This window comes from Corvus cornix, chromosome 14 (assembly GCF_000738735.6).
Source record: "Corvus cornix cornix isolate S_Up_H32 chromosome 14, ASM73873v5, whole genome shotgun sequence".
Classification (NCBI taxonomy): domain Eukaryota; kingdom Metazoa; phylum Chordata; class Aves; order Passeriformes; family Corvidae; genus Corvus; species Corvus cornix.
In genome coordinates, this window is record NC_046344.1 from 8,873,332 (window position 1) to 8,944,257 (window position 70,926).

The 70,926-nt window shown below is 51.8% G+C and overlaps 1 protein-coding gene across 1 annotated transcript; it reads left to right on the forward strand.

The window, feature by feature from the left end:
- The first annotated feature begins 4,496 nt into the window (after nt 1–4,496).
- On the forward strand, nt 4,497–59,288 carry HS3ST4 (heparan sulfate-glucosamine 3-sulfotransferase 4). The gene is given in 11 exon segments (XM_039560524.1): nt 4,497–4,625; nt 4,627–4,705; nt 4,708–4,757; nt 4,760–4,880; nt 4,883–4,965; nt 4,968–5,015; nt 5,017–5,065; nt 5,068–5,100; nt 5,103–5,140; nt 5,143–5,219; nt 55,750–59,288. Coding segments are annotated over 11 exon segments (1,302 nt in total). The 5' UTR covers nt 4,497–4,538; the 3' UTR covers nt 56,387–59,288.
- The last annotated feature ends 11,638 nt before the right edge of the window (nt 59,289–70,926 follow it).

The following is a 70,926-nucleotide window of genomic DNA, read 5'->3' on the forward strand; positions in this document are numbered from 1 at the left end:
CTGTTCCTGGAGCAAAGGTGTGAGAATACTGGAGTAGATGACCCCATGTCTAAGCAGCGAATGCGCTGGCACTCAGTCATCTCTGCCTTGGAGTGGAGTTCTGTTTCCCCTCATGAGCCAGGCCACCAGCCTTTGCACAGCACCAGCTGGGGCAGCAACACCTCTGAAGGGGCTTCCCAGTCTATTATGTGTGAAACATGGCTCTAACTGGAGCCTGGTCATTAGCATGTGCAGTCAGACCCTGGCAGCTGGTGCAGGGAACGGCTCTCAGCTGCCTACCATGACTTAATGTCACGTGTCTCCATAACCAAGATTCTGGGACAAATCTCAGCACTGCTCTCCCTGTGGAGATGAGAGCATCACAGGCATATCACCCAGGTGGGGCAGCCACAAGTCACTCCAAGTGATGGGAACTTAGAAAAAACTGCATGCAAGGGGTGGCTGCTCCATGTTGTCCACAACAGAGTTCCTTCCCCTTTGTCAAAACCAACTGATCTTGATCCCTGCCAAAATGTAGGGCATGAACTAGGTGATGCACCGACCAACCTACCCAGGAAATTCCCAGTTGGCCTTGCTAGACTGGTCACTGCTGCCTGCCTTGGAAGTGCTCCCATTGCTAATTGATGTGCCTTGGAGGGGCAAGTCTGCAGGGTAAATACAGAAGCCTTTAAGAACAGAACTGTCAAATAAAGTGTTACACTCCATCAGCTCCTATTGCATCCATGGCTGAACAGCACTAGCCAGCACTGGATAACACTCAGATCTGCTCATGGATGCGTTTGACATCCGTGCAGGAGAAATACACACTCTGTGATGAATCAGGAGCCGGAGCCCAGCAGCAGGCATTTAATGCTGAACCATTTGTTTTAGAGGGCTTTACATTCCGGTTATAAAATTTCCTCTGGGCTGGAAGCTGGTGCCCAAGAAGAAATTGTCTCTCTGTTCGGTATGGCTTGCTGTAAATCCTGTTAGTCTCCTGTGCAGCACGTCACGGGAGCCGGAGCCACAGGGATGTCAAGCTGGGGCATTCTGCTAAGTGCTGCAGTTTGGGTGTGTGCTCAGTGTCAGAAAGACCAAAGCACTGTGACTTCATTAAATAGAGTCTAGTTTGAGGTTTATCTTATATTTTTAGAACTGAAAACTATTTGGGTTTTGGCTTGGGTTGGATTGGGGTTTTTTGATACCAGGAAACTCGAGAGCAGGCTTGTGGCTGCCAACAGGCTCTCAGTGGGTTCTCCAGTTTGGAATAAATGTATCTCCATGTATGAGAAGGATTCACCTCTCTCAAGGTAAATCCATACATCCCAGAACAATTATATGAGAGGCCATGTCTATATGCTAAGCAGAGCAGCCAAGCAAACCTGCTCTGCCCAGGTCTTCCTGAGAGTGTCTGTCTGTCCCCAGTCCTGCAGTGTGATCCACACTGCACCTACTGGGATTCTCATTTAAGGTTCAAGCCTAATTTCCAAATTTGCAGCAGACTTCCTAGGGGCTAGGGCTGTCCAGGATAGGAACCATGCTCCTCCCGGTGAGCTCTTCAGCACCTGAGGGGACGCCCAAGGCCAAGTGCTGCTGCCCAGGGGTGCAGCTGTGCTTCTTCTCCAGCGCTGGGGTGGGACACTGTGAGAGGCAGCACTGTGAGCAGGGGGGGACGTGAGGCTTCGCTTCTGTCAGCTCGAGTTAGTCCCCGAACATTCACATTACTGTAATGCAGTTGAAAAGGAATCCACAAGTTACAGGAAATGATTTACAGGACACAAGACACTGCATTTCAGAGGTCTCATGTGTGCCATAAAAAATATATTATGAAGGAATAATCTCCATTGGAACTGGAACTGCACAGGGAGAACACATGTCCAGCTGAGAGCAGCATTGAGCTTTTGTTCATTATGGGAAACGTTGGTGCTTTTCCTCTTTTTTTTATGAATACATTTCTCAGCAATGGGTAACTACCTAATATTGGCACTTAATTTTTGTTTCCAAATGTTGCTTTTGCAATGAGACCAAGTGTAGCTGGGACTCCAAAGGCACGTTGCTCTGGTGGAGGTGGCAGTCCTGAGGGATTTAGGTCAGGCGAAGAGTAAAGTCAGGGCTCTGAATTTTAGGAAAGCAAACTGCCAACTCTTCAAGGAATTAGTCAGTGTGACCCCTGGGAAACTGCCCTCAGGGAGAAGGAGCAGAGCAGAGCTGGCAGGTCTTTAAGGACACTTTCCATAGAGCACAAGAGCTCATGATCTCCAGAGACAAGAAATCGGGCAAGGAAGGCAGAAGTCTGACATGGCTGAGGTGGGACCTGCTGGTCAAAATCAAGGGGAGGATGGAAATGCACAGGCAGTGGAAACAGGGAGAGGTATAATGGGAAAAGTATAGGGAAACTGCCCAGTTGTGTAGAGGTGGAAGCAGGAAGGCCAATGCTGGAGCTGAGCTTGGCAAGGGACATATAGAATAACAAGAAGGGCTTCTACAGGTATGTCAGTTGAAAAGGGAGGTCAAAGAAAGCAGTGACTGGATAAGGGGGAATGGCTTTGCACTTACAGAGGACAAGGTTAGATTGGATATTGGGAAGAAATTCTTCCCTGTGAGGGTGGTGAGGCCCTGGCACAGGTTGCCCAGAGAAGCTGTGGCTGCCCCATCCCTGAAGCGTCCAAGGCCAGGCTGGACGGGGCTTGGAGCAACGTGGGATGGTGGAAGCCCATGGCAAGGGCTGGACTCTGTGACCTTGAAGAATCGCTTACAATTCAAAACATTCCATGATTCCATGTTCCCTATGCAAGAGCAAGGTTTGGAATGGGCTTCCCCTGTAAAACGTGGGCAATCCCTGGGCTTCCCCTGTAAAACCTAGGCCACGGCTCATCAGCTGGGGGAGCACGAGGAAGCTCCGCCAGCTCTCTCCCATCCAGCCTCAGCCAGAACACCTCTGTGTGATGGAATGCACAATCCAGCAGTTTCCCAGAGTGGTGAGTGGAGAAGTGTCACTGCCTCCAAATACTTGTCCTGCTCACAAGCAGGATGAGGTACACAGCATTCACAGATGCACAAGGCTGGAGACAGTCTGCATTTTCCAAGTGCTGGCTCAGAAGTGCAGCTGTGGCCCTCGCATGTATGAACACGTAGCTGCTCTGCAGCTTTTGCCACTGGGGTCAGGTGCTGGCTCTTTCCGTGATCTGCAGCCCTCAGGTAGTGCTGGTAGTGCAGGTGCACAAGGTTAGATTGCTGCTCATTCACCTGTGAGGGTTTCAGCAAATAGCCATGTTCCTCCACTCATCACTGTACATGGCACTGCCCGCACTGTTCTGCTGTGGGGCAGGATGCCAAGAGCTGTAACATGCCCCGATATCCTAGGGCAACACCCATGATGGAGAGACTCCTGGAGACCCCAGACGAGGTATAGGAGAAAGCTGAGAGACAATAATGCATTTCTTCCCCTCACAAAATCCATCCTAAAGCCAAAGCTGAGAACTGGAGGTGGGAAGTGACAAAACGTGGAGCTGGAAAGAGGTGATGGCTGCTCCAGAATACTGTGAGGAGGGAAGCTGTCAGCCTCAGCCTGCTCCACCAAGGCTAGGGACAGAGTTCCTGGAAGAGCATCGTGCGAGGGTGTAATTGGCCTCATCTACTAGTGCAGCTCCTGGCACCTAAACCATGAACCCTCTACGCTCCAAATTAAGTTCCTGCCTGCCCCTGCCCACGGTCTGCCACCTCTCCTCAGGATCCCAGGAAGAAGGCAGGCTACCCTAAGAAACTGTCCTCTCTGTCCCAGATCCCTGTAGGGCCAGAACCAAGGGACCTGGGCCCTGCTGCATGGGGCTGTCCCAGAGGACCTGTCTCTTAGCAGCTGGAGGCTCTGGACAGGAGCCATGGGCTGGGGACAGAATAGACCTTGGGGGAGGTGGAGGGGAGAAGGCCAGAACAAGGGGCCAAGGAGCTGTGGCGCAGTGATTTTTGCAGGGGAAAAGGAGGAGGATTTGTAGCCTACAGCTGGCACTGCCCCTGTTTCTGAGGCCCTGCGTCCTCCCTGTGCCGTGGGTGCTGACACGGGTGGATGTGGCACGGAGGGTGGGTCTGGGCAGCAGGTGGGGCAGGCGGGGTGTGGGGCAGCGGAGGGCTGTCCCCGGCGAGCCGGGTTGGCCAGCGGGACTGCGGCAGCCGGGCCTGCCCGGGCCGGGGGTCTCCGGGCTCCCGCGCCGCCTCCCGCCGCTGTCCGCGGTGCTGCCCGGCCGCTGCCCCGCGGTGCCGCCGCCGCCGCCCGGCCCGGCGCGCTCCCGCGCTCTCGGCGGCGGGGGCGGGGGCGGGCCGGGCCCTCCCCGCGCCGGGAACGCGCTCCCCGCCTCCCACCCGGCACAAAGTTTCGCGGCAGGAACTCGGGCGGCAACAGTGCGGAGCCGGCGGCACGGGAGCGCGGCCGCGCGGAGCCCAAGCGCCCCGGTACCCGGCGGGGGCCGGCGGCCGACCGTGCCATGCGGGCCCCCCCCCGGCGGCGGCGGGCGGGCGGGCAGCGCGCCCCATGCGGCTGGGGCGGCCGGGCGGCGGCTGACACCATGTGCGCCGGTGCCCGGGGCGAAGGAGCGGGGAGCAGCATGTCCCCCCCGCCCAGCCGGGGGGTGCCGGGCGGGCGCGGCTCTAAGGGGCCCGCCGGCGCGGAAGCTCCTCTGCATGTGCAGCCTCTCCCTGTGCCTCACCTACCTGTGGCTACAGCCTGATGGGGGCACGGTCCGGCCGCCCTGCGCTCCCCCGCCGCGCTCCCTGGCTCGGCGGCTTCCCGGGGCCCCGCGTTCCCCCACCGCCTCCCCGTCACGGTGGCCCCGCGCTCCCCCGCCAGCGCCCGGGCAGCTCCGGCGCCCCGGTCCCCTCAGCCGCTCCGCCGCGGGCCTCCAACGGCAGCCGGAAGGCGCGGCGGGCACCTGGCTGCGGACGCAGCTGGCCCCCGGGGAGGTGATCACGGCGCAGAGCGGAGCCTTCGAGAGGGGACCCCGCAGGAGTCGAGCACCACGGACGAGGAGCTGAGCCGGGCCGGCAAGCCCGGGCAGCCGCGGCGGCAGCGGCAGCACCACGCCGGACTACGGGGAGAGCGGCTGCCGCAAGCCCTCATCATCGGGGTGAAGAAGGGGGGACGCGGGCGCTGCTGGAGGCCATCCGGGCACACACCCGACGTGGCGGGCCGTGGGCACCGAGCCCCACTTCTTCGACAGGAACTACGAGAAGGGGCTGGAGTGGTACAGGTGAGGGCGGGGGACTGCGGGCGCGATCCGCGGCGGGGGGGAGGAGGAATGCGCTTCCGTGCGGGGCGGGGGAAGCTCCTGTGTGGTCCCGGGGGTCCTCTGTTCCCCCGGCGGGACCCGGGGCGAAGGCGCGGGCTCCGGGATCCCGCGTGCTTCCGCGGGGACGCGGCGGGTGCGGAGCCGGAGAGCCGAGCCGCGATGCCGGGGCAGGCGGGAGGTCGCCGGGGGCCGCGCCTGGCAGCGGTGGCGATTGAAAACGCCGTGTTCTGGTGGGAAAGTAGGAAATCTGTAATAACATCCCTCTCGGTTGGTCAGAGTGTGTGAGCAGACCGTAGCAGTTCAGCTGTACTCGGTGTAAAATACGCCTAAATAGGTCGGTAATTAATAATTACTGAAATAAACAAGATCGCAAGTTATTCCAGGTGCTGCTAGGGCTGAAGGATGCTACCTTCCTGCGAGCACAGGCTTTGCTTCACAAATAAGGTTTACTCTTTATTCAACAAGTTCCACGTCAGGAAGTTTTCTCCATTGACAAGATCTAATTCTGTTCGTGAAGAAGTCTCTAAATACTGTTGTCTGATGGTGGGTAACATTTTAAAGGAGTTTTATGTTAAAAGTCCTGGTTATTAGAAAACACTGGACTGCAGTAAGGAAGTGTTAAGTGTCTTGGCAGGTTTAGCAAATCAATGGATTGTGATGGCTCAGTGTTTCTCTTTAAAAATTTCTGAGCAGAATGCAGCACATCAGTAGAACTTTAAAATTCTCAGTAGTTCTGTAGTTCACTGTTCAAGACAAACCGTACTGGTTCTTGATAAGAAGTGATCTGTGGCTGAGCTGGTGAAGTTCTTGTTGTGGTTAGTATGGCAGCTGCTTAGTTTCTCTGAAAATGAAGCTAAAAATAAGAGGCAGCAGGTTAGTTACTGCCTGGATTATCTGGTCACTCTTTATTAAAATAAAGTACATGGTCTTCGTGTCAGGGGTATTTAAATGTGAGAAACTCCAGGCAGTCTTCTGTGGGGATTGTGGAAGCAAAGTCTTCGTAACACTTGGTGTGGCATCCACTTGGCTCTGGTGAAATGCTGTGGGATTTTCTGGAGGGATTTCAAGAAAGTGGACCTCAGCACTGAGAAAGTGAGGTGGTCCCTGAGAGTGTTTTCAGTGTGCCGCTCTGATGGGAGGAAGAAATAAAGGACTGGCTATGGTTATTGTGTTTATAGATATAATTTCAGACACAGTATTTTGTTGTATTGAATTTTCCTGGAGGAAAGGCTTACCTTGAAAAATAAGTTTAGAAAACTTGCTAGAAGATGGTAGAAAGTGGCGTATAAAAAAAGTTTGGTTTTATTCAAAACAGGCAGAAGAAGATCAAGCACTGAGTATGATGAGTAGCTGCTTTTTCATCTTTAAAGTCAAGCTACTAGAAAAGGGCTAGTGAGTGGGTGTAACTCCTCTCGTGGAATAAGAGGCACACACAGGTTTTCATTTGCAGAATTACAGTTTGATATTTTCCATCCCTGCAGCAGCTTTCTGGTGTGTGCAGCTCATTTCAAGCCCTGGAGCTCTGCTGCTCGGGGGGGAGAGGTGGGAGAAGAACAGGTTGGGGCACCCTTGGTGTGTGAGGGTCTGGGCAGAGCAGGCTGTGGGATGGATGCTCTGGACACAGGACAAAGAAATGACTCTGCTGCTCTGTTGCTATTGCAGCCCTGGCTGCCTGACCTACAGTTACCTTCACACCTGCCCAACCCCAACACGTGCTTCTCCCCCTCTCCTTCCAAGAGTGTTCAGCCTTGCAGGGGCAGGACGCTGCTGTTGGCCTCAGCAGCAGCCACAACTTCCCTGGTGCTGTTCTGGTGCCAGGCTATCGTCATGGACTGGCTTTTAGTGCCGTGCAAACACAAACCAAAAGCAGAATGGGGAAAGATCGCTGTCCATCCCAGCAGCTGTTTCTTCCTGACCTTCTCTGAAATTACCTGATTGAGTGCACCAGGGAGGCTGACAGCTCACAGCTGTGTCCCAGGTAGAATAATTGGAGATTTTTCCTATCCACAGAAATGTCAATGTTCTTTTAGCAAAGAAGCAACTATTGAAGTTTTTACCAGCCTCTCCTTATGGTGACTTCTGCATTATACACTGTGAGCTTTTACGTTGTCAAGTTTTTTCTTACATAGTGAAATAAGGGAATGGCAGACCTTCAGGGTTCCTTGTTCAGTCCCAAGATTATCTCCTAGCCTCGAAGAGCTGGAGGGAAGGGAAATACCTTCTCCACCTGTGAAATGGAGATGGCACCAGGGCATTGCCATTTCTCTGTGTGTACCCCATGCTGCATTGCCTGTGTCTGTGCTGCCTTGAGATTGAAAAGCCTTGAACGCTCTGGGTCTCTGTCCAGGATCTCTCCCAGCCACTGGAGATGCTGCAAACACTGGGCCAGGGGACGCCAGCTTTGTGCTGCTGGGGGCAGGGTGTCATGTCGGGATGGCAGTTCCACACCGTCTGCTCTGTTTTTTCCTGGTAACCTGTAGGGAAAGCCGAAGGTTTGTATGCTGTGTCTGACTAGCTCAGTTCATGTGGCAGTTGCAAACAGAGGTCTTCCCATACATGTACTGGTGCAAACTGGACTGAGATTAATTTTGGTTAGTTTCTGTTACGCTGCCAGAATTGTTTGTGTGGTTGCAGTTTATGATTCTGTCCATCCTAATGCTGGGCCGTCTGAAGGACAAGTTCCATGGTACAGCTTTCCTTAAACAGCATCCAATCTCCCTCTGCCGTTCCTTTGTAAGTCGTTGTCTTTAACTTGCTCCTTCCTTCCCCAGGATATGGCATCTTTCCTGCAGGAGCTGCCGCTGAGTTTTATCCAGTGTCCAAGTGTCCCCCTGCTCTCTGATGTGCCCAGGCACAGAGTGATCTCTGCATGTCCCCCGTGGCCAGGTGGGACTGCAGGCATTTGCTCTCTCCAGTGTGATGCTCATGCCTCAGTGGGCATGTCCCATGCTGTGAGCTCTGCCCTGAGCTATCCTGCATTTGGAAAAGCACTGAGAGCACAAAAAGGATGGCAGAATGACAGAGAGGCCTCTGAGGCCAGGGAACGGAGATTACATTCACAAATGCTCATTATAAGCACAGACAGGCGCATCATTTGGGTTATGCCTGAGTTCCCTGCCCGGGTGTGGATCAAGGGCACACAAGTGTGTAGGGATGTTGTGGATAATGGGAACTGCAAACTGCCCACAATATCCAACACCTGGACAGGTTTGTCCCCTTGTGGTGCTGGGGGCCGTGGTTTGGCCTCAGAGAGGAGAGAACCCAGGGAGCTGGGCAGGGGTCTGCAGGGGAGCCCTGGAGTCGGTGTGGTCCCAGTGGCTTTGTGTGACTGGAGAAGGGGGGGGTGATCCTGTTTGGTACTGCGCAGTGGCCATGCTGCCATGCACCAGCACTGTTGGTGGTGGGCAGAAGCCTTGGGATGCTCAGATGCTGCTGGTGACTGGTCTGGGGACAGGTGGCTGTGTGAAGGGAGTGGGAGCTCTGAGCACCAGCATGGGGGGGCTTTACTTGTGTCTTTCTGCTGGTGCAAATGACCAGCACAGGAGACCTCATCAGTTGGGCACCCTTGAGGTTCTCTGAGCTGAGTGGAAGAGCCCAGTGCTCCCAACCACCATCCCCAACTGCCTGCAGGCTCAGCATGGTGAGGGGGTTCAGTTCTGTCACATTACGTTTTCAAGGCTGTCTTGACATCCTGCCTTTAGCAGAAAAACTGGGGATTTGTAACAGTATTTTGAAAACAAACTTGCAGTTCTAACACGAATATGATTTCCATAACACAAAGAGAACACCTGATAGTGGTGAGTTGAAATTGAGTTTTAAGGTTCACTGATTGGAAGAGTTACATTCTGTGTGTACATGCACATTGCTTTACTCCTTGCTTCTTCCTCAGTGGAACCCTCATGGAGAGGCTGCAGCTGTATCTGTGAGTAGATCACATTCCCCTCTCTGCCCTGGGCCTGCAGTGCTGAGCACTTGGACAGGGTGTAGCTGTGTGCGTGGAGTGGTCCCGCTGCAGGAACAGTCACCATGACAGGCAGTGGAATGGCTTGCACGTCTAATGCTATTTGCACCACCTGTCTGGGTTTTTTGGAGTGCTCTCCCAAGCAGTCAGGCCTGCATGTTATTTGGTGAGCTGCTGCCCTCATACAAATAATGAATAATGCCATGACAGGGAGCTCTTCTCTCAGTGATAAACATGCGCTCACGAGTCAGCGGTTCCGTGGGGCTGCTGGCTGTGGCTCTGGAGCTGGCACACCCAGTCACATCCCTGTGGACCCTCAATTTGTCTGTATGGGGGAGGCAGCTGTTGTGTGTTGTTATTGCTGCCGGGGGCTCTGCTCCCCATGGGGCCATCTCACCTTCCTTCCTGTGCTGACCTGGAGGCTGGGGCAGTGGGGCCATCCCTGTATGCCCAGGGATGACCCAACCTTGGAGTACCTGGCTTTTGCTGCCATGGCTGCTGGCAGGAATTGTGTCCAGGGATGTGTGGGGGGACTCTTCTTCAACATCCCCTAACAGCTGTTGGGCAGCAATAGCTTGGGGCCGTTTCAGCCTCATCCCACACAGTGTCACCTTGCTGTGAGCTGTACCTTGCTGTGAGCTGTAATTGTGTTGTTGGGTAATGCCTGTGCTGTTCTGATCGGCTCAGGGCATTCAGGAAATCAAACCCTTTCCATCAGCACTGAGAGCCTGTGCTGACAGCACTGTGGGAACACCTACAATGGGCAGATGGATTGGGGTCTGCTGCTCCCCACAGGCACTGCTGCAGAGCCTGGGAACTGCTGTGTTTCTCTGCAAAAGGCCTTCCTAGAGTGTTGTACCCACTGCACTTTTGGTAACTTAGGGAAAGTGTATTGATTTTGTTTCTGGGCACTCCTGTGAGTTGGCTTTTGCTGAAATGTAGTGACTCAGCTGCCTCTCTCCTCTGTGGATCCAGTGTACTGGACTTTGCTGACACCTGGGTTGGGTCTGGGCTGGGGACTGCAAGCAGGGGTCAGGCTCTGTTCTGGTTGGCCCCCATGTTTCACCCATCTGGGGATTGATGAGAGGCCACTCCAGCAGTAGGCATGGATTTTCTTCTGCACCCAGAGCTACTGCAGTGAATCTGCTGTGTGCCAGAGCTGGGAGTCTCCTGGCTCTGCCCCTGCCTTGTGTGCTGGGCCAGGGGAACCCACCCTGTACCCTTCCTGGGCAGCAGTTGTCTCCCTCCTTTCTGCTCTGTTTTAGCTCAAGGAATGGGATGAAGGAATGAATTGTGTCTATTTGTGGTGTTTTATCACCTGATGATGGTTATCCACAGGCTGCTCAGTTGTAGCCATGGGAATGGCAGCTGCTCTCAGCACCTGCAGCCCCTATGTGCTGCGCTGGCTCTTCCTGCAAAGAGGGTGAGAGAAGTGCCAGGGCCAACACACTGGCAGGATGGTTCCGGAGCACCCGCTCCCACAGGGCTTGTCACTGCTTCTGCCTCCATGTGAAATGTATTTGTAGTAGACTGTGGGCACAAAGTGCTGAGAGAAGGGTGGGAGCAGGAGGGGGAGGCAGCAGGGTGCTCTCTGTGCCCCTTGGCAGCCCCCAGGCACCGGCCCCACTCCGCCTTGGCAGGGCAGTGACTGACCCCATTCCCTCAGAAGGGTGGAGGGGAGTGACCAGGGCCACGTCCCACCACCATGCCTGACTGGGGTTCTGCCCTGCTCCCACTCTGATCACGGTGTGTGTGGGGAGCCTGTGAACAGAAGCAGTGACACAGCTCCCTTGGGAGGGTTACGGACACAGGGCTCAGCACAACCAGCCACAAGTGCTGGGGATGCCTCTTACAGTGACTGTTGGAACATCCCTTGGAGCATGTAGGAAACTGGCATATGTCGCCAGCCCTGAAATCATTGAACTGTTGCACTGTAGTCTCAACAACATCCTTTCTCTAGGATTTTGCTCAATAACCCACTCTGTAAACACTCTGGTGCTTTGCTGCTAACAGTTTAAGTGTTATCTGTGATGTCAAAGTTTGTGAGCTTCGCTCTCTTTGTGAGTGCAGTACTGCTCATGCACGTAGAGTTACAGAAAACTCGAGAATAGGCCTGGGGAAAAAACAGCCCCTTGGAGAAGCAAAAGGGGAAGTGTTGGGTGGTCACATTCTCTGGTTTAAATGAGGCACCTGACCTGTGCTTGCTCCCTGGCTCAACAAGGCTCACTCTGCTCTGTGCAGAGCCCAGACTGGCAGAGAAGGACCAACAGCTTCTCAAAGAAAGTTATGGGCAAAGGCTTTAGATTTTCAAAGTCAAAATTCCAACACGAATTTGTGACACCTTGTATCGACAAAGGTCAGAGTCTTTTTCTTTTCATGGGTTTCTTTTACCTCTTCTTGTCATGGGGACTCCTTTTCTCTGAGTCATTATTTCATGCACTTCAGCAGAAATTTTATTGCTTTGGGGGCTGGGCCAGTTCATGTGGGACATTTCTCACTGCTCGGAGTGTGATACACAGAGGTAATTTCTTTCAGATGATCTTTGCTTGAAGTGGTTTCGATGAATTGCAAAGGGTGTGAAGGTATGAGCATGAATGAATGGCTGAAACATTTGTGTGGAGTCCAGGTGAGGAACCTGCACAATCAAGCTTTCCAGAGCATCCAGTGTGGATATTGTAATTTCACTGTCCTGTGCATGTGAGCAGCAGTTCATTTTAGCCTTTTTATCCACTTATTAAAAAGTATTATTTAGGGTTGTAAAAGGTTTAAATTGGTTTCCCCTATATTTCAAAAACTTTAAAGGAAACTCCAGACTGTAAGAGGCTTTTCAATCACAGTGAGAAATTCCTGTTTAGATCAAAAGTGCCTGTCAGGGGTATGGGGGGAGTGGCTGGGCAGGATTGGGCCCTGACCCTGCCAAGAGCAGCTCCTCTCCCTGTGCATGGCCAAGCTGTTGCCCAGACCCTGCTCCACGCATGATGGCACGTGGACACTGCTCACCCCGTTTGTTAGTTAGGTAGCTGCAGTTTCCAAGCTGAAGGAGAGTGTTGAAAGCTGACTGTAGAAGGCTGGGGAACGGATTCATATTTATGAAAAGGAAGAAGAAAAAAGCCAAAAAACACCCCTCAAAAAAAACCTCCAAGCTTCTTTTTTCAAAGTCTTCCATTTCCCTCCCCAGTGTCAACACACTAATTTAGTAAATGTTGCAAGGCATAGTATTTCCCCCCTTGTCGTATTATACATCCAGGCATCAAGGATGGATCATAAACTTGCTCTTTATGGCTTTAACATTTCAATTGCTAGTCACATTTTATGTAAATGAAGGTATTTACCTTGACAAGCTCTCCTGTGAAGTACAGTACTTCTTTACAGAATATATTTGGCAGTATAAACAGGCCAAATGCTGGGGGTGGATACAAAATTCACAATTGATTTTTACAGCTAGGTAGGATCCTCCCAAAATACACTGGAGTTGTCTGCTCCAATCTTGTCAGTGCCTGGAGAAACTGAGGCAGGGGGACCTGCGGGAAGAGGAAGTAGCAAAGGGACATCAGTTATAGCCACCGACCTACAAAACAGAACTAGCTTTGGATAAAAATAACTCCATCTGCCAGACTTTATTTTGTATTACAGAGATTGCTGTAACACATTTCAAGCCAAAATCTGATTTCCATTCCCTTCAGAGCCAGGCTGGACTGGACTTGGCCCCCTCCTTTATTAGCAGTAATGATTTTGGATTCGAGCAGAGCAGCACTGCTGTGGTTGCCCAGATCCACAGTTCTCCTTTGTTTTAGTGTATTTCCTTTCATTTTGCATTGAGATGGGTACAGTGATGTATTTAGTATTGGTGTTCATCCACATCTGCAAATAACTTTATTTCAGCCTCAGCTCTGCCCTTTCTGTATTTGTTCTTGATGGGCACTCATATAATTAAGCTGAGCCCGTGAGCACGCCCGTGGGAAGCCAACGTTAGCATCAGGACTGGGTGTTGAACCATGCTTGGATTCCGCAGCTGGCAGCAGGAGCTGCTGCCACCCAGCCAAGGGGGAGACAAACCCACCCAAACTGTGTGATACCAACATGGGGGGTGCACCAGCCCCAGAGGCTTTGAGGCTCTTCCAGGTGCTTCTGTGCCCCAGGAGGCTCAGCTGCTTCCCCCCCCACTCCCCTCCCCTGCCATTCAGGGCCCACCACTGAGCCCCAGAGATGTGGGAAGGGGTCACCTCCCAGCTCAGTCCTGGGTGGAAGGTGCTGTGTGACAAACTGTCAATTACTTGGCTCTGGTCCTGCTTGTTCAACAACAAACTGAGCGTTTTCCATCCAAAGTGCTGACTCAAGAAATGCTGGTGGCAGAGCATGGATCCTGAAGTCATTGCTGCTGGAGGTCTTTAACTGGCTATTGGTTCATCCCTCCTCGGTCTGTTCCCCCAGGAGCGCCAGAATCGATCCCACAGTGCTGCTCCCCTGCACTGTCAGTGCTTGCACCTTCAGGCTCATTTTGGGGCTCTTCATTTGTACCTTTTTAATTCCCAAATTACCAATCACCACCTCTGCTCCGTGCTCTGTGGCACTGGGGTCCGCAGAGCAGAAGGGTGCACTGAGGGACACTGGTACCTCAGGAAAGGACTCTGGGTACCCTAGAAAAGGGCTCTGCCTTCTCTACATGAGCTGATCACCTTGCACAGAAAGGCAAATCCACAGTCAGGCATGAACTAGAGGAGCTCCTGGGCGCTGGGCCATGTGTTTGGGATGGTGATTTCGCAGCGTGAGGGAGGATGTTGGGGCCATGGGTGGTGCTGGTGCTGAGCTGCACCTCAGAAAAGAGGGTGTTACACATGCCTGGGACCCAGCAGTGAAGGGAGGGCACTCAGCAGTGTTCCTGCTCTTGATCTTTGTTAATGGGTCCCCCAGAGAAATGGGTATCTGGCCAAATGAGCACAATCCAGGGCATCCTGGCACCTGCTGCAATCGCTGAAGTACCTGTGTGCATGACCCCCCAGGAGCTGGGTCGGGCAGGGCAAACCCCAAAGGGGCTGGCACACTGTGGAGGGGCACAGACTCCAGGGCTGGCACAGCCCCTGAGGTGGGACAGCTGTTGTTTGGGCTGCTCATCCTCCACTGCCAACGTGGGGAACAGGGTGCAGGAGCTCTGTTGCTGGGTCTGCCGCACATGCCAGGATCTGGAATGATAATGGCTCCTTACTCAGCTCAAAATCATCTAGAACCCCCCCCTAAAAAATCAAAGCACTGTGAAAAAATGCCTGAGGCTACAATTTCATTGGTAAACTAAAGCATCTTGCTGAGAACTTCATAGACCCAGCAAATCATAATGCAATTTCCTATGCAAAAAGGGTTTACCTCTAACTAAATATTATTCTGCATCGTTACTCATCGTAGGGAAATTATTGCTCTCCTAGGTTAACTGACTGAACTTTGGAAATAGAGCTGCAAGCTTATTGTACAGACGGGAGCTTGACTTTTATTGCTCCTAAATTGTAGTGATACTGTTAGATGTGAGTAAAATATACACTCCATTAGAAAATATTAAAGTTTGGTACCACTTTAAAATTAAAAAAGATTAAAAGAAGCATTTCTGCAGTCTAGCCCACCATGAAATTGGAGTCTATTTGGTATGTGAAATGTGTAGTACAAATAGCCTAACAATTAATGACAAAGGAAGAGCTGGGATGAATTTATGGCTCAAACTACCCTGGATTTCACAAGGCTGGAGTGGCAGCAAGGGAGATGTGTTATTAGATCATTACAGGCTTTTCTGCTAGAGCCACTGCTGCTAAAGTTACAGCAAGGTGTTTTATTATTGCTCTGTTCCCACATAATACTCTGAAGCACTCTTGTCTTGGGATATGGTTGTCTCAGTGGGAGGCGATCTACATCTCTGCTGCAGATGGGTTCCTTTGGAAAACCTGATCAGGAACTCCTCAGCCATTTTTTTGCAGTAGGCAGTGGTGAAGAAGTGCTTTCCCACGGCCAGGCTGTGTAAGGAGCTTGTTTATTAGTGTGTAAGTTCAGAGCTGCTGGCTGTCAGCGGGGTGATGGATGCGGGAGCGGGGGAGGGCCCCATGGCACCGTGGCAGGTCCGTCTCCTGCTGCCCGGTTCAGGGTCCTTCCCCGGGGTGCTCTGGTGTGGCATTGCCCAGTGCAGCTCCCCCCATGACCCCTATTAACTTTTTCTAATGCTTGGAGTATGTTGCAGGCAGAGGTGAGCCTGAAGCTCTTTGCTGTGCCCAGAGGGTAAGGATTTGGGATGCTGGTGTAGGGAGGAAGGGGGGGCTCTACAGAGAAGTGGATTTCACCTGTGCCTCTGTCTTCCAGTGAGCCTGGGGAGAGCTGAGCCCCCAATTACCCCGAGGCTGGGGAGACACCCTCATCCTGCAGCGCTGCTGCTGCTGTTGGGGAGGGTCTCAGCTGCAGCCCTTCCCCTCCCACGTGTGGCTGTCAGCATCCAGGAGGGACCCGGGCACTGTATGGCCCCACCAGCACACCCAGGCAGCTGTGTTGTGCCTTGGGCTCTTTCTCGGGGTGGGGAAAGTAGATTGAGGTAGGACTGGTGTTTTGGGTGCCTTTGGGGTGCCTTTGGCACCTGTGGTGCCAGGTGAACGTTGTATGGCCCTTGGGAGTATAAACTGCATTTCTAATCCAGCTTTCTCACCTTGCACTTCATATGAGAGTCATCTTGTACTGGTGCCTCTGTGCTGGAGCATAGAGTGCAGGATACATATCTCCTTCTTCATTAACAGGATTTATATTCTTGGTGTTCCTTGCTGGATGACTTAGTATTGTAATGAAGAACATGAGTGCTGCCTTAATTAAAATGTAACCCCCCACATTAATATATATGTTGCCACTGAAAATTAAAATTCACTGAAAACTGAGTTTAAAAGCTTGTGGCAGGTGTAGCTGGTGGCATGTGAAAGGTGAGGTGATTTGGGGTGAAGTGCCCCAGCTCAGCAGCCCAGCCATGCAGGACCACGCTCAGCCCATGGCAGGGTCTGAGGTCAGAGCTGCCTTCATAGCCCCGCCAGCCGCCTGCCCAACTGCCTGGGGGCACCAGAACTATCCCAGGGCTATGTGCTGCCACCTGCCCTGTGCTCAGCACCTGTGGGAACCTGTGCCAGTCCTGGTGCTCACTCCCAGGATGGTCTGTTTTACCCGGGCAGTGCAAAGCAACTTAATGAACCAGAGAATTTGTTCCATAATATTACTTAAAAAAAAAAAAATCTTGCAAATGCAAACATTCCAAGCCTGTCTCCGAGCTGTGCATGCATTGCCATTGGCAGTATGATCAGTTATGAAGATATTTTGCATTCAAGGATTTGCAGTTTCTAGGTCCATGAATATTCAGGCTCCAGCTCGCCCTTTTTGTCTGTGCTCCACACCTACCCTTTTCATTCCTTTGCTCCTTTTTTTTTTTCCAGTGGATTCAATTAGTTCTATTTGCTGCTTTAGCAATAAAACAATTCCCTCTGTGGCATTAAAATGAGTTTCTTTCGTTATTTCATTTGGCTTCTTGTTATATGTGGAAGGAAGGTAGGGAGCTGTGCTCTGTGCCCCAGCTCACAGGGGCTGCCAAGCCCTGGAGGACATGAGATGTACTTGGGGCAGCATTAGGAATTAATGAAGGGCATTGCTGGTGCAGAGCCGCAGGAGCTGCACTGACAGAGCCACATTCGGAGCCACCAGGAAAATGTGACCGGTCCCAGAGACTTTCAGTAGGACTTTGGCACCTGAGTCACCGCAGCTTTCGATGTGCTGTGCTCCTGACCATGCTTGACTTGTTGGGTCTGGTCAGTTTTTGCACGGCCTTTGCATTACCTGTTGGTAATGAAATGCAGGGACTGCTCCCCTGTTTGGCTTAGATGAGGCACAAGTCAATCTGAGCTGAAACATCAATTAAACCAGCAGATTGGTCTGTGGAAGCAGCGTGGCTGGTGCGTAGCGGCAGGGGCTGAAGCTGGTCGAGGGTCTTGGTCCCATTTCCTCCTGAAGCAGAGCCAAGTGCAGTGTGAGGAAAGCACAGAGGCACTGAGAGAGCCAGGATAGCAGTGACTGTGTGGGCAGGGTGTACAAAGAATTACACACAGTGCCAGAACACTCTCATCTGGCTACTCTTGGAGTGCCCTTTCAGGGGGCTGCAATGGCATTGGGAGTGTGTAGTGCGGACAGACCCATAAATCATTCCTTTCACACAGTGCTGAACGCAAATACTATTAGTGCACTGTGGAGCATCTAAGTAGAGAAAAGAAAAAGGGAAGATAGAGGAAACGAGATTTAAATCTAATTGCTTTTCTGCCTGTGTTTCACCACTGTTTAGCTGGGACATGATGAAATGCAGTGGAGGAGAGCTGACACAGGTGGGAGTGGGAGCCAGTGGTGTTCCTGCTCCTCTGCCCTGGACAGCTGATGCAGGTGTTGAAGGTCAGTGAGAGGAGATGTGGCTTTGTGTATTCAAAATTATTTTTTGAATTAGTTTTCCTCCCCTTTCTGTGACTGGGGAAGGTTAAACCAGTTGTGCTGATTCCAGTTCCTTTTTCATTCTGAAGTTAAATCTAAAACCAAATGAGAATTTCCAGGCTGGTGGAGGGGCTGCAGACCCTAGAGTCTGACAAGCACCCAGATTTTTGGAAAAAGAGGTTTGTGCCTTTCCTCTCCCCACAGAAAGGCCTAAGCCGCTCTGCAGCGGAAAGCGAGCGACCACTGGTGCTGGCTGCCTCCAGATGGAACTGAGGAATCAGGCAGGATGGGTGATTGCCAGTATGATGGGTTAGCGACAGCAGGTTTCAGAGGGACAAAGTGAAGGAGCTGAAAAAGGAAAGGTGTCTAATAGGGATGGAAAACCATTTTAAAAGGAAGCAAAATTAGAGTGTGCACTAGGGTAAGTAGGACTGCAAAGTTCCGTAATTAATCACACTGTTGGAACTTGGAAAGGAAATAAATGTGATAAAAGGATTTGTCCAAATAGATTACAGGCAAATTAGAAAAAAAAAAAGAAAGGTGGGGTCATCACAGCCTTGGAAATTGTGCTCTTCAAAAATCTTCAATCATTCTCACAATCAATTCTGCGTTTCTTTAATAGCACTGTCTTGGATTAACCGCTGCCCGCATCCAGACATTAAATGAAGTATCGAGTATTTGTCTCTCAACAATACACTTGGAAATTGTTTATTTCCCTCCTTGTCTTTTGCAATGTGTTTCAGTGCTGTAACCCAAGCTGAAACCCAACTTGCCTGAGGTGCCCAGTGCTTGGTCCTGCAGGCTCCCACCCCAAGGATCTGCAGCACAGGAGGGTTTTCTCATAAACCACTTGTTTGTTTGTGCAGACAATTACACTGGCTTTGCTATACAACAGTGTGTTTCTCTGTAGCAAACAATCTGCTTTATGGGTTTTCCTAGGAAAATATCAGCTCGCTATGCTCACTAATATGATTCAATTGTGTTGTGTTATCTGACCTTTAAGGAACTTGCAATCTATAATGACATGGTTCTACAGCGGAGCCACTAGTAAAAGCCCTGGCTCCTGGGGAATTCCGGCTGCAAATAAGTGAAGCCTGGCTACAGAAGCAATAACAAGGCACTTTAACCCCTTGGCTGCTGGCCTGCGGGGGTGGGTCACCATCCCCCTGGCGAGGTGCTGTAGGGATGTGTGTGTGGGCAGCTGGAGGTGGGAGCGCAGCTCTGTGTGTCCCATCCAGGGGCCCCCAGACCTGGTGCCTCTCACCCCTCTCCCCAGAGGCATGGTGGGACACAGGGGACAGGGAGGGGACCCGCTCTCAGCCAGCAGAGCTGTTGGTGTTGGCTGAGCTGAGCAGGCAGGAGTGGGTCACTGGTGCCCTCGTTCCCGTGTGCAGCGCTTGGCAGCGGGGCAGCGCAGGCTGTGCGCTGCCGCCTTCGTGCGTGGTGCCACGGAAATGATTAACGCTGCTATCATTGCCACCCACCCACCATTCCCGTCTGCCCACTGTGCTCCGGGCACCCTGCCACGTGTGGAGGCACCAGCAAGCTCCACTACAGATGGGGGACCCCATGTGTGTCTGCTTGCCCTCCTGGTGGTGTGGGGGTCATGTCACTGCCAGTGCTGGCTCTGGGCTGCCACTGGAGAGCGTGGGACTGTCCTGATCTGGCATAACATGGCCTCTGGCCCCCCATCTCCCTTCTGATCTGCCAATGTCCCAGAGGGATGCAGTGCTGCGACCCATTGACCCCATGGCACAATGGAAGCTCAGGAGCCAAACTGTTATGTGCCCACATCATCCCTTAGCTCTGGCTGTTCTTCTCGCACTTGGAATTTGTCTTGCAAGGTGCTTAGGGGAGGTCTGCAGGTCTTGGTCTCAACCAAGACTGGAGTGACCCCTGGCTCGTAGATCAAATAAGCCTGTTTTCTCAGGAAGGGATGTGCCACGTGCCAGCTCATGCTGCTGGTCCCTCCCTGCATCTCTTCCAGCATGGCTGGGAAGACCTCAGGCTGGAGCAGGACACGGTGCTGTTGAGGAGCCTTGGGAAGCCTTGGGGTGTCTGTCCACAGTGCTCTGTTTGGCTGTATTTTCAGCCCACTAATCACTGTCTGATCCCTCTGATTGCTTCTATCTGACCTCCCTCTAAGGCTGAAATGTGTTACCTAAGAGGCATTTCAGGGATTTTATTCAGCTGAGTGAAAGATGGGAGATAGGCAGGAATCTGTCAGACCCAGGAAGCTGGCAAGAGATGGGGAACTTGAGCAGAGAAACAAACTCTCCAGAGATTCACAGAATGATGTGGGTTGAAAAGGACGTTAAAGATCATCCAGTTCCAACCCTCCTTCCACCCAGGTGCAGGGTGGTGTGGCTGGAGCGCTTGCTGGCAAAGACTGAGGCAAAAAAATTTTAAAGGATTGGTTCATCAGAAGCTAAGGACAGCCTGTGCCAAGTTCTAGGTGCTGGGTTTTAAGAAAGTTTCTTCAGTCTGCTGTATCGGCTTTTGGCAGAAATCTTTGCGAAACGACTTTTCCACTGAGGAACAGGAGATCAGAGTACTGTTCCCTTTAACACTTGAGTGTGCATGAACTTGCAGGGATATCGTTTGAAGCTCTGCTACCCTTGTTAAAGGTCACTTTTTGATCCCATCAAATACCCTCTTTACCTGGAGATAAGATTTAAAAATGAAAGACGAAAGAGAAAGGGCTTAAGGAAGAAGGAGAAGCGGGAAGCTGGCTGAGCAGCCTGCGCCTCACTGGCAGCGGGGGGGAGATGAAAGCGGGCGCTGGCACAGCTGGGAAAATGGCTCTGCACGGTGGGGACAGGGTAGAAACAGAGGGGCCAGGGCATCTCCAGGGCTGTGGGGCAGCCCCTCGGCGCGTGTGGCACCAGGAGCACTGATCACCCTCTGCTGCTGCTGCTCCCTTGCCCTGCCAGAGCCTGCTGCCGCCATCGCCACAGCGCAGAGGAAGGAAACCGCGCTGGGCCAAGGTCGTGGCTGAGGTCAATAAATTATACATGACAATTAATCTTAGAAACCTGTGATTCGGGGGAGAAAGGCGAGGACACTGCAGATCCTGAGCTGGGCTGGCAGGCAGATGCCTTGGCTCCATGTCAGCCCGGGGAAGTCAGTGAAAAACAAGTCTGTGCTGGGATGCTGTGAGTCGGTGTGAGTCACTCAGCACGGCTGGCACACTCTCGGTGCCCTTCCCGGCACGCAGGGGGGTGGTGGCTGTCACTGCCTGGGTCGGGGGCTTGTTCCCACTGCCCTGTGGAGTGGCTGGGCTGTGGTGCCCACCGTGGGAGCTTCTCAGCCTTTGCGGATGCTGTGAGCCCTCCATGCTGGGGCTTCAGCAATTGTTTGCCTGTTACAATCAATTCCCATGTGAGATGTTTTAAAATGTATAACTGTCTCTTTGAGACTACAGCATTCAGCAGGTGGTAACACTCAGAGCTTTTTTTTAAGTCTGTATTAAGGATTTACAAAGGAAACCTTGACTTTTAGATTGATTTTTAAATAAGCATATATTTAGCTGTTAGTGCTTGAAGTACATATTGGATTATATTCTTCTGCAAACAGAATATTCTAATTGATCTTGCTAATAAATAATGAAAGCCAGCCCTGCTACATATAATTCAAGGTTACACTGCATTTGTATTAGCAGCACTGGGGAGTTTTTTAATGCTTAAAAGATTATTTCTTTTGAATAAGGAAAAAAATGGGGGTGGGGGTGAGACTAAATGCTGAGCTTTTCTCTAGAATTTCCTTTTGTTGTTTTCTAAACTGTAGTTAGTAAGTGTCACTGTTTGAGACCCTCCTGTACATATGAAGCTATACCTAAAAGCCTTTCCCTCAGCCAAGGATGTGCAGCACAGCCCTGGCTGCCTGCAGCTGGCCCTGGGGCTGCCTGGTGGGTGGGAGGGGGCCAGGAACCCCGGGGGAGGAGGGCAGTTCTGCCTCGGGGACCTGAGAACAGTTGGAGGATCGATGTTGCTGTTCAGCCTGTCATTGATCAGCGCTGTGATGGGTCACTTGGCTGGGGCAAGAGCAGCTTCTGGGAGCCTCTGGGATGGGACAGGTCTGGGCCCTGCACACCCTGGGGACACAGAACTGCCTCTGGGGCTGGGCAGTGAGCTCCTGACAAGGGTGCAGAGCAGCTTTGTCAGCCAGTGCTCTCTGCAGCCATGCTCCGGCCCAGCATGAGCCAGGGACACAATGGCTGCCTGGAGCTGGGGCACTCAGGGTGCAGGTTATTGTGGTTTGCAGATGTGGTGCAGGTTCTTGGAGGCAGAGCAGGCATTAATCACCCAGTGACATTGCAATTACCATAGCAGACAGGGCATTTATTTGGCATTTAAGTTGCAATTAGGGGAAATAACTATTTCTTCCCCGTTCACAGAAGTTGCAAGTTGCAGCTGGCCAGCTTTGACCCAGTGAGTTTGGGCAGCTCAGCTGCATTGGCTTTGCCACGGGGCACAGAATTCTTGTGTCCAGTGTAGGTGATGCCTGCTGTTACAGGGACATTCACAGCAGCTGTCCCCACTCCATAACACAGCCTCTGCCTCTGGGGTGGCGGCAGTGACTGGAGCAGTGGAGAGGGCAGGGCACCTAGCCCAGGGTCACGCCATCCCACAGGGACCACGGGTCAGGGACACAGGACAGTATTGCTCCCTAGTTCCTACAGTATTTCTCCAATCTCAAATGCCCTAAGCCTGAGGACCAGGACAGAGGCCAGCCAGGCACCCAGTGGGGACTGGCAAAGGATAAAGCTGTGTGGCTTTGCATCCCACTGGCTGCTGGAGGGAGAGCGAGACCTCCAGGGCTAGGGCAGTGTCCCAGGTGGCCAGTGGGTCAGGGCTGAGTGGATGCAAAAGGCTCCATTCTGTTCCACACCCCTGAGACCAGCAAAGCTTCTCATTCCTGAGCAAAACCCTGCGTACCTCGTGGCTGGGACCTGCCGCTCCATTCCCTGTTGGGGATAGGGCAGGGATCCATGGCAGCACATGTGTCTGCTGACCCTCTTGCTGCCTTCCTGCTCATGCTGCAAGAAGCCATTTGTTTGTGGAGTCAAGAGTGGTGCAGAAGGATGAGCCAGTGCCGGTCTCCCAGGCAAGAGGAGACATTGCTGTCTTCCTTTTCCCATAGGCAGCTGGCAACCACTCTCCCACTAGCTGGAGTGACAACATGATTGGCCAGGAAAGGCAGCACAATATTAAAGAGCTGCTGACACCTCATGGGAAATTCACTTTAAAATATTTTATTTAGGTGTGTATCTGTGGATTTTTCTGCTTCTCCTCCCCTTGCTCCACACCTCAGGGAGCACGCTTTGGAGTGCAGGCACTGTGCTGAATGGGGTCTCGTAGTTCTCAGAGGGGAGAGGATAAGGACACAGAGCCAAGCCCATAGAGTGTCCAGAACCCCCATGCCATCTCCCATGCCTCCAGGGCTGCCTCATGCCCAGCACACCCAGGTGTGGGAGCAGATTGACATGGAGCTGCAGAGCCCCATGGGCTGCATGGGGTTGGTGTCCTGGGTGGGAGCAGAGAAATGGAAGGTCATGGGATGAGGACAGATGGACTTTTCTGGGCCTGGCCAGGATGAAAGGCTGCTGTTGATGGCTGTTTATTAGCAAAACTTCTCATGGTTTTGCCTTTTGTCTGTTCCAGGAAGTCATGATAAATATGGATGTGAGTGCACAGGGAGATGGGATGGTTAATTAGAGTGGAGGGCTGGGAGTGGGATCTCCTGGGCTGTAATCTCACCCTGGGGAGGGAGCCAGTCCTGTGGGGACCCCCTGCATACAGCCAGGCTGTGGGACCTGGGGCTATGGACGTCCCTCTCCATGGATCTAATTGTACCTGCCTCCCAGGCTTGTTGTGTGAGTTGGAGTTAATTAATGCTCATAAAGCCACTCGGCATCTTTGGAGAAGAGCAAAGGTATTGTAGGTGCTGTTATAATTTACTAGGCAATGCAATTAGTTTAATTTCAGAGAGTTATCAGTCAGCCAGCCCTTTCCACAGTCCCTGTGCTGTCCCTGTTTGCCCACTGCCACAGACAGGTTCACAGAGAGCCAGCTCGTGCTGTCTGCTAGGGAGGAGACAGCAGCACTCTGTGTCTGCTCCTCCTGAGCACCTCTTCCCCCCTGCCCCATCCCTGCTTCTTGAATCATCCCAGTTGTCACCCTTTGTCCTATTAATGGCCTGATGTCATTGTGACCTGTGGCTCTGGTCACAGCAGCCACCAGTGCTGTCATGAACAGATGAAGAATAAAAGTCATCCCATTTATCCTCAGCTGTTTACCTCAACATGAGCTCTGGTGATGCCAGTCCCTCTCCTCCAGCTATGAAGCTCTCTGATGACACCCCCACACTACAGCCTGAACTACTGGGAGCCCAGATGAAGGATGTGAATCCAAACTAGCCTTTGCTCTGGTGACAGTCTCCTTTTTTCATACTGCTTCTGGTCAGCAGATATGTGGGACAAGCTCTCTCTCAGGCTAGGTCCAAGCTCTTTTAGTGGTGGAATGTTCCTGTATCCCAGAGACGTGGAAGTGGAGCATTAAATCCGTCTGTCATGGGAGGGGAACAGGGTGAGCATGGCTGGGGAACGCGTGGCTCAGCCCAGCCTTGCATGTCTGCAGGATGGGGGGGTAGAGGGTGTCAAACTGGCGGGTGTATTTATATATATCTATATGTATGTACGTGTGTCTCTGTGTGTCTGTATACATTTATTGGGTTAAGAACTTGAGGACCATCTGTTCCAGCTTTTGGGGGAAGCTAAAGCCATTTCTGGCATATGCTGAGGCTGTAGGTGATTAATCACCAAGGGCTCGGTGGTTTGCTGCCACAGAGTGGGGTTTGCACAGCAAACCCCAGAGGCTGGCTCCACCATCCCATGATCTGAAGCCAGGGTGACCTCGGGCCCCATCACCCTCCCTGAGTGTGGGCAGTAAGGCCTGTGGTGGGTGGTACTGTCCCCTCCATGTGTTGCATCACAGGGCCACACAGTCCCCAGCCCTCAGGGCGAGCAGAGCTGCAGCCCCTTGAGCTCAGCCTGAAGCAGTTAGACTGGTCACTTCTTTCCAGGCTGCCTCAGGGAGAACGTCTGGCCTCTACTTTTGTGCCCCATCTCTGCACAAACCATTCTTTATCACCAGCTCTTTTTTCCTCCTGAGACATGAAAACTGAGACCTGTCGCCTTTCTCTTTGCCTTTGCAGCAGATGAAGATGTCAGGAGCCTGACTGGCTGTTGAAGAAATCTGCCATTACCTTTTTCCTCCTCCAATTTTTGAAATCATTTCATAGGAATCCAATTTTCTCTTTCATATTCACTTCTGCAAACAGATTTGAAAAACTCTTTGTTAGTCAGAATCATCTCTGAAATGTACTGCTGTATTTCTTTTTGCTATTCTAATTAGCCTTTTAACTCAGCACTGCTTGTATTTATAGCTAGCTAATCCTCCCTCTCCAGGCCCCATCCTCCTCCATAGCAGAACATTTCCACTGTTTAGAAGCCATTTGCTCTTTCCTGTTTTCTGTTTCCCAGTTCCTTTGCTGTCACTGCTTCAATGTTCCAGCTCTTGACTGAGCTCCCTGATCAGACGCAGGGTCCCCTTTGCTGCAGCACCTTTCCTGGAGCGAGATTCAGCTCCAGGCTGGCACAAGCCTTTGAGCAGCTGCCTTGATTCTCTCCTTCAAGATTATTTCAAGACCATCTATTTTAGCTCCTCAACACCCACCATCCGCTCCTGCAAAATGGGCAGCCCAGGGTGGGCACGGATGTAGATACAATTGCCTTGCCGATGCCAATGTGGGCAAAGAGCCTCTGGCACGTTTTTGGTGGCCACAGTCGTGTCCTGCCATTCTTCGCAGTGCACAAGTGTGACCCCTGTGTTCTGACCTCCCTGGGTTCCTCCACTTAGAACAGTTCCTGCATCTGTGTAAAGAAGGCAATGGAATCAGATTTTTGTCCTCATCCATCATCCTAATTAATCACCATAGTTTAGAATACATTTTTACTTTTTGATGCTTTTATGTACTTAGGAGCCAGGAGGAATCGGTTTGCTGGAGTGTTTTAGTAAAGCCCTCCAGCTTAGCATTGGTAAGCGTCAGAGTTTGCCTGGGGGGGGAGAGGGGTAAATACAGACTTATCCCCCAAAGCCAGTGGGAGAGCACCCCCTAAGAACCCTTATTGCTGTGCGCCTCTAACCCTTGGCTTAGGAGCAATTCCCCTTGCTAATGCTTTAGCTCTGCATTTCTGAAGCTTAAGATAACTCAGAGCTCTTCTGGAGCAATGCCAAATGCTGGCATAAAATATCAAAATGTCTTGTATGGTGCAGAGCTTTATCTGTGGGCTGGAGCTGTGGGGCTTTCCCTTTATGTGGCCCTCCTGCCAGAGCTCCTCAGAGTGGGCTTTCAAAGAGCAAATACGCAGGAGATCTGCTGGCTTAGCACAATTCCTAAATGCAGATAAGGCTTAGAGCCTCACACCAGGTAGGAAGATTCCAGAGCCAGTTAAATGGGCTCGATTGTGCAAATCTCTGGCTGTGGCAGGGAGAGATGGGGAGCACTGACAGATGGTCTGGCATAGGCAGCGTGGGGAGCTGCTAAGGCACCCTGGGTAAAAGACATCCTGGTGGCCTTGTGGCACAGTCTGGGATGACCTGGAGGTCCCAACTCCCCATCTCTCTGTGGCTAGTCCCACCACTGTGGCCACTGTTTTCACACTCCCTCAGCACATCATCTTCCCCTGGAGTGGTCTCAAACTGTGTCCATGAACAGTAACCACAGAAGTGTAAATCACTAAGGCTGCGGAGCTGAAGAGCATCCTGTGCAGAGAGAACAGCCCCTGGCACAGGGAGTGGGGCTTGGGGCAGTCCCTGGTGTGATGTGGGGATTGGGGCCTGTGGGGTGGGCTCTTCTGCATCCAAAGTCCACACACGGCATTGTCCGTCAGACTTTGGGAGAAGGTGCTCCCTCTCCACACTGAAGAGCTGGAGCCTCAGGCCCATTCCAACATGGCAGCTCCCATGGGGAGGAAGGAGAAGGTCAGGGAAGAGGAGGGTGTTGGAATACAAGGCAGCACTGAGGGCAGGGTGAGGAGATTGTGTATGTCAGGGACTCAAATGAGAAGTAGGGGAAATCAGGACTTCTTCCTAATACCACATTTTTAAATGTGCAAATCTGTTACTACTGAGTTATTTGCTCCACATAAAACATTAGTTCTTGTCAAGATATATCTTTCCTGTGCATAAACTGCATAGTTTGATGCCTTGTTTTTTTTTTTATTCAGTCTCTCTGCTCCTGAAAATTCATCTCCATTTTATCATTTGCTCAATTTTCGTGTTCGTGTGGCATTTCTGAGATAGTCGTGGCATCAATCCTCTGCTTCGGGAATCTCAAAGTCCTGGCAGGGAAGAGGGGCTCAGAGTGCCCCCAGTCACAGATCTGCCCCTGGCATCAGTATCCACATAGCAGGGTTTGGTACTGGTGGATGGAGCATAGAGAACAGATGTGGGTGGGTGACAGCTTTCCAGGGGCCTGGGGATTAGTTCCATGAGTGGTGCTGCGATGCTCAAACATGGACTGTGGCCAGAGGCACAGAGCCTCGCTCACTCCAGCTCACTGGGCACCAGGGGACAGTGACCTGCCATTTGCTCTTCAGCAGCCTCAGGCTGAAGAACAAAGCACCATTTTCAGGATGAAAAATTGTTTTATTGCATGTAGTACTGGGTCACAGCATAGGAAAAATATTAAAAGAGGTAAAGCAAGAAATCCCCCTTGGAGCATATTTAGCCACCAGGATTGGACATGGCTGCCTCAGTATTTCAGCTGTCACAGGCATCTTCAATTCCACCTTCTCAGTGTGGATGTGATGCCCCAGTCTTCCTCATCCAGCCTCTATCAGATCTGGAATGTCAGTGCCCTGTATCTGACTTTGGGATATCACATGGACCTGGAAGAGATTGCTCAGGCTCAGGCTGCCCCTAACCCTTCCCCAGCCTCCCCAGATTTGCTTCTCAGTCCTTCCCCCAAGCTGGCATTCCCTCAGCTGGTGTTCCAGGCTCACAGCCTCTTTAAGACCTTGCAGTAAAACTTTACACATCATTTATCACGAGATGTATTAATGGTACAAACAATCTCTTAGCTTCCTTTTATCTCAGCAGGCCCACTGTGTGCTCTGCCTGTGACTATTGGTAGCACAGATGACAGTTTAGGCAGTGAATTGATGTTTTCTAGTTTCTTTTCCTTACCCCACTGTATTAGTGGGGGTTCTACCACCAGCCTAATGTGAGAGTAGACCAGGAATTTTACAGCATGCAGGGGGTTAAAGTCCTGTGTGTCATTGGTGTTAAAAGTCCTGTGTGTCGTTATGCACAGACCAAGGTTTCTGTCTCCCAGTCCAGTTGGTGCTTTTTAAGCATCATAAATCTGTCTTCTTGCTGCTGGAGCCAGCAAGAAATCATGCCTCACTGTGTCAGTCTCCAGTTGGTCTCTTGTCCTGATTTAAGCAAAACCATGCAACTGGTGTTACTGTATGGGAATGCAAACGTTAGCGCCTCATCTGCGATGCTGCTGGTGGTTCCGCAATCATTAATCTAATGAAACCGGTAATAACTCCTGGGGATGTGGTTCTGGGTGAAAACTTTACCAGAGACATGCTGGGCAGCCCGTCGATTCAGGCAGTGATTTGTCATCTGCAGGATGGAGGCACCTGGAATGAGATGACTCCTGGAAAAACTCGATGCTGCTTCTTGGTGGGGAACAGACTGGGAAAGGTTTGCTGAAGGAGCTGCACACGCAGCACCGCACCAGCAGCCCCAGGGCAAGGATGGGCAGGGGTGGCCTTAGCAAGAGAACCTACAAAGCCTGAAGTCTCCTTGTGAAACCTGACCGGGCACCTTGGAGCCAGGTGTGTCAGCACTTTTCCAGCAGTGTGAGATGTTCCTCCAGGTGGTTTCACAGTCAGAGGCCAAGGGGAAATGCAAGTGCTCGTTCTCATTCTCACTCTCAGCGAGGAGCTGAGAAAGAGCAGCCAGCGGAGAGGCAGGAGGTTTCTGCTGCCAGGAAAGGGGCTTTCAGTGATTTGCCCCCTTGGAAAGGTTTACTCCTGTCTGGGGATGATGCACCCTGATGTCCATGGTGGCACCTTCTCACTGTTCAGCCAGGGACATACCCCACACGAGGGGTATCTGAGTGCAGTGGGGGCCAGTAAGGGCCCAAGCTGCTGATGCAAAACCCCAGGGACACAGAGTCACAGCCATGCTCTGTTAAACAACACACCATTTTGTTGTCTTTATGGCTGGAGGCTTTCATGAGAACATGCAGTTTTTGTCTGCACTCCAGCAAGAGGAAGAAGGATGCTTATAATCCGGTGCTGGAGAAATTGGCTGAGAATCAGCGCTCTGTGCCAGCCCCCTTTGCTCTCCCAGAATCTGCAGCAGAGATGCCTGGGAGCGTTTCTTAACCGTTCTTTTTGCCACAAAAAAAGCTGCTAAATCAAAACCTAAACAGTTTGCAAACTAAAGTTGATTTTGATGAACCTTCAGTTTTTACAGTGTTTGGGGGAAGAAGTTCCATTGTTGACAGAACACCTTCTCTCAGCTGCGCTGGTGAACAGGCTGGAAAATGAGTCAGAATGTGAAGGCTTAATTACTTCAGGCCTAGCATGTAAAAAAACCCAAAACTAATAGGGCTGAAATCTGGGATGGCTGCATTTCCATAGACGCCAAATAATTTACTGAGAGATCATAAGATGTTGGTCTTCCATCCAGACAGGGAAAGCATTTTATATTTTAAAATCTTTTCAGGGGAAGAGAACCATTTCTGGCTTGTCTGTAAGCAGGAATTCCTTCCAGCCAAGCCCCAAGAGGTGTTTGTGTGAGCCGGGCAGGCTCTGAGAGGGACCAGGAGCTGATTTCAGGCTGGCAGCCCTTCATGCCCAGAGGTCCCACACCCCAGCGCACCCTGGCCGGAGCCTTGCCCAGGGACACCTTCCCAGGCAGCCACTGTGGATGTGGAGAGACTCTTAATGTGCAGAGATCCAACTCCCTTGCTCTGTGCTTGTCCTTTCCTCTCTGCCCAGGCTGGCACAGGGTGAGTGATGGTGCCAGCTCTGGGAGCTCCCCATGAGATCTGCCCGTCTACTGAGCCCTCTTTCAGCTGTTGCCTCCTCAGAGGCCTCCCAGGATGATGCTGGTTATCCCGCTGGTTTTATGCACTTCCGAGGGGGCAGAGGGAGGAAAGTTTATGGCTGCATTTATGAGGAGCTTGAGATTATCTGCATACGCTAGAAAAATCACAGAGGCTATATAAAAAAGGGAAAGTGCCATCCCTCGGCAAGCGGAGTGAATTGGTATTAGCCTGCAGTCAAAGAGGATCTTAAATTATTGTTGTCTTTTTGTATTGCTGTACAGTAGTTTAAAGATAAAAGCCATCTGGGAAGAGTTGAGATAAGTTGTGGGGGGAGCCAGCTGAGCTCAGAGCTCAGACACTGACTGCAGCGTGCTGGAACGAACCTGCTGCCTACAAGGGTTTGTGCTTCACCTCCCTGGGCTCAGGACGATAAAGCTGGAACACCCAGGGAAGCAGGGTAAATCCTACCTGGGTGCTTCCCCCACAGCTGCCTCTGCAGATCCTGCTGGCTGCACCTGCCTGTTGCAGACACCTGCTCGTGAAGCAGCACTGGCTATAAATTCGCTTGCTGTCCTTGGTGCGTATTATCACTGCTCTTTCCCCAAAACAGAAGCTGCAAGCCCTGAGCTGGGGCTGCTGGCTTGTCCCCATGTCCCTTTTGCCTGTGACATCTTCTCCATCATTGCCACAGACCAGACAAGGTGTTTGCTCCTTCTCTCCCAGCACTGAGGCGTGTGGCTGGGCATGTGGTGAGTCTCTTTGGCTGTCCTCGGGCCCAGGGGACATAGCTGATGTCTCACCCAGTAGAGAAAGGGGGGCTGCAGGGCCCCATCCCAGCTGATTGTGGGGGTGCAGGTGAGGGTTTTGTCTGGCCCAGTGCTGACTGCAGTATGGCTAACAAAGTGAGAAGCCCCCAAATCAGCTGGCCCCTGCCTGGGTTGGTAATTTAAACATGAGTTTATTAGAAATAATTAATTTAGCCTGCAGCAGAACAGTGCAGGGAGAGCAGCAGGAGCTGGCATGGAGTGGGAAGGGGAGCTGGTGGCAGCTGTGCTGAGGAGCCAGGAGTGCCAATCTCATTGGCAGCCCCGCACCGCTGCTCCCCTCTCCCTTGCTGCTGCCACCCATGGCTCAGTCCCACAGGATGATCTGGGAGCATTGCTCCAGGCTGTGGTCACTCCCTGAGCATACAACTGGTGTTTTGGACCTTTCCTGGGAGGAGGAGGTTTCTGGCAGCTTTACCCCATGCAGGGAGCGTGTTGGGCCCCACGAAGGCCAAAACGGTTCCATGCAGCCAGGTGTGATGGCAGCCTGCAGAGAGTGGCAAGCAGGGACAGGAGACTGTTGGAGAAGTCATCCTGCTGAGGCTGTTGGGAAGGCAGCAATGGAACACCTGGGGCTCCTCTGCCAGGGGCAAAGCCTGGGTGAAAGTGGTGCTGGGCTGCTGAGCCCCTTGCAGCTGGGACAGTGGGGGCATGAGGAGCACAGACTGGGCTGAGCACTCAGTCATGCTGGTAGCCTGGAGCACTCTGCTTTCCAGACCTGTCCAGGAGGGAGACCCACCAGGAGCAGCCCCAGGCAAGGTGCTGGGTTGATGGTGGGCACAGTGGGCACGATCTGTGCTGCCTGTGGGGCTGAGGGCTGGTAATCAGCCCTCCTGGCAAGCAGCAAGGCATTACTGTAATCTAGTCTGCAGGAGATAAAAGCTCAACGAGCTTTGTGGAGTCAGACAAGGATAAGCACTGACAAAGTCTGGAACATTTTTTCAAATGATAATGGCTCTCCTTAATAAAATGCCAAACACAACACTGGGCAGGGTTGAGAGCAGCAGCAGCGGAGGCTTCATGGCCATCCTGAGCATGGCCACCCCAGTCCAGGAGCCAGCCACAGGCTGGCTGGTGGCAGGGGCTTGTAGCTGGCCATAACATTGATCTGGCAGCCCAGCTACACCTCAGCCAGCAGCACCCACTGACTCCAACACCTCACCAGAGCCCACTCCCACCCTCCAGCAGCTGGAAGCAGCACCCCACTCCACGGGCAGTGCCAGGACTGACCCTGCTGCTGCTGTGTGATGGACAGTGTTGGGAGGGACTTCTGATCTGTGGAGGCCTTGCTGGGGCTGAGTCACTGCCTGGGTACCAGCGATGCTGAAACACAGCTCAAATCCAGCAGGACAGGCGCAGAGCAAGGGAGTCTGAGAAACTGTTCCTGATTCCCCAACGGCCTCAAAATCTGTCTTTGTCTGGTGCTGCTTTTTGAATTCCTTCATTCACACAGCAGCTTGAGGGGAGTGATAAGGCTCATGAATATGGAAATTTTTCTCAGATGGGGGAAGGGGGTTTGCTGGGACCTGGGGTGCTTTCCTGAAGCGCGCTCCTATGCTGCCTTTCTTGGAGCACCATGTGCTCCAAGAAGTGATGTCTGAAGCAGCCCCAGGTGCTCACACCCACCCTGGCTCTGGGAGCCAGCACAGTGCTGGACCAGGGGCCCAGGGAAGGGTGTGGGAGAGCTTTATGAGGATAACAAGACATTACCTGTGCCTATGTACAGACACCCAGTTTTCCAGCAGCCACTGGGGGACTGGGATGCACGCCATGCTCTGCAGAAACAGGCTCATTCCATTCAGCACGCACTGTCCCCCCGGCAGCACAGCCTAGCATCATGCTGTTTGCCCAGTGAAAATGGTTTTCCAGTTTCTTGGCTTTGAGCACTTCTCTCCCTGCTAATCTGCCTGCCAGTTTGAAGCTAAACTTCCCCTCGCTCCTCACAGCCATCCACACACAGCCAAGAGCCTATGGCTCAGAATAGACATGCAGGAGCCCTGTTGATGGTGGGGCTCCATGTGCCCCCAGCCACAGTCCGTGGCAGCATGACTTGCTGTGCCCTGGGAACCCCCACCGGTGCTGGCCTGCTTTAGTTCTGCCCAGGTTCTCTGATGGTTCCAGGGCTCAGTGTCAAGAGCCCCCAGTGCCATGGGGCTCTGCATCCCCATCCCTGGAGCCCTTGAGTGCCACGGTGCCCCTCAGTCCCGAGCTGGGACAGTCACCACCACTGGGCATGGGGCTCAGCAGGGGTGCTTGTTCCGCTGGTGCTGTCCCCCGCTGCTGCTCCAGCCTGCTCTGCACACATCCACTGGTTATTGATCACTCTAAAAATCTTTAAAGATTAACTTCTGGGAACAAATATGACATCTTTATGGAGAGCCAGAACAAGCTGCTTTAGCATTCGGGTGGCTGCTTTGCTGCACGGAGACATCTGTTTGCACCAGGACGCGCAGAGCAAATGATCTGTCAGCGTTCAAGGGGCACGTCCTACGAGCGGCTGCTCCCCTTCTGGCAGGTACAGGTAACCTTGCCATCCGTGCAGCTGCACAAGTTGCACTCGTGACACTTGTTACTACACCAAGTTCCTGGCATGTGCTGTGAAACCAGCCAGTGTTTTTGCTGTGTTCGACCTCCAGTGTAAAGCCAGGTAGGGCATGGCCTTCCGGAAGTTTGGAGGGAGCAGCTGGCAGCAGCTGAATACATCCCAATCCTTTGGATTAATTTCTTTACCACAGCTAGAGAGAGCTTTTCTTGTGGCCACAATTGCAGAGCACACCTTGGAGTAGGGGACTCTGGCTCCCCAGGGTACAGGCAACGCGGCACAGGACAGCAGAGCCTCCGTGGTTATTCTGCTGCAAGAGGATAACCTGCTGCAAAGAAATAACTCCCCTGGTGCAAAGCCCAGCCTGTGGCAGGGCAGCAGACTGTGTGAATGAAGGCACCTTTACCCAGAGCAGTGAATCATCATTAGAAATCACTCAATGATTTGTGTCAGGAAGAGCAAGTCACATATTGGGTCATCCTGCCCATCTCACTAGCCAGCATTTGTGCATTCCCTCTGGGATATTTGCCAGGGATCTCTGATCCATCTCATGCAGTGGAGTTTTCCCCCTTTCCCTAGGATGGCAATTCCCTGATTAACATGGTTTGCTTCCAGAAAACTTTCTCCAATATACTCTCTGTGTTTTCCATATGTTAATTTCTTGCCTTTACAGCACCTGATTAATTACTCTGTTTATGCCACTAGAATATTTGCAGGCCATTGCCATTGATGCGGGGACACTTAATAGAAATGTCTGTAGGTCTAATTGCTTAATGAAGGGATGAAGAACGTTCTCTGCTCCTCTGGATTTTGTAGGACCAGCAAATGTTTCTGTGGTCTGACTGTGTCCCCGTTGATGATCCCCTGGGCTGGCTCCAGCTTTCTGCTCACCCTTGTGTCTCCTTCTGCAGACTCCTTGTCCCAGGGAATGCTGCTTCCGCAATGCAATCCAAAAATGGGACAGGGTTTCTGTATGGCTTTTTACTGACTTGTAAATTAGGGTTAAAACCCACAGGGAAGATGCACAACAGTGAGTGCCTAGGGGGTCCAGGTTCCTTGGCCCCACTGCCCAGGTGTGTGTGCATTTGGCACTCCCTACCTGTCGTTGAATCCGTCAGTTCTCTCTCTGTTTCCCCAGCTCTGGCTGTTGTTTTTGCTCCCCAGCACGTGGCAGTTCCTCCTCCGCAGACATGTAACGCTGCGCATCCCCAAGCAGGAGCTGAAATCCAGCCCGATGTACATTTCCCAGTTATCCCAGTTTTCCTGTGGCACTGCTGAAGTCACACTCCCTGTGCGGCCGAGGGTGCCAGCTGGGCAATGCTGGCACCTGAGCCTGGAGATCAGTGTGGCTTCCTGCTGCTGCCCAGGCACCTCCTCCATGGAGCAGCTTGCAGGAGCTCAGTTCCCCTCGGCTGAGATTTCAGCAGCCTCAAAGTAAAAAGAGGCTCCAAAAGGTCTTCTCACCCCCCTGCAAGGCTCCCCAGCCTTCTTGAGTGGAAGGAGAGGATCCATTAATGTTTGGCTTCATTTCTGTTTATCAAAAAGAAAAAAGCTTTTGTCAAGCATCAAAGTGGGGATTCAGGACACAAAGCAACTGCTTTGCTGTGGTCTCTTGAGAAACCTGAGGAAGGAAAACACTTGTTTGAAATTCCCCATGAAACTGGTGAATCTGAAGACCCCAGTTTGTGAAAAGAAGAGGATCAAGAAATTCCCTGTCTGCTGTAAGCCTCTCTGGCGCTCCATCCAGGTCTGAAATCCTGGGCAGCAAGGATGCCGGCACCGCACCCTGTGGGGATTAGGGGCTCCAGGCTGGGCTGAGGCTGGAGCTGGAGACAGAGCCAGTTGTGCACAGTCCTCAGACAGACCAGAAACCCCAAACAGGCTGAAGCAGCTGCAAGGGAAATTTAAAATAAACGTGTGGCCTGAAGTCCGGATGTGCAGTTTATTTTAAAACCTAATAACTCCAGATAATTGATAGTGGAGTGCAGTATTTTCCATGCGTTGGATTACGAGCGTCTGTCGCTCACCAGAAGCTGTAACCTTGAGCTATGAGACATTATTGGCAGTATTTAACACAAATCTGTTTTCCATCATTGTCAAATCCCACTTCAATATGCACCACAGGAGGAAAGCCGAATACTAAATTGATTTCTTTAATGGGAAGTGTTCTTCAGGAGATACCGACCTGTGTGGAGATGCATTAATAGGATTACAATGGAACCTTTTTATTTTGCTTTATTTTTTATGGAGATTTCCTGTCCTGACACACCTGCGAGATGCTGCTTGGCCACAGACATGGTGAGTCAAAGGCAAGGCAAGGCAGCATACCATGAGGAGAGCATCTGTCTCTGGAGATGTAGCTCCTGAACTTGGAATGTTACTGTGGTGGCTCTGCCAAGCCGTGGCTGCAGGGAACAGCCTGGAAGCAGCAGCATTCGCCAAACACCAAAGGAGATCTCACCAGGTGCTGCTGACTAGGATAAGGTGCTGCATCCTGCTGGCACCTGAGAGCATCCAAGACATCCCTCCTCCTCCTGACCCAGCATTCCTTGGGAGAGCCTGGAGAAGCATCTGGAGAGAAGCAGGAGAGAATGGAGCACAGACTCAGTGTGGAGCGGGGTGTGTAAGCTAGGGGCTCAACACAGGCTGTGCTCAGCCTGTCCCAGTGCTGGTGCTGTGCCTGGGCAGCCAGTGGCCCGAGCAGTGGAATCAGCAGCACTGGCCACTGTCCCCACAGGCACTGGGTGATCAATGTGGGGATTGCTGGTGCCAGGCAGGGAGGAGGAAGGTTTGCTTTCTCCAGGAGAGTGGGAGTTATGTAAGCAATAAGGTAATCACCTTACTTCAGCATAAGCTGATTGACAGTGAGCTAATTGACTGTTAAAAAGTTACTGTTTGTTCTGCCCGGGTTGGGCAAGAGCCCAGTGAATTTCTCTCACTTGCTCCTGCTGAGATTGCCTGAGCTGAGGCTTGGCCGGGAGTCCCAAAGCCACGCGGTTGAAACCTCCCAGTTCTTCGGGGGTCTGGCCAGCAGGATGAGGAGTTGGGAGCTACACCCCCCCACCCCGCAGGGCTGGTGGTCGTGCCACAACCCTTGAACAGCAGGTTCACCTGGCAGCTGCTGACTCAGACATAGCTGGGTGCAAGACAGTGCCACATTAAAATGTCTGTGTCAGAGTTGTGGGCTACTGCAAGGTTGTTTACAAGTCTGACTGGCAAAGCTGAACCTTTCCTTGTGATATGCTGAGGATTTTGTCTGTAAATATTGAGGGGATGCGTAGGAGGCGTGACGAGTAGCAGGGCCATGCAGGGCAGACCCTCTGCAGGCAGAAGGTTCGCTTCTCACAGCAGCTGCGCTTCCGCTGCAGGGATGGATGCTGCTGCCCAGCTGAGGGTCTCAGTGTGGAGCAGGATCTGTGGCACACAGGGGCTGGCATGCAGGGGCTGCACTGAAGGATGCTGTTCAGGCAGGGAAGAGCCACCAACCACTTGACAAACAGGGCTTTATAGATTTATAGGAGCACATTACATGTTTCCAAAGGCAGTATGGTATGCTCTGGAGCTAATTTGAAGGAAGGGTTTGGATTCAGAGACAATGCTGCTCTGGCGTACTCTGACAGTAAGTGATGCTGTTGCCGTGACAACTCCCCAAATCTTCTCTTTCACTCTCAGGACCCACCTGGGTCTCCAGCTGCCCTAGGAGTGCACAGGGCTAGTGCTGCACCCCCTCTCCCTGGGCACCTACCTTTGGCTTTTGATCAGCAAGACTCATCCCGCTGGCCCTGCAGCTCCAGCCCATCAGGCACTCACGCTGCTCTACTGCAGCTGCCCCACTTCTCCTCTGCTGCCTGTGCAGCACTGGGCCCTGGGTGGGTATAAACAAGCTGCCACTGTGATGGATAAGAAAATCACAGTGTCAGTTAGAGCGGATTACAGCTTTTTTCTCCTCTGACAGGAAGGAGATGTCTCCATACAAGCCTGAGGTTGCTCAGGGCAGCTACCACCTTCATCCATCACTGCTGGTCTCCAAGCACTCCTCAGCCAGAGATGCATTTGGTCTAAAAGGCATCCACGTGGGCTGAGGCTGTTAAGGCGATCAGAGCTGATGGAGACCATGCTGCCTGGAGCTCTGTCTCAGGCAGCAAAGTTGTCCTGCTGCCTCCAAAGAAGCATGGCCTGTCCCTTCAAGCTGCAAAAGGCACAGCAAATATGTAGAGTCTGGAAAAGCCCCAGGCAACAGTGGGAAAAGTGACTTGGCTCCAGCCAGCATGTGTGCCCAGACTTGATGCAGCTCTCGGCCCTCTCCCTGCTCTCGAGCCCATGCAGCTGGGATGCATTGTGAGCATCTGCATGTGGACAGTGGTGATAGATTCAGACTGAGCATCACCAGCTGGAGCCAGAGGAGCTGGGTCTGCCTTAAAGAGATGTGTTTGTGACTGGGCAGATAACACAGAAACATCTAATGGGATTACTTGTGATGCCGAGCGTGTTGGGTGTCCTTCAGCTTTGTCCTGTGCTCAGCACAACCATGAAAGGCAGAGCTGCCAAGTGTCCCGTGTGGCAGAGCCCCTCGAGGGCAAGGGGTCACACAGGAGCAGCAGCTGGGCCTAGGCTGAGGTTATTGTTCCTGGCAGTGTGAACAGGTTTCCTGGGAGGCTGATGCCCTCCTGGTAGAAGCTGCGCAGGGAGAGCGGTGCAGTTACGCACCCATGGCAGAGACATCCCTCCTCGCAGTGCACTGGGGACACTGGGGCCGCTGGGCTCCGGGAAGATGCCCTCCTTGTTGGGTAGGAGCATTCTGAGGGGCACAGGCCGTGCAGCGTTTGCTGCTGCGAGCCCGAGGACAGGCGGGCTGGGAGTGCACCGGAGTGCATCACCTGTCAAGCAGCATTGATCTAGGTCTGTCTTATCTGAACGAGCTGTGGCCCCGAGCAAGTGCCAGGAAGACATTCCACTTAACAAGCGCAATTAGGGCTGTGACACAATGGCAGGAAAGGAGCTCAGCAACGGTGATTAATGTCCTCACACCTCTGTGTGCCGCAGTGGGGCTGCACGGCTGCCTCTGGTGCAGCATGGGCTGACCCCGGCTCTGCTTACCTCCAACACGTATTTGCTGGGAACTTTCAGGAAACTTTCAAGTACAGAGGAGAAACATTAGGAAAATCTGTGGAAATGCAGTGCTTGCTTTTGGAACCAGACCTGTCGATGTTTCCCTGGCAGCCAGGAACCAGCGCAGGCAGGAGCTCAGGCCGGGGCAGGTGTGATGCTGCCCTGCATGGCAGTGTGAGAGCGGTGCTGGGATGCAGCATGCCACAGCAGCTGCCAGGGACAGGGCAGGGCACAGGCCGGCAGGCTGGTGGCACATCGTGCCACTGTCAGCTGGAACGGAGTCGCGGTACAGAACCCTTTACTGCGGAGGGTGTGCCCCTTTTCCTTCCCTGTAACCTGGGGCTTGTACAGCTCCTTCCCAGCCATGCTTTCCCAGTGCCGTCGGCCCAGTCTCTCTGCAGGTCATGTTTGTGGTCACGGTGCCAGGGCCCTGCTGCTGGTGAGTGCCAGAGATTTCATTGTCTGTTCGCTAAAGGAGTTGGGGATTACCATGATTATTTTGCATCGGAATTGGTGGCATGTGTAGCGAGGAGGTCACCATGTAAGGAGTGAGAAGTGAAGAGGTTTAGGGAAGTGGGATACTTGGGGGTTGAGACAGGGTGTTTGAGTGCCATGAGTCAGTGCTCTGTGGCCAGGAACCCACACAGTGTGGGGAACCTGCTTCTAGTGCTGCCCCGGTTGGGGGTTGTGACTGCCCTGAGCAGCCAGTGCAGTTTGGGGGTGCCAGCCCGCGTGATGGCAGGTGCCCAGCGCGCCGGTTGGCATCCGCCACAGGCAGTGGCAGGCGGAAGCTTTCCCTCCCACGATACCATACGGGAAGGCTTCTGTCACTGTGCCACTGCAGAGAGAGGAATTTAAAAGTGTGACAAGGCAGGTTCCTCTGAACTGCCTCCAAATACCCACCTAAGAATAGTTTCTCCCTCCAGAAGGGTGGCTGGCTCCTGGCTCTCGTCTCCCTGCGTTCCTAGCACTCCATCCCTCCTCCTGTCAACCTGCGGGCTGTGACCAGCTGCCGGGATCGATGTGTGAGGGGCAGGGTGGGATTTAGGAGTCACACAGACAGCACAGATCTTCTTCTGCAACCTAAATCTGCACTCCACCTGCACAAAAGCAGAAGTCCCGGATTTATTCCCCAGCTCCTTCCCCTGTTAATAGCAGGCCCTCTGCTCTGCCTGTGATGTCTGGGCACAGCAGCTTTACCAGGTGATAAACCTGGCTCAATGAAGCCAGACTTTGTGTCAAACACAGTAATATTCCCCAAGCACAGCCCCAGCAGTGCACAGCCTAATGCCAGCCATGCAGCTCACGGGGTTAGGCGGCAGAGCCCCCGTGTCCTGTCAGTTGAGATATAGCAAATCTGGTGTATGCAGCACGGGAGAGGGGGAGAGAAGCTGGCAGGGGCTTCCTCCCTGTTCGCCTTCCACTGCAGACATTTACCTTTGAAGCAGTGTGCTGAAAGGTTTCCTTCCTGATTAAAGCCCAGCATTAGTATGCAGATGAAAACATGAATTGGCCTAGATGAGGCTTCCTGGGCAGTAGTTGAAGTCAAGGATTTAATCTAGCCTGATCTTGGACATGGTTTAAACTCCTCAAAACAAGAGCACATAACCTGCTGCAAAGGTTTCATTTCAACAAACCTCCCTGTCAACAAGCTCCAGCAGCCTCTACCTTTGCAGTGATGCTCGGCAGAGGTGAAGTGCCTGGCGTTGGTCCCTGCACCCTGTGCTGCTGCAGCAGCCCCCAGCTGCTGCCAGGACAGATCCTGGCATCCCTCCATGCCCCATGGCTGTGCTGCTTCCCTCCAGCACCTGGCTGAATCTGTTCCTCTGAAATGCAGTGGTCTGAGCCTTCAGCCAACTCCAACCAAGCCACCGGTGGTGGCTGGACCCTCTCCCAGGACTGTGGTGATGAGCAATTATGCTTGTTGCTGCTGTTCAGGGACCTTGAGACTCTCTTCTGCCAACCTTTTGCTGGTTGTGGAAAAGCCCTGCTTCATGCTCTCCCTGTACCTTTGCAGGACCCACACAGCTGTCCATGGGACCAGGACAGCTCCACCCATGCTGGAGTTCTGAAACTCATCCCTTCAAGTTCCAGTATTTATTCATAAGAAACTAATTGTCATGTCTGTGCCAGGTTCTGGAATTTCTTCTGCCAAATCCTGCATGCATCCCTTTGATACAGAGGCCAAAGCTGTGGAAGTGCCAGCTAAGCCCCAAGTTTTGATCAGAATTTGCAGAAGCTCAGATTGCCTTGTGAGTCTCCAAATCTAAAGAGAATTCATGAACTGCAAAGTCAGTGAACTGCCCATCCTGAAGGTACCTGGGGCAGAGAAGCAGCGATGACGTGTTTGGTGGCCACAGTTCACATGAGCGGCTCACAGCCATGGTGGGGCAGAGAGCGGGGCCCCTCCTCACTGCCCATGGCTCAGGAGGTTCCTTGGTCAGGCTTCAGTGTGTCAGTGGTCCTGCCTTGTTTCCAAAGGAGCCGTGGGGAAGCACAGGGGGATGCCCTCACCAGCTTTCAGGGACGGCATCTCGGTGCAGCAGACCCCGGGCCCCAGTCCAGTCAGGACAGCAGGAGAAGGGCGGACAGAGAGGGAATGTCTCTGGACAGAAGACCAGCTGACTTGATTAGTGAGCACTTAATTAGGCTCTGTGTTAAAGCCTCCATCCATAGCAGCTGTACACAGGAGCTGTGGGGACAGGAAAAATTCTTCAGCAAGAACAAGCAGTGAGACTGTGGGTTCTCAGACCTTCCCTCCAGAGTTGGAAAGCCTTCACACCAGGAGCACCAGCCAAGAACTGCTGGCAACGCCAGGCAGGCTAGCACAGCCCTCGCTGCTCCATCCTTGTGCATAAATTACCTCCAGGCTCTGAGCTAAACAAAGGGCCCTGAAATAATTTTGCATTTTAATAAAGTCAGCGTTCGTGCCACTGTCGTCCTTACAGAAAAAGAATTTGCATTTCCTTCTGCCAGGTCGCCCCACACAGCCTGCTGGCCCTGAGGCCTGTGCCTCAGTGAATACTCACCTGTATTCCCACCAAGGACAACGTTAGATTTTGTTTCTTAATTACTGTGACACCAGAAACACAGGGTAGAGCTGCCCAAAGCCCCAGACTAGAGAGCACACCAATATCTCCAAAGCCCTCCAATGTGCAAGGGTGTCTGAAAAGCAGTGCTCTCCAAAACACTTGTGTGGGTGGCTGTGCATTTCCTTGTGTCCCGCTGGATCCCTCTGGCAGCGGCCTGTGGGCAGGCTCATACCCCACGGATCTGAGAGCCAGGGAGGAAGAGCTGGTGCTTGCACTGCTGGTCTGTGTTCCTGTAAAATCTGGAAAGACACAAACTGTAGCTTCTCCCTCCCAAAGGGAAGGCATCCCCTGGGCTTAGAGTCTGCCACCAGCTGTGCCTCCAGCAGGCAGCATGCAGTGAGCAGATGAACAGCATCAGAATTCTGTGCGGATGTGATGGGCACTGGACAGGTGCTTCCCTGGGCAGGCAGAGCAGAGCCATGTCTTCCTTCTCTTTGATGAGCCTGTCACCCCTCTCATTTCCCTTCTCAGCCCCCTGTGCTGCACACACAGGCCAGGGGAGTTTGTCTGGCCTGGAGCACACTGCCTTTCTGCCTGGAGCTGAGACTGGGGCCAAAGCACCAGTGTGTGTCCTGCTGAGGGCTGTGGGGCTGCTGCAGGGAGAGAGGCTCTTGCCTGCTCTGGGGTTCATCCCTCATTCTGTGAGGGTCCCCAGCCCACAGAGCTCTGTCCTGCCAGTGCTAGGTTGCTATGGGCTGAGCAAACCTCTGGCTGCAGAAGTCCCTCTGCATCCCTGCACGGCCTACTGTGGGTCCCTGTCCCGCTTCTCATCTCCATCCCACTCCCCTCTGCTGGCACCTGCGCCAGGGCCCTGCTATGGGGGATAGCTGCAATCACAGCTTTCAGCGTGTTCAATTACTGCCAGTTAATGATGATTAATTTACAATTAAGGGCCTCTAAAGGGTAGTGTGTCTGTTAAATAAATATTGATCTTTCATTTGTGGCCACAGATATATTGCCCCAGTTATTGGGAAGTGCGGCAGCAGCAAAGCCGGGCTCTCCCGGAGAGAGATGCCCCGAGCTCACAGGACTGTTGAGAGACTGGGGGCTGCCCAGTGCAGGGGACTGGGCTTGCCTCATCCCAGGAGCCTGGGCTCTCAGGGCTGGACAAGGATCATGATATCTGGGGTGTTTCAGTGCCGACTGGAAGTGCTCAGTCCTGTTGGTTCTGTTCCCATTTGCAGAAGGGGTGTGGGAATGGGGATGCTGGAGCTGGTGCTTCCCTCTTGCATGACCCTTAATTGGCCTTGTAAGGTAAACAAATTGTCCAGAGGCTCCAGTAGCAAACAATAGACTACAACTATTTCACTACAACAAACTCCTCACTGAATATACAGTGTGTTTTCCAACCCCATTTCAGCCATGCTCTGGACTCTTCTCTCTGGCCAGTGTGGTCATGGCACTGCCCACACATGCGTGCCACGCTGCAGACTACCTGACTCTGTCTGTCTGAGCCCACGCTCCTGTTACGGTGACCCAGCCGTTACGCTCCAAGAGATATTTTTCTAAAAATCTCTTGTCAATCACTTGTTAGCCATACAGTTCTCCCCCTTTTCCAAGGCATTGACCTCAAATAAACAAAGGCCATTTCAACCATTTGCCAGAGCCATCTAGTCCTGAATGCTGGAGCTCAGCAGGGATTTCTGCAGGAGTGTAGCACTCTTCTTTCTCACCTGTAACTTTTCCACATGCAGATGAGGTGGAAACACCGTCCCACCCAATCTCCAGCTACGTCCCAGGCAGTCCCTGAATGAGCCCTGCTCGTTCTCCCTAGCACATTCCCAATCACTGTCCCCCTCGTCTCCCTTCCCCTCTGCAGTGCATTCCTTGGAAGCAGGCTCACCAGGAGAACACTCTCTGGCTTCCTCTTTTATTTGAGGCATGTATTTGGAACAGTGCTTTTGTTCCAAATGAACACGATTCATTCAGAAGTGCAGTTTCTGTTTTTGAATCAGCAGAGCTGTTTATGCTCATAGTGTCCATAAAACTGTTATTTTAGTCCTGACACTGATGCTTATGAATAAAATTTAGATCTCATTCAGAAGAACATTAGCTGTAGCTGTTTGGCTTCTTGTTAAAGCATTAATTTTTATTGAGACCACATTGCCAAGCAGCTCCTTCTGCATCTTGCAGCAACCAAGTACCTCAAAGTGGAGACTTGGGTAGGACCAGATTGCAGCACATGTGCCCCAGACCGTCGGCTCCGACCACTCCATCTGCAGTTGCTGGATGATGGTGGGAACCTCCCAGTTCCCCCAGCTGAGCAGGGCACATGGGAGCAGGGGCACCATACTCAGGGGAGATGCTGGGGTCTGCTGAAGGCATCAGGAACTGACACAGCAGTGCTTGCTCGTGCTGGGTGGATGTTGGGTGTTCTGGTGCCAATTAGCTCTCCTATGTATTTATTGCACCTTTTTGCTCGAAGCAAGCTGTTAAATGTCAGAAATACTTTAGCATTTTAACAGAAAGATAATTTTTAATAGATTCCACCTACAAAAAGGAGCTGACTGGCAGAATATTAAACTCAGGGAGATTTATTTTTACTCTGTGCCTCCAAACAGCTTGAGATAACCATTTTTGCATGGCTCCTTGCTGATTAATGCTGCTGTCTCTTGCCTGTTCTCCTCACTTGGTGCTGTGGCAGCTGTGGCCTCTCACATCCCATTAACCTTGTCTGCAGAAGGGATACCTGGCCAAAGCAAAGAATTAGCCCTTGTAATTAGGAATGTAAACATCTCACATTGCCTACTAACATCCCCACATCCTTCCCTGTATGCTCCTGGTGCTTGTTAGGGCAGGATACCCCCAGACAGGCTATCCTATCATCAGCTTCCCACACACCAGCTTTCAATAATTTCTAGTAGAAGAGGTATATAAAGCCCAAATCAAACCCAAAATAGCTTTGGTTCTTCAGGGACTAAGGTGGGTCCCTGAAGTGCTGGTTGTGCTCTCAAAAAGTGCACTGGTAGCTGCTGGGGTTTGCTGGGACTGTGGTGAGCGTTTCCTCTTCCTTAGCAGGGCTGATGGATGACTGGGACTTGTGGCTGGCACCAGCCAAGCAATTGTGTTCTTAGTGATGGTGACGTTTGTACGCAGGCACTGTAAGCTGGTGGCACAGCACCAGGCCAGCCCCAAGTGCTTCCACAGCAGCACTGCCTGAGGTGTTGCAGGGATGTCACCTGTCACCTCTACCTGCGGCCCAGGTTTGATTTTTGGGTGAAGCTGTTATCAGTCTGTTCTCAGTATGAGCAGTGACACCCTAGTGCTGGATGGAGCAATTGAGTCATTGCTCATAATGCAGCACCTTCTGAAAATTCAGGTGCCTTTGTTTGTTTCTTGGTGATATAATGAACTGTTTTGAGTGATGTTAGATTTAATGGCTAAATCAATGTGTGTATTTAGTGTTAGCCTTTATTTTAGCACTAAGTGACATGAGATAAGCAGACTTAGAGAGTGTTAATTGGTTTGTGTTTAGCATTTACACTAATCAGACTGAGCAGTGCTGCCCAGAGCTCTTCAGCACTAGTAATTCTGTTTATCCAAACCAGGAATTGTTTACTCTATTGACTGGAGTGGCATCGGTCTGTTTTTTCACTCACTTGGATGTTACGCTGCATGTGTGAATTAGCAGAGAGCCCTGGCTAACCCTGCATGGTGCTGCACACAGGGTGTGGGGAGAGGTGGCTCAGCAAACCCTGATGAAACAGAACATGACAGGCCCCCTGTACGGGCAGCATCGCTTCAGCACTGCGAGTACCAGCGCCGCAGCCCTCCGTGGCTGGCGTGCGTCTGCCTTCATTACGAGCAGGGCAGGAAGCAAGAAGAGCCCACGCTCCTTGTCCCAGCCCTCTATCAAGATGGAGCTCCCATCACCCCATTCCTGGATGGATCCACTGCTGAGCTCTCGGCACCAGGATCACAGCACTCTCTTTCCATGAACCACACACGATATGGGGTTTATGGGCTTAGCTGCCGGGGCTGTACTGCCCAGAGAGAGGGGAACTCCCAGATTTGCCAGGCAGTGTGGATGTAGCATGTGGATGTGCCAGGACCCTCCTCCGTAGTTGTGGCTGGACTGCCTGGGCTCACATCCATCTTGTACTGATGGGAGCAGATGTCTGGGCAGGAGCCCACCAGAGCATCCCAGGAACCAGTAACAGCACTCCCTGGCCAGCCCACAACACACAGCATGGCTGCCTTCAAAATGGCTTGAAAATAGCCTCACCATTGCTCTGTTCCCATCATCTGGCTGGTTTTATTAGAGTTGGTTTTGGATCATTTAATTTTTATCTAAACATTCACTTCCCAGCTGAGCTCTTGGAGACCTCTGGCTCCCTGGGCTGGTGACGAGCCCCTGGAAATGGAACTGCCTGCAGGATGTGCTGATGGCCCTTGCTGCTGCTGGGAGCTGCCTCCTGAGCCATCCCTGGCCCTTCCCTGTGCAGTCCCAGTGCTCACTTTCCTCCTGGGCCCTAGACTCTTGCTGGGATAGGTGCGATTCACCTGTGAGAACCCATGGTGTGCTTCCCCAGCAGGGATGCTCTGGGTAAGAGAGGTCATGCCACAGGCTGCTCCTGCTCCAGGCTGCTCTAAGCTGTGCTGGGAGGCACAGGAAGATGAATTCCCTTTTATTTTGCAAAGTGCTGTTTTACTGATCTCTGCCAACCAGCCCCAAGCTGGGTTGCAGTGCCCCTCCAGTGCCACCCCTGGGGATAGTGGAGGGGACCCGGAGTCACCATTATCTGGAGCTGCAGCAGCATCGTGACAGTCCCTGGGATGGACATTAAATCACTGTGTGAGGGCAAGCAGAGGGATGTCACTGGGGCTCAGGGAGGAAGCTCTGCTGTACCGTTTGCACTGACTGTGTGATCCGAGTCAGAATGAGAATCATAAATCTTGATTATTCTCTGTCTCAGCTGATTTGAACCAAATGCCTTGGACAGGGATATAGTTCACATCTCGCTGAAAACTGCAAAAAAACTGATTAAATGTACAAACTGATATCAATAGCACTCTATCTCTGTTAATGCCCAAACTGTCAAGAGTTTGGGGAGAGGATCCTGTGTGGGTGGGCTCTGTCCCAGCCCAGAGCAGCTTCCTGGGGTTTTCAGAGCGGGCTTTCTCCCCACTGTTATTTATTTTGGTACTTCGTTCCTGCAATTCTCGCTGTTATTATGATGCTGTCAATTACAGATGGCATCTCTGATTCTGATTGCACTTTGCTTACAATTAAGCATCCTATAGGAAAATGGAAATGCTGGGTCATTAACATAGTGTAATAATAAGGTAAACCATTCAATTATGGAGGAAAAACCACTTTGAATAATAAGGATATTGTATGCCTAAAAGACATTCAGATGCCAGTGTATTACCATTCTCGCATACATAATAAATGAACTTAAACCCCAAAATAACCAACAGAAGCAAATAATAAATAGCTGTGCCCTCAGCAGCAGCCTGGCTGGCATCACTCCTTCCAGGGGCAGAGGAGCAGCTCTGGGGTGGGAATGGAGGAGTCTTGGATCTGTGTAGTCCTTGACAGTTGCTTTGGGAGATGTTTTGGCCACCGCAGGACTTGTCTGATACTGGGACTGAGGTGGTTCCCACTTGCATTGGGAGGAGGCAGAGAAGGGGCTGGGGCAGTGGTGTTCATGGCTGCCTGCAATAGCAAGGGGAGCACTGGGGCTCTGCCCAGGGCGTCTGCTGGGCTCCAGAGGCTCGATGCAAACACTGGTCCACTGTAGATTAAACAGTGGGATACTGTGCTTTGGACATCTGCAAGGCTAGTGCAGCTGGGAAGATCTTGCCACTCAGTGTCTCTGTGGAGGGATTTGGAACTGGCTTTGCTACCTCCAGCAACTGCTGAGAACCTGTCACCTCCCCACCTGCCCCTTCAGCTGCTCTGCCCGCAGCACTGATGGCTTGCATGGATCCATCTCATTGACAACTAGAAAAGGAACAGGTAACTGCAGGTGTGAAGACACAAAGGGTCATGCTCCTGGCTACCACTGACCAGCCTGGGGCTCCTGTGGCAGCCTTGATGGTGGTTTTGTGTTCAGCCTTTTTATGCTGGTCCCTCTGGCAGGAGGGCAGGAGTCCCTCTCCCATCCCCGGCTGCCAGCAGTGCTGGAGCTCAGCGCAGGATGTGAACGATTACTGCTGTTTTCAGCCTATTTGGCAGTATTGCTCCTCCATAACAATTCCCAGCCTTTTAGCTGTTGATGGCTTACCTATTACTCTGGCACTATGTTAGGATAACATCCAGATACATCTGAAGAATGGAATTTATTTACTCTTTTCCCTGAAAAGCTTTTAGTATGATACAGCCGTGGTGCTTTCACTTAGGCAGCCATTATTGCAAGGGTGTTTTTCCTGATAGAATTAAATTTTCCAGAAGATGAAAAAGGACTCCTCAGGATATGCAGCTCCAAACCACTATATTTGAATATTTTATTTTCCTGGCCTTCTTTGGGAAGGGCCCCTCCCATCTTTGGGAAACTGGAGTGGTTTGAACCACCCAGTTGGGTCTGATAAGTGTTAGGTGTCAGCTGCATGGTGTGCACAGAGCTCTCCCCAGCAGCTGTAGCTTTCCCACATCCAACTGGCTGTTCCAGGAACCGCAGCCTGCAATACCAACAGCATCTATTATTGACAGACTTGAAGCTTCCACAGGCATCACTTAGCAACCGTCAAGGCTGAGCTGGGTGGGAGCACTCCTGGGTGGGAACATTCCTGCACGGGTGTCCGTGTGGGCTCCTGTTGCTCTGCTTGGGGCAGGAGGAACACGGCTGGTGCTGGGGGCTTGTCCTGCTGCGTGTTAGGATTGAACTCAGATCAGGAGTCCCAAGGGGGTGGGAGGGGAAGGTATGCGATGACTGCTGCCAGCAAGGGGCACTGGATTGCACATTTCAGAGAGGGTTTCTGTCCTGCAAGCAGAGGTTGCATATGCATCAGCATTTCATGCAGCTCTGCCCTATAGCTGGCATGAGGACTGGCATGAAGTAGGCAAAAACCAGTGGAAAGTGAGTGAACTGGCACTCCGGGGACTTGAACTCCTGTGTTGAAGGGAAATCTGGACTGGGAGCAGACTACCTTGTCTTGAACATCCTCAGTAAGAGGAGGCAGGACTCACCCCTGCCTGCCCAGGAGTCCTCATTCCAGTGCTGTGCGAGAGGCTCAGACTGGGGCTGCTTTGCTATAACTGTGACTAATATAGTAATTAAATCTGGTAGACGATACTAAGAGATTCCCAGTGAATAGGATCATCGTGCTTCTGTAGAGAATGGTAGTGAGACTTAGTCAAAATAATTTTGACAGCAGAGGGGTTAGAAATATGCATTTCCAGCCTTTTTCACAACCTGTCTCATGGCTATCTGCTGACCAACAATAAATCTTGCACTAAAATTGGAGAGATCACGCCATATTTATCCCTGGTCCAACAATGTCACACTGAATACACATCTCCATCCACAGAGCTGAGGTTCCTTTGCACAGCCAAAGCCAAATGGTGCTGGGGTGTTTGTGACACCTGAGGTGCTGTGTGCTGACACAGATGTGCCGAGTGCTCGCAGCCTTGCCAGGAGCTCTCCAAGTGCAGGAGCCAGCATACCCCTGTACATCCTGCAGCTGCTGGCAAGGAGGGTGGTGGGGAAGGGCAGTCCCCATCGGGAAGTGCATCATGCACTTCCCCATCAGGAACCCCACAGCGCTAACCTGAGCCTATCCAATTTCTGTGAGAGCTGTGTGCTCAGACAGGCAAGGGATTTTGGCACAAGGCAGCAGCCATGTCCCAGAGGAGATCCACTTGAGGAAAGAACAGAAGAAAGCAAGATTTAGCATTAGGATCGTAATTTCAGATTACATTGTGCCAGTATCAACAGTCTATACTCATGAGAGCCTTGGGGAGCACGATGCTGCAGCAGCTCTCCCAGCTAGCCTGATCAGTGAGGGCTGGTTTTAATTGCAGCTGAATGGATCTAACCTTGTGATGTCTGTTCACAAAGCATTGCTGAATTAATACAGGTTCCATGGTTGCTTCTGCTAAAAGACTTTAATGGATCAGCTTAGTACTCTGCTCCATGATTATAGCATTCCTACCCACCTATCATGCCTGAGCCAGATGGTCCCAGTGAAATCAGAGCATATTTGTATTTTTGTCTGCTACTCAGCCACCTGCCCACTGATTTTGTTGCATAGTGGTAGGAGGAGAGGAGACTTCCTGGGTTCAGTCCCCCCCCCCACCTTTCTCTAGCCCCGGTATGTGCCCCACCTCCTAAAAGACACCGAGGGAGCCACGGAAGGGCTGTCCCCTCAGGGTGCCCAGGAGGCTTGCCCGGCCGTCTGGAGGGCAGCCACACTCCTGGACAGCAGCGTGGCTCTGACTCCTGGCACAGAGACAGCTGCTTCCCGGGGTGCTGGGGGTTGTTTCCAGTTCTATCGGTGATGAGAGCCATTAAGAAGGTACAAGTACTAAAGAGATCTTGAGCGATGCCTATAAAACCTTTGAATCCTTGACAGAATCAATAGCAGGTTCTCAGGAGTAACTTCTTATCCAGGCCAACTTAAGCACATGCCAATGAGCCGATAAAGATTTTGCATTTTGTGGAGACACAGAAGCCCTTTCATTGTGATTGTTGGACTCTAGACTAGGCGATAATATGAAAAATCACATTAGAAATAGATTGTGCTCCAGAGGCATTTTCCTCAAAGTCTGGAAGCGTGGCTCAAATGGTGCTCCTGAGTGGCATCCTCCCTCCAGGCATGTGCCCTGAGCCCCTGGGCTGCAGAGCCAAGTCCTTTGAGGATTGCTGCAGTGAGCAGCACCGACCCCTCGGCACGGCTGCCGTGACAGCAGATGGGGACAGGGAAGGAGGGAGCAGGGGAGCTGTGCCCCTTGAAATGGAGGTCCTGGGGGTGGCACCTGAGATGCAGCCGAGTCCCGTGGGGTGCCCTGAGTAGTCCCACCAGCCCAGGAGCAGGAGCCACGGGCAGCCTGTGTAGGTAGGTACCCACTGGGGTGCCCGCAGCCCCTGCCAGGCACTGCATCTGCACGCACTTGCCACCTCTCGGATACCTTTGCTATTGACGCCATTTCCAATTTGGCATCTCGGTTGCCATGGCAACTCCAAGCTGCCATTCTTTGATCAGATCAGCTCTCAGTTAGTCAACACGCGTTAGCACCTGCGTTGGTATGGCAACCCAGGACCGCGCTCCATCCGGCCAATGTTGCGGACAGCTGGATGGACGGCTCCAGGCAACCCTGGCAGCACTGGGAGAATGGCTGGCCCTGCTGAGGGGCACTGAGACAATCCCAAGCCCCAGCTGCTTCTTATTCCCCGGCTGCACTGGGGTCCGGGGCTGCCTCCACTCCAGCTATAGCATCCTGGGCTCCCACAGCCTGCACGGCCTGGGGGACACTGGGGAGAAACTCAGCAGGGACATGGCTGGCACAGAGCAAGGAGGTGTCCTTGCAATCCCAGACTGCCCCTCACGAGAGTGTTCTGTATGGACAGTGAATGGCTTTGGAAACTCTGGGAAGAGGGAAAGCTCCTTGTCTTGGAGAGGGAGACCAGCGGTACAGACAGCCACTAATTCAGAGTTAAAAGCCCTGCAAAAGCAGAAGACAAGTCACAGAGAGGGGTGGTTCACCCCCTTCTCCCAGCCACCAGATTCTTAACCATTAAACTCTTCCAGTGAGTCTCCTGGGGATGGTTTTTGTTCCTTTGGCCTCCAGTCTGAACTGGCACCCACTTTTCTGAAAGGGCTTTATAATTTGCGTTTAGTGTTTTTTAACAGACATATGTGAGCCGCTTGAATTAGAGCAATGTGAATCTATTAGGCAGCGACAGATGCAAGTTTTGTGTCTCTTATTAGAAGGGATTGGCTTCTGAGGTTTAGTGATGTGCAAAGGATTGGACTTTGGAGAGATTAAAATTATTTTCAGCGTTAAGCACAATATTTCTGAGCTAATGCACTCACTCTTGAATATAGATTCACAGACTGAAAAGATTATAAAACATTAAACCTATGTAAATTCAGCTGTAAATTTATGTTTGAACAAATTCAACAAGAGATTTGACTCGGGGGCTTATAGCAAATGGGTTCTGCTTTTAATTCGTACTGTGGGCTCAGTTGCAATGCCGCTCTCCCCTTGAAAGTCCCACGCCTGCTGAATTACTGGCAGGTCACAGCTGACAGCTCAAGCAATTATACCAGAATGTGTTAATAATAAAAAGAAAAAGGATTCATGTTTATCTTTCCAGAAGACAAAAGCAGCTGTTTGCTCCGCCCCGAGGAGCAGGAGAGAGGAGCTCTGTGGGCAGGTGACACTTGCAGCACCTGGCCATTTCCTCTTTCCATGGCAGCCGTGCAAATCCGTGTCTTCCTCTGCGATTCCCCAAGCCCTGGGAGTTGCTATGCACTTTTTTCTCTTGTTGAGAACATGAAAATACAGTTAACAAAGACTCCTTTTGAGTAGGATTGCAGGAAACCTGCAACATCGTGAAAAAGCTGCCTACACAGAGATAAATGACAGCTGTGACTGAAGGAATAAACAAGATAATCTGGATTTAAATAAACCACAAGGGGATTTTGGCAACATGCAAATTCACAAATTTATAAAATGTATCCTTTGAAAATAAAGAGCTTGTTTGAAGCCAGCAGTTAAGAACAATTACTACAGCACATTTTCCCAATGAGGGCTTAGAGCTGGCCTCTGCTCCAAGCCAGGGCAGGCAGGAGCCAGCTGTCCTGCCTGCCGCCCACAGTGGCTGGGGGCCTTCCATGCACAGAACAGAAACCTGAAGGAGTGACAGCACCAAGCCCCTGTGCAGCTCGGGGGTGCTGGGGGTGCACGGAGCAGTCTGGCTCTCCCCAGCCTCTGGGCACAGCACTGGAGAATGAACAGGAAAGGAGAGAAATATCAAAAGCCAAAGCAAGTACTCAGTAATATATATTGGATCATCTGCTTGGAGGACGAGGTAATTCCTGGGTCCAAGCCCAGCATGACAGTTTAGTTTTGGCATTGCACAGGGTAGTGATGCTGCACCCACAAGCACAAGGGGATGATGCCCGTCCCGTAAGGGAGCAGAAGCTTTGTTCATGCCTGTGTCAGTGGAGCTCCTGCCAGTGGCTTGTTGTCATTGCTCCTCTTTTTCGGGTGAGCAGTGACGGAGAGAGAAGAGATGCAGGTGGGGAGACACCAGTGGCAGAGACAGGAGTAGACACATCCCGTTCCAACACTTCACCTCCTGCACTGCCCTGTGGAGCCACATCAGGTGCAGTCACTGTGTGGCCATGCCTCTTCAGCAGCCAGCCTGCCCTGAAAAGGGACACAAACACTGCAAGGAAAGCCAAAATGTGTTCCAAAGCCTGTGTGCTCCCTCCAGGAGCAAAGCCCCATGCTGCAAACTGCTCTGCATCAGCCACTGCAGGAGAGCGATGCGGAGCGTCGCTCTGCCTGCACACACAGAGCTGGTTAGAATTCCGTCGGCACACGCACAATTAGGGCAGAGCACATGGCAGCAGCTCTGTGAAGGTTAACTGCTCTGAGGAGCATTCCTGCCGTGCCAGAGGCTCGGTTGCTCCAGCTTTAACACCCTTGTTATTCCCAGCAGCAGGAGCCAGCAGTGCCGTGTGCCACTCTTTGTTTGGCAGCAGTTATCGCGTGCCACTGGCTGCATGCAGGGCACCTGGCCCTAGGGCTGCAGGCTCGAGCCTCCTTCACCTGCACAACGTAGCTTGGCTCCTGCCCTGGTAGGGCAGCACATGGGGAGAGACTCTGAAACACAGCAGAGTTTGGGGTAAAGCCTTTCTGTATGTACGTCCCAGAGCTGTCCCAGAGCCACAGGTGTTCGGGGCTCTGCAGGGCTAGGGTGTCTTGAGGACACACTGTGGCTTCCAGCTTTATCCCTAAAACTGTACAGAAAAAGCTGAATCTGCTTCTCCTCCTCTTTTCCTTGATCACTGCTTCCCCATTTTCTCTCCTCAGGGCCAGCCCATCCATCTCTTTGTCTTTAATGTGCACGGAGTTAAAAACACAGTCCTTAAATGTGGCAACACATCCAGATTATTAGCTCTGCAATTTCTTGGCTCCTGTTTATTGTGGTAACATCATCTGAAGGGGCAGTTGTAATTAACATGTTCATGCTTCTTTTATAAACCCCCAGCGTGTTTGTTTTATATAAACCAAATGCCCTGGGGCATCTGGTGCTGCTGTGGGGAACAGACACCATCATGGCTCTTGTCCTTGCTGCAGGTGGGTTGCTCCCCATCCTCCACTACCAGCTGATGGCCATGGGCTGTGAGAGTGGGCACGGAGCAGCGCTGCTGGTGGCAGCCCACCCCCCCCCATAATACAGCAGTGGGCACCCAGGGGTTCATCTCTGATCATACTGTGGGGCTTGCTGTGATGTACATAGCCATAAAAGCTGCTTCCTTCCCACAGGGCTGTTAAATCTGGGTGCTGGATTCTCCAGGGAAGCTGGTCTGTAATTCTGCAGCATCTGAAGCCCCCAAGTGTTCCTATCCCTCTTAATTTGTTCAGGGTTTTCTTAAAGGAAAAAATAGCTTGAGATGCATCATTCTGACTAATCCTTGCTCCCTTCATGTCACTGCTACTCAAGTGGCTGATGCAGGGCATGGATAAAGCGCCATAGTGCTCTGGGCAGAAGATGGGATTGCAGGTGCCTTGCCTTTGGGAAGGCAGCTCCAGTGGGACCTGATGTCAGAGGGATGGGCTTCCCTATAGAGCCTGGCCACAAGCATGGACAGGGAGCTGGAGTCCTGCAGCCCTGCAGGCTGCATTGCTGGTACTCAGACAGACTGTTCAACAGGAAAGGTTCTGCAGCAGGAGAGGGGCAGCCACAGGAACCACCAGCCTCTTCACCTAAAATGCTGAGGACACTGGCAGCCCTGTGGCAGCACCAACCCACCCTCACTCTTGCCTTGGCAGGAGGCCCCTCACCACCCCAAAAAGCACCTCAGCAGAACAAGCCTGGTGGGCTTGGTGGCACCAGCAGTGAATACACAAATTACAGGGGCATTAAAGCCAGTTGATGCCTTTAGAAGTCACAAATAGGAGGTGACATTGACAGGCACATCTAGTGGGCTATGCCTATCAGCTGATTCTGCTCCAGGCTTCAGCTGTGTGATTCCTGAAATGGGCCTTCCTGGGGCCCAGCAGTTTGACGTCAGTGTTACTGTGGCTGTCGCTGCCCAAGGTGCTTTCACAGAGCCATTTCCAGCCTATTCACGTTATTTCCTCGCCATATGTTTGTACTAAAAGTAGTTGCAATACAAAGGGATAATCCTGCAAGACCATGGGCATCACCGTGCTCTATGTCTGACACAGGAGACCTGCCCAGTGCCGTGAGTGCTTCCCCGGAGCAGCGACCCCGTTTCCTCCTCCTTGGCACTGTGGCAGGGCTGGGGCTGCCCACAGGCAGGGCCGTGGTGTGGGTGGGTGCGGGCAGCAGGCAGGTCCCTGGCTGTGGCACAGCCTCCAGCCCCAGTGCCACCTGGCAGCACAACAGGTGTGAGTGAGGCTGTGATGCTTTTGCAGGGGACGTCTTGTGGGTCCCTTCCAACTCAGCTTATTCTGTGATTCTGTGGTCACTTAAAACCCTCTGGCTGGCTATGATAATCCTTAACTGGTGGCACTGGGACAAGAATTTACCTTTTCATTTTCTTAGACATAACTGCTATCTCACTGCAGTTTCATTTTATAGTATGGTAATGTGCTATCCAGGAAAATCTTGCTACATGCTAATTTATCCAGCAGGCAAATTCCTTTTGGCTAATAAAGTGCTTGCACAGGAAGCTCAAAACCCAGCAGCAATTAATTATTGACAGAGCATGTGAATTAGAGATAAAAGAAAAGTCATTCTTTCTCACACACAAGATAGTAAATAAATTTAATTATTGTACTAGAAGCAAGGGATCTTATTCTGTATTAAGTTTTATTAGCTGAGACATTTAAAAGCATGTCATCATAACAAAAAGGTCCTGTATAATCCGAACTGCACTGCTCCGTACACGGCTCTGGAGTGAATAGGCTTAATTGAGCAAATGGGAGCAGATGGCTTCTGAACAGGCAGGTATTGTGCAGGTTTAGTGTCAATTAGCTTTGGTCTACATATGCCTATGGCAAACTATCTGCATAATGTGTCACCAAGGCTGACTTTACATTTTAGGTGCCCACCATGGCCAGGGGCTGAGAAGAAACAAAGCCAGAAAGACTTGGGTCTGGGGGTCACACAGGAGTGACAGCGTCCCTCCTCCTGCATGTCCCACCAACACCTGCACAAGGTGCTCACCCCTGCCTGGCCCCTCGCTAACCACCTCCTCTGCTTCTGCGCAGGAATGTGATGCCCAAGACGCTGGATGGCCAGATCACCATGGAGAAGACCCCCAGCTACTTTGTGACCAATGAGGCCCCGCGGCGCATTCACTCCATGGCCAAGGACACGAAGCTGATCGTGGTGGTGCGCAACCCCGTCACCCGCGCCATCTCGGACTACACACAGACTCTGTCCAAGAAGCCAGAGATCCCCACCTTTGAGGTGCTGGCCTTCAAGAACCGGACTCTGGGGCTGATTGATGCCTCCTGGAGTGCAATCCGCATTGGGATTTATGCCCTGCACTTGGAAAACTGGCTCCAGTACTTCCCCCTCTCCCAGATCCTGTTTGTCAGTGGTGAGAGGCTCATCACTGACCCAGCTGGGGAAATGGCCAAGGTCCAGGACTTCTTAGGCCTCAAGAGGATTGTGACAGAGAAGCATTTTTATTTTAATAAAACAAAGGGGTTTCCCTGTCTAAAGAAGCCAGAGGACAGCAGTGCTCCCCGGTGTTTGGGCAAGTCCAAAGGTCGAACTCACCCCAAAATAGACCCAGACGTCATCCACAGACTGCGGAAGTTCTACAAACCCTTCAATGTCATGTTTTACCAAATGACAGGCCAAGATTTCCAGTGGGAGCAGGAAGAAAGTGATAAGTAGAACCACAAAATCAGGAAAAAATCTTTTTTGTTTTTGGGATGTGAATCATCATTTCAGACCCAAAACTCTTTTGGGGCCAGAGGCTCAGCCCTGTGTGTAACAGGCTCTTGTCTTGTCAGGGCTGCAGCAGAAGTCACCCCACATGTCCAGTTCTGGAACTGTAGTGGCCTGTCACCTCGGGCTGCACTTGGTTCTCCCTGCCACGACGCTGGGGGTCAGGGGCAGGTGGGAGGAGGGGGAGGCAGAGGGAGCAGGGCTCCTCAGGGTGATGGAGCGCTTTGTGTCAACGTTTTGCTGCTGGTGTCCCCCTTGAAGCCAGGGCAGGCAGGACCAGACCTCCTGCCATGGCAAGCTGGGCGAGAGGGTGGTTCCCAAAACCCAGCACTGGGACAAACCCATAGATTTAATTTCTCCTGCCCTGCACTTTAGTTTTGCCCAAACAGCAGCATCAGGTCTGGTAAATTCAGGCCATGTGCAGTCACGTGCACACTGGACTTTGTGTGTGGAAGGAATAAAGCCAGTTAATGCTGCAAAGGAACTATGTACAGGAACTTCATTTGCACCAGACGTTTCAATTACTTGTTGCACTAAAACTAGAATTTACCAAGTGCCACAGACACCTGGCCTGAATTCTCCTCCAACTGATGGGTGCACCTCACCTGTTGGAAGAGAGTTGTTCCTTCTTTGCTGAGATGCTCAGTGAGATCAGAACTGGGTCCCCAGGTCCCCACCCTCCTGGAAGCTGAAAGAACATTCCCAGGCTCCCCAGGAGTGAGCCAGGCTCCCACTACCCTGCCAGGCTGCCAAGGCACAGTCTGGTACCACACGTCCACACAGCACCTCCTGGCCAGGCTGTGCCATGCCCTGCTCCATGGTTTGGAGCCAGGTGTTGCCAGTGGGGACGGAAGGGGTGGCTGCAGGGTGGAGGCCTGCAGACAGCCCCAGCACAGGGTCTGACAGTCAGGACCCCTGGCACTGCCATTCATTTGCACCTTGAAAACGCGATCCCTGCTGCTTGCTGTGGACAGCTGGGGTCGCAGAACAGGGAAGCCCCCTTCATCTTACTTCAGAATTACAAAAAAGCAACTCCCAGGGCGAGCACTGCTCAGCACACAAAACCTGTGCTTTCTAGTGGAAACGGCCCAGTCACCCAAATTTGCAAATCCTGGTAGAAACTGTAGAATAAACCTGTATCCCCACTCGATCCCCCAGTGTCATGAGAGCTGTTTGCTGGGCCCAGCAGAGAACAGGAGCAGCGCTTTCACACAACTGCACAGTTCCACCACCACTGCTGGGGGAAACCAGGCAGAAGAGGGAGCAAAGGTGAAACGCAGAGCTGCTGAAATGGTCCCTCGCACGGGGATTCCTGAGGGCACTCGGATACTGCTGGCAGCTCTCTTTGCTCTGATGAGGGCTGACATTACCTCCAGCTTGGGGTGAAGCCACATGAGGGTCCCTCCCATTGGGCAGGTCCCCAGCAGAGGTGCAGAATGGGATTGCTGCGGAAGGACCAGGACTTGGTTCTGATTAAGGTGAAAGAACTCCCTGCAGCTCCAGCTAACCAGATGAAATCACCGTTGCATTCACTGGGTGACACGCTGACCCTGCTCGGGGTTCCAGGGCCTGTTGTGCGGCTCATTACGCCGTGAAATGGTGCCAGTGCCTTGGATTGGATGAGAAGAGCTGAAGCCATTTGGACCATTTACTGCGTGGCCCATGCTGGAGGGGCGCTGCGAGGTCCCTGCTGATGTCACATCAGTTCCCATCAGCCTGGTCAGATTTAAAAACAGCTCCTGCCATTTCACAGTTTTCACAAACCCACAAACTCCCAAATTACCACAGGAAAATTGGAAGTATATAATAGGAATAATCTTACCGTGTTTCACACATTATTAAAATATCAGAACAGGTCCTAAATGAAACCTGTTGCATAATTTGGATTTGGTGCAAGATGCTCAATGGAGTACAGGGGGCTCTAGGCCCAGTGTCCTCCTCACCAGAGGGATATCTAGGAATCTCTGCCTGTCTCCAGAGTGGTGCATGCCCAGTGTGGTGTCGGGCTGGCCCTGCTGGTGCTGAGCAGAGGTGCTGGGGCTGGTGGCTCTGCGAGGGGCTCAGCTCTGGGGGATGATGGTTCCTGGGCGCGCTCGCTGTGCCCTTCCCGCCTGCCTCCCACGCTCACTTCTGTTACTTCTGCCATATATTCAGAGGTTTATTTTTTATACCAGATGCCATCTCCAGCTTGGCAGGAGCTGATGGGTGCCCACTGGGAGGTGAGACCCTGCTCCTCTGCCCTGAGTGCCTGCTCCATGGACACCAACCACTTCAGCATGGTGGGACAGGACCCTCCAGCCCCCCCCAACCCTTCTCTCCCAGGTGCAGCTACCAGCACTGCAGTGCTGGAAGGGAGCAGGGACATGCCAGTCACCCTGGGATGGGCTGGGGGCATGGGTGGTGTTATTTTGTTTTGTTCTTTGGAAATGCGCCCTGTGGATGCCCCACTGCAGCTGGGGCTGGATGGGGGGGATTATTTTCTATCTGGCCAGAAAGTGGCCTGCCAAATGAGAGTCAGGTTAATAACACTTTTTTTAAAAACTATTCAAATGTCAGCATTAGAATACACAGGAAATTGAATTTTGTATTTGGTTTCAATTAGCAAAGCATAAATTATATTTAATTTTTTACACAGACTGAGTGATTCATTATTCTGGAAAAGCTGGTACTTTCTGGTTCAGAGACTGGTAATGGAGAGTTGGTCTGTTCTGAACCTTATTTGCTGTGCTGTCACTGCCTCCCAAATGCGTCTCTGTCCATCAGTGTCTCTGTACCTGAACGATGTGACTGTCCTGAGCTGAACCCTGCAACCCACAGCACTAAACAATAAATCATTGTAGCAGCTGCACTTCTTGGCTCCATTTCTCTTGCCCCCCCCAGCAGCACCAACACCCCATGAGTGGGAGCCAAAACAGGACAACGCTGGCCGTGACCTGCCTCCTGCCAGCCCTGCTGGCTGCTGTGACTTGCCCCACAGGCCGTGGCCCCCACAGCCAAAAGGGCTGGGGAAGGCATATGCTGCAGGCCAGGACCAGAACGAAGACCAGGACCAGGACCACCTGGGCCAGCCTGCAGGTCCTGGTGTGGGGGAGAGCTTTCCTCACTGACCTCTCAGTTTGGGGTGCACCTCCCAAGGTCACAAAGAACAAATCCCCAAGCAATGCCTGGGAGATTTCACTTGCTGCTGATTAAGGATAAATCAGTGGCTAATAAAAAGAGAGGGCTGAGAGAGGGCTGGCTGCCAGGCAAAGAAATTAGGAGGAAAATTCTTTTATCTTATTTTGTGTGCACAATTTCCTGCTTGTTTGAAAAAAGGTTATTTCACAGCATGGTCCTATTGTGTCATCTGATAAAAACCACAGAAAAACTTTTATCGACAAAATTAGGAAGTACTGAACTATAAAATTGCTAATTATTTTCTAGTAAATTTACTTTTAAATAACTTTAGACACCAATTACAGGCACCATTAAGCACCATTAACACTGGGTGTATTTACCAAACAAGGATGGAATACTTATTCAAATCAAGATCATTTTGGTGTAGATTCTGCTGTTTGGAAAGCAGCCCCCTCTCACCAGATATTTAAAAAGCCATCAGAAGATCAATTACACCTCAGGTTCTTAATCTTTGAGTTGTGGTGTGATGTAATTCAACCCTTGAAGGACACACCTGTGAACAGCAGCTGATACCCTGAGGAGCTGCCCCGGCAGCGCCCGTGCCTCGGTACAGGACCGGGGCCGGTGTGCTCCTGTTCCGCAAACCCCGAGGAAACCACTCTCATATTCAGCTGATCCAGCTGCCTCTTGAAACGCGTCCATCGCTGCTCCGAGCAGGGTTAACCCCCTTGGCACACCCCGCCACAGACCAGCGAGCGCGGCTCCTGCGGCAGCTGCTGCCCTGTGTCTCTGCGCTGCTGTAGCCGGGTGCCTCCCGCTGCGTTTTGGGATTTGCTCCCGCAGATACACATTGCTCTTCAAAGAGCCTGTTGCCCGTGCCCTCGGGCTGCCCAGCCAGTGCGGTGCCACAGGCTGCTCTGGTGCCGCAACGCGACTTCCCGGTGCCGGACACCGTGCCGGGATGAACTCCGGCACACGCCTCGTAATTGGAGGTTGCCAAGCGGCTGTCAGAGAGCTGGCTGCAAAGCTGCTACCTGCTCCCACTTTCCTGCTGTCATCTTTGACATCCTCATTATTTATTAACTGCCCGGTACCCAACAGGCTGCCACTGGTGCAGACATGCTCAGATTATGCAGGTTCGATATGCTGCCTGCCTCCAAGGTCATGTCCTCCAGGATGTCTTGCAAACCAGATTGAAGAGGTACCAGCAAAGATGCAACATGTTCTGTATTGCTGATGCCAGATTTCAAACAGAGCCCTTTGAATAAGGATGACTTACTACATAGCGTTATAGAATCATGGAATTGTTTACATTGGAAAAGGTCTCCAAGACCACTAAGTCCAACCATTCCCCCAGCACTGCCGAGGCCACCACTAAGCAATGTCTCCAGATGGTGATATCAGGCCCTGCTGCTCGCTGCTGTTTCCATTCCTGCACGCAGCTCGGAGCATTCTGCACCAGCGTCAGCAAACACAGGACCTAGGATGTCAGGTGAGAGCTCCACCACCAGCTTTCATACTGTGGGACCAGGGGTTTGTCTTTACACCCAAGCCCAGGAGGATGGCAGTGTGGGGATTATTTACCTGGGCAGGTTGCAACCCTGCAGTGAACTGTCACAGCTTGGTGAGCAGGAATAACCCTGACCTCGGCCACTGCCTCCCTGGCACAATGCCAGTGCCCATGACCCTGCACCCTGCAGTGCCGTGGCATTGGCACCCTGTGCCAACAGCCTGTGACATCCTAGGCAGAAAGAGATAAACAATCTTTCACATCCCAGATTTCCTGAGGCCCTGTGCTTGGAGTTTTTGGTTTTGCTAACCTCAGAAACTCTCCCTCTATCTCTCAGTCACTTGCTGAGAAAAATACATGATTAGAAAAATTTTGGTGCCTTTTAAGATGCTCTTCTAACTTCTGGTACAGGAAGAAATGTTTGAGGGTCACATCAGTATTACTTTATGCCACCAACAGGGATATTTTGAAATTTTTAGTTGCAATACAAGGACTAATACCAGATATCAGCACTTGCCCGTATGTACCCTGTGCAAGAATAGAAGCTGACAGATGTACCTACAGATTTACAGATTTCTGCTGTCCCCTGTGCTGTCCTATTGCCCCCACAGGGCCCATAGGGAGGGTGACTGTGTGCACAGTCTCCCAGGAAATGGGAACGGAGGGAACTGGGTTTTACAGCACCTCATTTGTGACTGAAGTCATTATGTGCAGAGAGACGTATGGGTAGCTGAAAGACAGAATTAATATAGTAGGTAATCCTCTCCCTTTAGCATATCTTTCTGCATGAAATAATGGTTTAATGTCTAACTTTTCTAGGCACATGCTTTTCCTCATAACAAACACTTACAGGAGATGCAGCTATTTATGTTTTAAGGCAAAAAGTGTGGAGTGTAATGGACTCTACTCTGACTATATGCCCATGAAGAAATTTCACTGTATCATGGGAAATGAGGAAAAACATTTTATTTGGAGGCAATTTCTTTCTTTTTAAGCCATTCTTATCTTTCTGCCTTGTTCTCTGTTGGAAAGGATATTTGCTGGCTCTGAGCTGCCTCTCGTGTTTGCAGGGCATCCCCCAGCAGGGATGCCCTCGCTGCTCTTGAGCACCCCTTGCAGCAGGCAAGCGGCCATCTGGGGATTTTCCTGATGCCTCCAAAGCAGCGGGGCTGGCACGTGGTGTCAGCTCCAGGAGTGAGAGCCGTCGGAGGGGCAGGACACTGCTCTCCACGACCGCAGTGCCTGACCGTGTTTAGACCTCAGTGAGGAGCTCTACTGCTCCTTTTACCTCCCACAAGGCTAAATCCAGAGCAGCGCGGGACAGAGATCTGTCTCGTACAGAGATCTGCCTCCAGGGTGTTGCTCTCTGTAGTCACCCAGGCAGATCCCACGAACACCCACACCACGAAGGAGCAATGAGGTTTCCCCTGGCAGTGACACCGCTTAGCGCACTCATCCAGATGATGCAGGAGATGTCTGTGTAAAGAAGGCAAACGCTACATCTGGCAATTTTCCACCCAACTGACAGAGATAAACAGTTATAAATATACCCCATTAATAGTGTAAGCATCCTTCAAAGCTTTTGTGGAGAGGCTGTGGGGCCGGCGTGTGGCAAGGGCTGGTGCTGCAGCTAGGGACCTGAGCAGCAGGTGTGGCAGAGCCATCATGCCTGAAGCCCCTCACAAGCAGAGACAAAACGAAGGCTGGCAGTGGCAAAGGGAGACACTTCCCAGGAACAGAAGAAGCTGGGAAACCGTAAGGGCGCCTGGCAGCACGGCCAGGGCAGCAGCATCATCCTGTTGGATGCCAGCTGAGCTGTGCTCTCCCAGCCACTGTGGTCACTGCCAGCTCAGCCCTGGCAGGTCAGCAGGTGCCCAAGTGTCCCATCCCAGGGACTGACACCCATCCCTCTCCCAGGGGACCCTCTGCAGCACGCAGCAGTGATGAGCAGGTAGACCTGGCTGGGTTTCAGCCCTAGTTCAACAAGGGAAAGCTAATGGCAGGGTTTTGCCTTGATCTAAGAAAGCTGCTGCAGGATAAATTGCAGTTAATGAAAAGAGTGAGGAATAGGCAGGTCATCGGGGTTACCTCACTCACCTCTTGAAGGATTTTTTTCTGAGCAGAATAAGCAGCCGAGAGCAAGTCCTTTGACAAATTCAGCTTTTTTCAGGGAATCTTTATATTCACATGACATGTGAAGCTGGAGGACTGGATGCTGTGCATGCATCAGAAACCTCTCCCTGTCCAGTGCTGTGGTAGAGGATGGAGAAGTGCTTCATTTCCTCAATGTTCCAAATTTACCTGTGAAGAAGTGTCTCATCGTGGTTAATTCATGCTAATTTAATCTAATTTTTCAACACTATGACTGGCTGCTCCCCCCTGTCCCATGGTTTTGGAGGCACAGTGGGTGCTGCTGGAGCAACAAGACTCCGGGCCTGGCCGATGACACGAGCTGCTCACAGCAGAAGATCTCCTTGGAGCAGGGCAAGAGATTTACGGTGCTTTGCCCAAGCAGTGATGGTTTTGACTGCCCTGTGGACTGACCTGTTTGTCCAGCAGATAATTACTGCCTAGCAAAGGTTTACTGCTCGGAAGTTTGCTTTGTCTTAAAAGACCCTGAACCAATTGTGCCACTTCTTAGTCCTAAGCACTGACACCAGCATGGCCCTGCCTTACATGAGACCAGGCTGCCCAGACTCTTCGTTAGTGACTGTGCAAAGAGGCTGAGATTGGACCATTTTCCAGTTCACACAATCTGCCAGAGTTGACAGCAGAGGAGAGTCCTGCTGAGAGGGGCTTCACAGCTGCAGCTCCCAAGCTGGAGAGCAGGCACAGAGCAAGCACTTGGCTCATCCATTTGGTCCAGGGCCATCCCTGCATCTCTGTAATACAGAAAAACAGTTTAACTCACATTTTCTTCCAGCAAGATTTAATAATAAAATCATAAGTCTGGTGTTTTCCTTCCAGATATGACAACTTGTGGAAAAGTTGATTTGTAAGATTTACTGTTTAAGAATTACTCTCAGAAAGGAAAAAAACAAACAAACCCAAGGCAGTGGTCCCAGAGATGTATGTTAAAAATCTTGTAATGCCCTGAGAACTGCGAGTTTTAAACCCATTCTAATATGGAAAATGTCTTTCCATGTAACTCAGAGGGAATGGCATGTGCCATTGGCTTGTCCATCTGTTTTGCTCTCTTTGCAGCAGCAGAGCTCTCAGACCAGCCAGTCAGCTCTTGGTCCTGTCAAAACTGCAGCATCCACTTACTATTTTAAACACAGAAAACAAGAGCTCACAGGAACGTCAGATGCAGCCCTGACCATGCACACCCCAGTTAGGAATTCCTGAGGGATGCATACACCAGTGCTCTGCAACAGGCAGGCGACCATGGTGCCCCAAACCCTGCGCCAGAGGAGACTCTTCCTCCTGCAGCATGGAGTGAACAAGCTGACCTGCACCTTCTTGTGGGAGGTCACCTGTGGAGACAGATCACTGACAGCACTGGCCATGTGGCTGCTGGTCCAATGCAGTGCAGCCTGATTGGAGACGGTGCTCATGACTTGATGGCCTGGTTAGGCCAGGCTTGGGGCCACTGACACCATGGGCTACTGATGCCTTTTCTTGGTCTTAAAATCAAGAGGCATACACAGTTAGAAGGGGAAAAGGGATTTTACCTTGGTATTTATTCTTAAGGATCCTTAGGTGTACACGTCCAGGTCATATGCATCAAGGTGTACCCCAATGAGTCTTTCCCTGTGTCTCTGTGTCTCTCTCCTCCCGTGTCTATCCTAATCCCCCCAACATTGGGTATAACATTATAGGCTTTACTAATTAGCAGATCTATCAAAGATTCCCCAATGAGAGGTTCAAGTGAGCCCCCCCTCCCCAAGGAACCTTCCCCATGATGGTTCTATCTTGGTTTACAGAATATGTTCTGGAGAGGACCTTGGGGTCTGGGGCACACTGATCCCTAGCTACGAAGCTTCTAAAATGTTTAGTCTCTTAGCTTAACAAACAAGTCCAAGAATGTAGGCAAAAAGCACTAGGAATACAGAAGCTGTAAAAAGGTATAACAGGGGTATAACAGGGGTATCAAAGAAAAGGCAAAAATCTTCATGGCATCACTACCAATAAAATTGTTGCCACACTTCACCATCACCAGGCGCCCACCTGCTGCTGGAGCCTTCCCGCTGCCACCAAGGAATCTGGCTCTCTCCGTGGGCACAGCTGCTGGGACTCAGTCCACACAGCACCTACAGTTTCTCTGCTATTCACCATCTTGTTTTATGTTTAATGAGTTCATGTAACTTTTTGTTAAGCAGCGAGGAAATGTTTTCCAGGGAAGCCACTTCCAGCACATCCTCTGTGTGTAGGTTGGATGTTATGGAACAGTGGCTCTGTTGAATGCATTAGCATACAGCACTTCACTTACTCACCTAATCTGCATATTTTTCTCCAAGGATGAGGAAAACCTCCAGGTGCTGGTAGGAAGCTCAGGTGCCTGTGGCTCAGGCCCTGAGGCAGGTGGGCATGGGCAGGTGTGGGGCAGAGTGCTGTGGCTGCGCCATGCCATGGGTCTGACAGTCACCACGGGGTGCCTGACTGACCGTGTTCTCCAGCCAAACCACAGTAAATGGGACCTGCATGAGGTAGTGCTACCTCCTGCCAAAACTCTCACCTTCACCTCCTGTCCTCTGCCCAGGGCACCTGCTGCCTCAGCAAGGAGACCATGCCAGCCCATGTCACCACCCTGGCCCCCGTGAGGAGGATGAGCAGAGTTGCCCCACAGCTCCCTCCTGGGCTGTGCTCATGGAAAGACACACACATGCTTCTGGCACCCAGGCATTTTTTCATCTTGGCACAGAATTCCTCCAGAGATGATTATTTGAAAGATGAGTCACCAAATACAATAGCAAAGACACATCCTTGACTTACTGGCAGAGAAAGGATGTGACCAGCATTAAGTCTCCATGCAATGTCTCCATCACACAGTGTCTGGCGTTTATTCTAAACAGCTCTCAGTCTTGAGCAGAATTGTTTTTTTCACATCAGAAATCCAGCTACTTTTTCATAAGAAATGTTCCTTAATGAAAGGAAAACCAGACAGTGTTCACGGATGTAAAAATCATTATAGCACAGCTATGTGCTCTCTGCAGCTGCTGCCTGTTCCAGCCTGTTTGTAGGACACAGGGGTACACGGAGATGCACATCAGTATCCCTGCACTGGGGGTAGCAAGGCTGTACCCCTCAAGTGGGGTGTAACCAAAAGGACACCTTTGTACAAGGAGTCACACGGAAAACCGAGGGGAAATAGGCACCAGTTTCTCCCGGGGTGGGTCCGTCTGGACACAACAGGAAAATTTTTCACAGTGAGGACACAGACACGGAATAATCTCCCCAGGGAGCAGCCCCTGCTCGGCCCCTCCCGTGCGGGACCGCCGGGCAGAGCCCGCAGCAGAAGCCCCTTCCCTTGGCCAGGAGGGAGCTGGGAGGAGCACGGGCGCTCCCCGGAGCAGGGGCTGGGCTCCGCACTGCTCCTCTGCTGAGCAGGGGCTGCTGCCTTGTCTCCTACTCCGGCTCAGCGGAGTGTCCTGACCTTGATGATGTTGGTTTAACTAGGATATGAAATGCAAATACAGCATAAGCTTAGTAATTCTGGCACCCAGCAGAGAGCCTGAAGGGTGGAACGCTTCCCAGAAGGGTCAGCAAGAGCAGAAAAAATTATATAGAGCAAATAAACAGAATAAAAGGCTTCTCACTTATCCTGGTGCAGAGGGTTGCAGCTCCAGGGGACTGCAGGAGATTGTGCTGCTCTGAGGCTTATCCTCAGGGACAAGCTGCTGATGGGGAGACAGAGGAAAGGCGAAGGGCAAGGAGTCAATTTGTTTTAAATAACTGCAAGCCAGGAGGAAGTCACCCCTGTTCTGCTTCTTGGCTGGTTCTCTGTCACCCATCACCTCGCCTCACAGCCAAGGCAGTCCCCCCAGGGAATTCCCAGGACCTAGGGCCAGACCTTCGGAGAGGGTTTGATGTGTGATCAGCGTGGGGAAGGGAGACACCCTGGGGGCCAGGGCAGCTCCTACCGAACCTACCTCCCCCTGCTTAGAGGAGCTGCCCCTGCAGCCTTGTGGGGAGCTGAATATACCCAAAGCTACTGCTGCCAGACACAAAAGATCTTTAATTGAACAGATTGAATACCTATTTTCAAATCAAGGTGGGGCTTGCTCGTTGTTAGTAATCTTCAGCAAAACCATCCAGAATGCTGATCCTGGCTCTGCATCTCCCAAGAAGAGCAGCGCACGCACTGGTGTAAGGGTCACAGCCCGGTGAGGTTTGGCCCCACGGGGATGGAGGGACAGTGTGCTGCCGGCTCCGAGACGGAGCAGAGACAGAGCAGACACCTGCCCTTCCAGCTGGCTTTGCCCGGGACCGCCACAGCCTCAGCACCCTCAGCGTCGCGGCGGTGTGCGCCTCGGAGCAGCCCCGAGCAGCAGCGCAAGGGCCGCGCGCCCGCCGCATCCCGGCGCCCGCCCGGCGCTGGCACTCCCGGGGGGAAGCACACAGGGACACGTTTGGATTCGGACACGGCTGGATTCGGACACGGCTGAGCTGATACGAAGGCTGTGCCAGGGGCATCGGGGGCAGAGACAGAGGCAGGGAGGGAACTGGCAAAGGCGAAGCCGTGGGCTGGTGCCCCTGGATGCTGTGGGGCAGTCCCACAAGGCACCAGGCTGGGGGAGAGAGCCCAGCGGGGCTGACCCTCAAGCCGAGAGGAGCACCCTCATTTAGGCAGCGTGACTTTATTAAACATTTAAAACACAGAGTACAACATTTATTGGGAAGAATCGCTTTCCTACCAATTACAGTTAATAGGGTAAAATTAATGTACCAATTAATAGGGCTGCTTCTAAACTTGGTCTAATATGTTAAATACTGTTCCTATCTCTGTAAATGCAGCAAAATAAAGTGATGATCAGGATAGGAGCTAATAAAGTTTTGCTTCTCTATACTTAAACTATTTGGCACCACTGAGTTAAGGCACAGGAAAAAGGAGATTATTTAACATTTTAAGGTTTGTAAGACCCATAAATCATTTCATACATGCCATATTTGTTGAAAAGGATAGAATACATTCAATTTTACAGTATATTAAACTTCATCTAATTTGAACGTAAGAACAGACCAGCAAAATAAATGACCAATTTCTGAAGCAGAAATTACCATTTGGCTGCTGCCATTATGAAGCTGCTGGTATTTTATCATGTTCTTAACATAATATTGCTTGTCTATTGATGCATAGTTATAGTGCTAGCCCAAATTGGAAGGCGGTGAAAGAGGACAGTGCAGAGGGTTTTTTTAATAGGCGTCATTTGTCAGATGTTATTTCAGAGGTCTTTGCACTGATGATAATATGCAGATTAAACCCGAAGTAAATAGGGAAAAAAAAGAGAGAGAGAGAGAAAGGAAGGCAGAAAGGGAATGAGAATTTCAGCCCATTTTGGCTGCAGCAGGTGGATCAGCCCCGGTGGGGCCAGATAGCAGTAATTAATCTGGGTTTAAGGGTTTCTTCTGAAACCTCACAGTACTTGACAAAAGGAGATTTCCTCCCTTGCATCCCAATGCTGCGGGGGCCACAGGGACCGTGGGAGCACTGAGCGCCAGGGCAGGACCGGGGATGGAGTTCTTCCTGCCCAGCACCGTCTCCCCCTCCTCTCTCTCCCTGCACCATCCAGAAACCTGAGCACAAATAAAAATTATGTTTAGTTTGCAAAACAGGAGGAAGGTATCTCCATCCTCTAGAGTTCATTGTTCTGCTAGACTTGGTATTATAGTGGCAATATATTACAGAGAAGAAAAATCAGCTGGCTGCTGCCTCCAGAATGACAATGGAAACCACAAACACGATGGAGCTGCAGCTGCCCAGAGGGGATCTGCCAGGGCTCTGCGGGCACTGGGGCACCAGGAAGGGTGCTTATGGGGGTGCTTATGGGGAAGGAGTCCCCAAACAGACACCTCCTGTACAGCAGGGACAGCCACGCTCTGGGACGGGGCAGGCAGGGACCCAGCACCCTTAGTCACTCCTGCTGCTTCTCAGCCATCTCAGGCTCTTCAGGCAACAGCTCCTCTGCCAGGGCAGAGTACCATCCCAGGGCAGGGCATGACCCCCAGGACAGGGCACTACCCTGAGCAGGGCACTCCACTGGCACCAGGAGCAGCTGTGCCCGCAAGCAGAGGCAGTCCCTGAGCACTGAGCACAGTGCTGCCCATGGGCACAGCTACAGAGCTGAGAACAGCTTCCTGCCAAACCCACCCAAACAAAAATCAACAAGGCCTTTCATTTGTATTAAGGACAGTCATCCTGACCCCTAATCCTCCCATTCCCTCAGTGAAGGGCTTCTGCTGCCTACAGGCTGCCCAGAGAGGGGGCACAGCAGGCGGGGCAGCAGGGACGCCGTGGGCAGAGTGCTCTGCACTGGCACCTATTGAGAACCCCCTGTGCCTGGGTCTGCTTAAACCAGATGAATTGCTCAGACATTAGAGCTGGAACTGGGTGCTGTGCCTGCAAATCTGCACAGGGATATATTGTGCTTTAACATAGATTTCAATTACTTCCCAACCTTCAGTGTGATGATGCGACATTATGCTCTACTGTCAGGGTTTGCCAGCATGCTCCTACTTTTATTTCTCCTGTTAAATATGGTCTTTGTTGCGCTTCATTGATCTCTGAGCATATTCTGCTGTTTACAACTTTGATAATCTTTGTGTAATCTTCAGGGGTAATTGAATTCTGACAAACATAGCTGAATTTTAAACACCACACAGATTTCAGTGCACTGAAGAGCCATGATATGAAAGTCAAAACTGGAGATGGAGAGCAGCATTTGCTTTCAGCTTCTGTCCTGAACAACAGGAGCTGAGCCAGGCTCAGAGCCTGGGGACATCAAGAGCAAGTTAGGAGACATGACTGGGGGTGGGACCAGACCTAGCCCAGAGCTTAATCCCAAGTAGACAATATAATGTCATTTAATGATTTTTTAATATACACCCCCAAGACACTTCTTCACTTGCACAAAATCCCAGGAATCCCACTGGGTCTACTCTGCTAGGATAGGATACAGTCAGCAGCTACCAATCTTTGTTAAATACCTTGGGAATTGCCCTTGTACAAATAAATTATTGTTTTTATGGGCATATATTGTGAATTAGACGAGGGGGAAAACGTTGCAGTTGGATTTTGATGTAGAAGGTTGTTTTGCAGAGCCCATGGGGCACATGCATAGCGCTTCCATAATCATTATTGTTATTTATTATTTGCCAGCACCAGGAATGTGCCCAGCCCAGCACTGGCCAGATGGAACACGGCTGCTGGGCAGCACTGTGCTCCCAGTGCCCGCACACCCCGGGCACCCACCCAGCCTCCTGTTCCTCGCCAGGACACCAGCGCCACGTCCCCTGCCCCAGCCTGTCCTCCTCTCCCCCCACTGGCCCCCATCTGCTGCAGTAAGGCACAGACTCTTTTTTGGTGGCTGGAAAAACAGCTGTCTTGCTTGAGGACATCAGATTTTTGATGCATTTTCTACAAACTTTAATTTCCCAAACCCTCCTCGCTCAGGATGCAGGGGGACTGCTCAAGCACGCTATAAATTAGTATGCCAGCAGAGCTGCTCCTGGAAGGAGGATAAGCTCAGCCAGACAAGAAGGAGCCTCCAGAAATCTCAGTGCTGGAAGGGAAAACTTGCTGCTCTCCTGCTGTTCATGCTGGAGCTCTGTGTCTCCAGTTTATTGCAACAGCACATGACGGCCTCGGTGCAGCAAAGATTTTCTGCCGAAGGGTCTGAGCTGCACAGAGGGTCCCCAC